Genomic DNA, 70,925 nt, shown 5'->3' with positions numbered 1-70,925 from the left:
CTTCATTTGCTCCTCTGGGCGAGCTCCTGGTGGTTGCAAGGCACACCTCTCCTCCCTACATCAGGACACTGTCAATATTCCCTGTTCACCGTGGTCCATGTTCCAAAGCCGGTAGAACTCTGCAAAGTCCACGTAGGGCTCAACACGTCCATCCTCATCTGGCTGGAGTGAGTGGGAGGGGCGGGAGCGGAAGAGTCCCCCATCTGAGCTTGAGCTGCTGCTCTGCGTATGGGTGTTTGTGGACTGGAGAGTCACTGTTGGGCTCTGACTGCAGAAAAGGGGTGGGAGAGAACACAGACATGTACATTTTAATCAGTCCATGCCTAGTGCATCTCAAATGCCAATGCCTCTTAACCGTATCAAATTATCCCTCCCCGTGGCTAACAGAAACATGTAGCTGCAGTCCCTCACTCCTCCAGGAACATTATGGAGACATGTTCAGATCCACTCTGATATTCACAGGTGATAAGAGAGCTGCCTCATCACGACAGGCCTGACGCACGGAGCATTTGAGGGGTGGAGCACAGAGTAAGAAAAAACTGAGGGCGAAAATCAGACTTCCTTCCTTGCCCCTACAGCAGAGTCTGTCAGCAAGAAGCACTTTTCACCATGTGAACTGCAACATGGATATGGCAGCTCCACTGTTCCTGGAACAACTGGAAGGTGGGAACCAAAAAGTTACTGGCACAGCAGGAGGTGTACGCCCCTCTCTATGGCAAAGGTGGCGCTGAAATCAAAGCCAACCATGATCTTGCATGGTGGAGAAACGTCCCTCCCCAAAAATATGATGTAAATTCAACCCTTCTTTTCTTTTCTCCTGCGTGCAATCCACCAGCCAGCCAGGCGACCTGCACAGCCACAGCCTCTCCATGGGCCAGCCAGCTGACCTGAGGCCCTTGGTCCGAGTCCAATGGAGTGGGTGAGCCCAGACTCCCCTACCACTGCCCAGGCACTGACTACTAGACCACCCAGTCCACCAAGGATCCTATTTATTCCACCACCCAAATCGCACTGAGTGAGAAGCAGGGAGAGACAATTGGTACTGAAATATTACACGTCATTTACTTAGTGAGCGTGGGTGTGGCTTCATCCAGGGTGGAGCTGCTGTGGGCACCATTGACCATCTGGCCTTGGGAAGGCATGACAAGGGACAGCGTTACGCTGGTCTTGCTTGTGCTCTGGGCACTGGAGTATGGCACAGAGACAGGATAGATGCGGCCTCCTGAAAAGCGGGGGGAAAAGGAACATAACAGCTGTCATGAGATGTGGGAGAGTGCATGGAAACCCCAGTGTCTGTAGTTCCCCACAACTGCCAGAGGGGCCTCCTGGCCTACTGAGATCCCGTATGTCCCCAGTTGCTCTCTCCAGTGCCCTCCAGTCTCTGAATCACACTGTGTAAGGACACCTGGTATTGAAGTGATAATTCCCTTAAGGATGTGGGGGAACAAAATCTCCACCGAAGGCTTCTTCCCCTGGCATCAGGTCATTGTTGGCAGGACAGGGGAGTACTAATCTCCACTCCACCCACCCTCTTTTTCCTGTTCTCTCCCTCCCATACCTTGTGTCGGGGTCAGCATGGGCTGGCTCATCTCGCCCAGCGGGTACCCAAAGTTCCTCACCAGCAGCGTCATATCCTCATGCCAGGGGCAGAACTTGGATCGTTCCCCACCACTGGCAAAGGTGTCACAATGGATCCGCTTAACCCGGTCCACCACAGCCTGAGCCACGGCATCTAGCGATGTTTGCTTAGCAAACTCGGTGGCGATCATGGCTGCGATCTCCTGACCGTGGAGAGAGAAAAGGACTTTAGGAGAGTATTCTGGGGGAACCTTGACCCAGCCATCCAGCATAAAAGGTTCTTATGGTAACTGCCCAGCCAGACAGTTGGAGAGGCCTGAATGTCTCACCCTGAACTGACCTTTGTGGTCTGGAACCATCCCACTGCCCCAGTGGACTGCTCCATTTCAAGACAGGGAAAACAGCCTGGAAAAACCACTCTGCCAAAACAGCTCACTCATCCCACTGCAGACTGGGATGATGCATCCAACCATGGTGGTGCTAACAGGACATCTGTGCAAGGCAGCTTGCATGAGTGGAGCTGGCACCGATGGGATGATTTAACACCTTTGGGAATGCCTCCAGCCAGGAAGTTCTCACCTGATTGGCCTGCCCGGGCCCGTGAGCCGCCTCCAGAGCTTTGTAGAGCCCTTCTGACATGAGTACCAGGAAGCCAGTCACCCCATCCAATGGCTGCCCTCCATGGATTTCAGGCTCAGCTATGATGGGCTTAGATTTAGCAGCACTGAACGGAGAAAGCTGAGTTAGTATTTAACAGAGTGACGCAGGCAGGTGGAAGGGGGAACCTGCCTTCAGAAGAAAGCAGGACTGGGGAGAGAGCAAGACCACAAAGTTGAACTTTTTCTAACCTGAGCAGTTCAATATCAGTGTAGCCATATTTGACCTTGTAATCCCCAATTCGCCGGGTGCTCTCTTGCCCACAGATAGTTCCAACTTGCTTTATTTTCCCTGCATCCAAACCTGACAGATAAAGAAAAAAGTTCACTGATTCTTTGATATACCTGCTGAATTTCCTGCACTTGTATCCTGAGGAAGGAAAAAGGAAACACCCATAGTTAAAGACACCACAAAGGGTAAATTAAGGGACATGAAGAGACATCAAGAAACCTTCAGGAACTCAACAGGGAAGGGAGGAAGAGCAGCTCATCCTGTCCCAGTTTTTAAAGGACACAGCTTTTCCCCATCAGTTGCTCCAGGAACTTTAGAGAAGAGCAAGAGAGCACACACACATACACACTGAATTGGACACTTGGCCCTGGGACAAAAAGCCCACGACCAGTTCCAAAGCCACCGCTAGCTGCAGTGCTGGGTGTACAGGAATTCCAGAAGCACAGTCAAACTTTACAGCAAGGTTGCCTGTAGACCCTGCAAAAGGGGAGAGAAGGGTGTCTTATGTGAAATAAGATGCAAGGGACTCTGTCCAGCTCCCTCTCCATCTGCGACTGCCATCCCAGCCCCCAGCCTTCAGCCCCACTACACCATCTTTGTAATCCAGGGGTTGAGTAAGTTGAGTTGAACAAGCAAATTCAATGCCTCTCACAGATTAGGTGCCTACATTAACATTAGCTGCTCCGGAGAAAAGGGTAAAAAACCCACCAATCGGAGCCGCAAGCAGGCACTTATATGGCAAAAAAGTTAGAAGGAATAGGAATATAAACCCTTATGCTTCAGGGCATAAACCAATCACTAACTAGCTGCAGTGAGGAAGGAACTTCTCATCTGGACAGGTTAGTTGTCCATTCTGGGGGTTCTAGCACCTTCCATTGAATCATCGGGTCGTGACTACTATTAGAGACAGAATTCTGGACTAGGCAGGCCTCTAGAGTCTGATCTGCGCTGGCAAGTCCCATGTTCCTAATTATGACTGGACAATAGGCACAAAAGAATTTTGGAAAAAATTAGTTCTAGAAGGTGACTGTCACCACCCCATGGTAAACACAGGAGTCCAGGTCAGACTCCCATCTGATTCCAATCACATTCACAACGTGGATGGTCCAACATCTACTCCCAATAGGAAGGCACAGCCCTGAAATCCCCTGCAAGCTGAGACTGACTCAGTCATTTAGTGTGGCTGACTTGCTGGCTCCTGGCATGGATGATTCTTGAGATTGACAGACCAATACAAAGAGGCTCCTGGTTTGCCAACCAGTCAGTGTGTATGCTCCAGCCTTTACATATGCCTGTCAGTCTCCAGTGTTGCATAAAGGCTGCTTGGAGTTAGATATCAATTGCCAGTAAAACCAGAAGGCACAACTAAAATGCAGCATAACCAAGTAAGGGAGAGCATCAGGAACAATGTTAAACTTCTGATACAGTTCACTGACACTAGAGGTGGATGTAACTGCAGACAGAATCAAGTAGGATACACTGGCTGGCTAACGGATTGGGTGTGCAGGCAGCAGAGTGCGCAGCATGGGGCCCTGGGGAAAAGGAGCCTTATTTGACTGTGTACTCCATAAGCCTCAGACTACCACTGGTTTTTGCAGGTGCTTGGTTGCATATATCACAACCCAGAATGCCCCTCCAGCTCATAGCTACTTCCCAGGAGCTTCTGGGGAACAAGATGTAAGGTGCTGGACTGACAGCCCTTGAGACAAAATCCTCTCTATCCCCACAACAGATACAGCACAGGCAGTAGTAGCAGTGCGAGCTCCAATTCCATATTATTCCTCATTAATGTATGTCAACCTAGCCCTGGAGGGACCTAGTCTGGGGTGAGAAGGGAGTTCAGTCACCATGGCTCATTCATTCCTTGGCCTCTCTGCTTGACTGCCAGCAAAAGTCCAAAATAGTGCCAGATGAGAGGGGGGTTTTGTGAGGATACGGATAGAACTGGACCCTAGCCCTGACTGCTCTTTCATCACCTGCATCAGCATGCAGAGGGCTGCCTGTCTCTGGATCCACTGAACACAGCTCCCCTCTTCCTGGGACTCATCACAGTCCTAAACTGTTCAGGAAGGACAGGCAGGGCAGAAAAGGTGGGGGAGTTGCATTGTATGTAAGAGAGCAGTATGACTGCTCAGAGCTCTGGTATGAAACTGCAGAAAAACCTGAGAGTCTCTGGATTAAGTTTAGAAGCGTGAGCAACAAGGGTGATGTCGTGGTGGGAGTCTGCTATAGACCACCAGACTGGTGGATGAGGTGGACGAGGCTTTCTTCCGGCAACTAATGGAAGTTACTAGATCGCAGACCCTGGTTCTCATGGGAGACTTCAATCACCCTGATATCTGCTGGGAGAGCAATACAGCAGTGCACAGACAATCCAGGACATTTTTGAAAAGTGTAGGGGACAATTTCCTGGTGCAAGTGCTAGAGGAACCAACTAGGGGCAGAGCTCTTCTTGACCTGCTGCTCACGAACCGGGAAGCAAAAGTGGATGGGAACCTGGGAGGCAGTGACCATGAGATGGTCAAGTTCAGGATCCTGACACAAGGAAGAAAGGAGAGCAGCAGAATACGGACCCTGGACTTCAGAAAAGCAGACTTTGACTCCCTCAGGGAACTGATGGGCAGGATCCCCTGGGAGAAAAACATGAGGGGGAAAGGTGTCCAGGAGAGATGGCTGTATTTTAAAGAATCCTTATTGAGGATACAGGAACAAACCATCCCGATGTGTAGAAAGAATAGTAAATATGACAGGCTACCAGCTTGGCTTAACAGTGAAATCCTTGCTGATCTTAAACACAAAAAAGCAGCTTACAAGAAGTGGAAGATTGGACAAATGACCAGGGAGGAGTATAACAATTTTGCTCAGGCATGCAGGAGTGAAATCAGGAAGGCCAAATCACACTTGGAGTTGCAGCTAGCAAGAGATGTTAAGAGTAACAAGAAGGGTTTCTTCAGGTATGTTAGCAACAAGAAGGAAGTCAAGGAAAGTGTGGGCCCCTTACTGAATGTGGGAGGCAACCTAGTGACAGAGGATGTGGAAAAAGCTAATGTACTCAATGCTTTTTTTGCCTCTGTCTTCACGAACAAGGTCAGCTCCCAGACTACTGCACTGGGCAGCACAGCATGGGGAGGAGGTGACCAGCCCTCTGTGGAGAAAGAATTGGTTTGGGACTATTTAGAAAAGCTGGACGAGCACAAGTCCATGAGGCTGGATGCGCTGCATCCGAGAGTACTAAAGGAGTTGGCGGATGTGATTGCAGAGCCATTGGCCATTATCTTTGAAAATTCATGGCGATCGGGGGAGGTCCCGGACGACTGGAAAAAGGCTAATGTAGTGCCCATCTTTAAAAAAGGGAAGGAGAAGGATCCGGGGAACTACAGGCCAGTCAGCCTCACCTCAGTCCCTGGAAAAATCATGGAGCAGGTCCTCAAGGAATCAATTCTGAAGCACTTAGAGGAGAGGAAAGTGATCAGGAACAGTCAGCATGGATTCACCAAGGGCAAGTCATGCCTGACTAATCTAATTTCCTTCTACAATGAGATAACTGGCTCTGTGGATGAGGGGAAAGCAGTGGATGTGTTATTCCTTGATTTTAGCAAAGCTTTTGACACGGTCTCCCACAGTATTCTTGCCAGCAAAAGAAGTATGGGTTGGATGAATGGACTATAAGGTGGATAGAAAGCTGGCTAGACTGTCAGGCTCAACGGGTAGTGAACAATGGCTCCATGTCTAGCTGGCAGCTGGTTTCAAGTGGAGTGCCCCAAGGGTCGGTCCTGGGGCCAGTTTTGTTCAATATCTTCATTAATGATCTGGAGGATGGCGTGGATTGCACCCTCAGCAAGTTTGAAGATGACACTAAACTGGGGAGGAGAGGTAGATACGCTGGAGGGTAGGGATAGGATACAGAGGGACCTAGACAAATTAGAGGATTGGGCCAAAAGAAATCTGATGAGGACAAGTGCAGAGTCCTGCACTTAGGATGGAAGAATCGCATGCACCGCTACAGACTCGGGACCGAACGGCTAGGCAGCAGTTCTGCAGAAAAGGACGTAGGGGTTACAGTGGACGATAAGCTGGATATGAGTCAACAGTGTGCCCTTGTTGCCAAGAAGGCCAATGGCATTTTGGGATGTATAAGTAGGGGCATTGCCAGCAGATCGAGGGACGTGATCTATTTGACATTGGTGAGGTCTCATCTGGAGTACTGTGTCCAGTTTTGGGCCCCACACTACAAGAAGGATATGAAAAAACTGGAAAGCATCCAGTGGAGGGCAACAAAAATGATTAGGGGACTGGAACACATGACTTATGAGGAGAGGCTGAGGGAACTGGGATTGTTTAGTCTGCGGAAGAGAAGAATGAGGGGGGATTTGATAGCTGCTTTCAACTACCTGAAAGGGGGTTCCAAAGAGGATGGCTCTAGACTGTTCTCAGTGGTAGCAGATGACAGAACGAGGAGTAATGGTCTCAAGTTGCAGTGGGGGAGGTTTAGGTTGGATATGAGGAAAGCTTTTTCACTAGGAGGGTGGTGAAGCACTGGAATGCGTTACCTAGGGAGGTAGTGGAATCTCCTTCCTTTGAAGTTTTTAAGGTCAGGCTTGACAAAGCCCTGGCTGGGATGATTTAGCTGGGGATTGGTCCTGCTTTGAGCAGGGGGTTGGACTAGATGACCTCCTGAGGTCCCTTCCAACCCTGATATTCTATGATCACTTACCCAGCTGGGAGAAGCGGAAGAGCTCATCCTCATTCTCCGTGGTGTGGTCCACGTTCAGCTGTGTCACCTGCAACCCGTCCACCGTAGACTTGCACAGCAGTGCACGGTTTGTACCTGTGGTGGGAGCAGCATGTGAGGACCTGATGACTATAAAGAGGGGGTGGAGAGGTGGAAGAGAGGGAGAAAATCCAAAGAGATGGTAGGAGAAAAGGGGAACAAGGGAGGAAAAGAGGGAAGGGAATGAAGAGCACACAAACCTTCACTGCAATCTCCTACAAATAGCCCCTCAATAGCATACAAAACAATCTGGACCAACCCCTAATCCAGTCCTCAACCAGTGCTTGCAAACACAGACAGTTCCTTTCTTCCCTAGGGAACCACACTACTGTACTCAGCCCCTTTCCCATGTGTCTCTGGTCACAAACATTAGATCAGCCAACCTTTGGAGAGGCGCAGATCTAGCAACCAGCTTCTGGACCATTTTGATTTCACTGCCATCCCCAATTAACTCAAGTGCATTTCTCACAATGTAAGAAGCAATCCAATTGTTCCCCAAACTCAGGTTCTCCTCACTCTGCCAGAGCTGCAGCCACCCTCAGAAATATCAAGATCAAGCGGGTGAAGAAGAGGAACACACCTACATTGGCGATGTAGAGCTTGTTGTTGAGTATGACAGCCACAATAGCCATAGCTCCTCCAGAGATCTCCCGCTCCAAGGCCTTCAATCTCTCCAGAATCTTCTGGTACTGAGAAGGCAGCTGGTGGTGGGGTACTCCCTAGAACACAGGATAAGGGGGGAGCTTAACCCTACACAACCCATGGCATCGAAATCACAACCAGACACTGTAAGCTCTTCAGGGCAGGGACCATCTTTAATCTTGTGTCTTGTGCAGAGGTGAGCACATTGTTTAGCACTGAAAAATAATAGTGCCAGATTTGACATACCTTGCAGACAGAAGTCCTGTTTATTGGCAGAACAGACACTTCATAGACACAGAGGCCATGCCCACTTCCCTGCCTGTATGCCTCAGCCTTGTCTTAGAAGGAACACGCCTATAATGGTGAGTGCGTAGTTTAGTCTCCATGACCCATTCAGTTCTTGGCCTCTCTGCTGAGACTAACAGTAAGGGGTCCAAGTAGTGCCAATGGTGATGGTGGGTTAATGTGATGTGGGAATTGGATTGAGATCCCTAAATCATTTCACACAAGCCAACAAATGATCACCAGAGGGTAACAATTTTCAGTTACAGCCTCCCGTGGGCCAGACCGAGGACATTTACCTAGAGGCAAGAGGCTTCAAATCCCATCGAGCAATTTGGAGGGGGCAGGAATGCATCCCTTCACTGAAGTCAGATTACCTCTGGCAGTTGGGACTGAAGGCTGGCCTTCTCTGCCAAAGCATCATCAATGGACTCCAGAAAACTTCTTTCTGCCACATCAAAAGCCTACGAGGGGACAGGAAATATTAACAGGAGACAAGTTAACAGCAGCTGTTTTGCAAACACAGCAATCTGATGTCTGCTTACCTTCCATCCTAACAAAAACTTACACTACTCAACAACTTTACAAACTGATGTATAGACTTGTATATTCACAGGGATCACTATACCCACCAGTGAAGTGCAACCACTTTGAAGTGGAGTGGTGAAACTGGGTAACAGCACGTAGGAATATTACGCAACAGTTAAGGGCAGGAAATGAAAAATTAAACTCACAGGGAGACCAGAGAGATCTACTGCTGCTTTAGGAAATGGTTTCACAATCCCATCTCCCCACATCCTAAATGTTTTTCCTTCACTCACTATCATAAACAAAAAAGGTCAGTGGTAACCAGATACCCAACACAATTAATATTAACAAGCAGAGGAAAGGAACACAAGCCAAAATATGGAAAGAAAAGGTTAACAAATGTTTAGATAAATTAAATGTATTCAAGTTGGCAGGGCCTGATTAAATTCATCCTAGGGTACTTAAGGAACTAGCTACGCAATCTCAGAAGCATTAGTAATTATTTTCAAGAACTCACAGAGGAGGGATGAAGTCCCAGAGGACTGGAGAACAGCAAACATAGTACCTATCTTTAAAAAGGGGAATGAAGAGGACCCAGGAAATTATAGACCAGTCATCCTAACTTCAATACCTGGAGCGATCCTTGAGGATAATAGGGTTATAAAGAATAGCGAGCATGGATTTATCAAGAACAAATCATCCCAGTCCAACCTAATTTCCTTCTTTGACAGAATTACTGGCATAGTGGAAGCAGTAGACGTGAGTGATGGATCTTGATTTTAGTAAGGTTTTTGACACAGCTCCACATGACATTCTCATAAGAAAACTAAGAAAAATGCAGTCTAGATGAAATCACTATAAGGTGGGTACCCAACTGGTTGAAAAACTGTACTCAAAGAGTAGTTATCAATTGTTTGCTATCAAACTGGGATAATGCATCTAGTGGGGTCCCTCAGGAGTCAGTCCTGGGTCTGGTACTAGTCAATATTTTCATTAATGACTTGGATAATGGAGTGGAGAGTATGCTTGTAAAATTTGTGGATGACACCGAGCTGGGAGGGATTGAAAGCACACTGGAGGACAAGATTAGAATTCAAAAAGACTTTGACAAATTATAGAACTGGTCTGAAATCAACAAGATGAAATTAAAAATGGGAAATAACTGGCTTGGGGGTAGCACAGCTGAAAAGGTCCTGGGGTTATACTGGATCACAAACTGAATATGAGCCAACAATGTGATGCAGTTGCAAAAAAGGCTAATAGCATTCTGGAGTGTATTAACAGGAGTATTGTATGTAAGACATGAGAGGTAACTGTCCTGCTCTACTCGGCATTCCTGAGGCCTCAGCTGGAGTACTGGGTCCAATTCTGGGCACCACATTTTAAGAAAGATGAGGATGAATTGGAGAGAGTCCAGAGAGCAACAAAAATGATACAAGGTTTAGAAAACTTGACCTATGAGGAATGATTTAAAAAAAACTGGGCTCATTTAGTCTTAAGAAAAGATGACTGAGGCAGGGACCTGATGACAGTCTTCAAATATAATAAGGGCTGTTACAAAAAGGATCGTGATCAATTGTTCTCCATGTCAGCAGAAGGTAGGACAAGAAGTAATGGGGCTTAATCAGCATCAATGGACATTTAGATTAGATATTAGGAAAAACTTTCTAACTAAAAGGGTAGTTAAATTCTGGAATCGACTTCCAAGGGAAGTTGTGGAATTCCCACTGTTGGAGGTTTTTAAGAAACAGGATGGACAAACAACTGTCAGGGATGCTCTAGATTTATTTGGTCCTGCCTCAGAGCAAGGGGCTGGATTTGATGAACGTTTGAGGTCCCTTCCATCTCTACAGTCACTTTGTTTCTCCTTATAATCCCCTTCTTAAGCTGACCTGTTACTATGTCCAAGAAAGACTGAATGCAACTTCCTGCAGAGTTGTCAACATTGCACTAACGGAAATAGAGTGAGAGAGGAAGGTTAGGCGAAAGTGAAATGAATAGTGTTGTTCCACATTCTCAAGCCAAGTGCACTCCCAGCTCTTGCCAGATGTCCACAATCTTCTCCCCACCCTTTAAGAGCCAGGACATTGCTTACCCTGAGGCAAAAAGGAGAGTGGGGAGTTGATGCAGGGGGAGGCATGGGGTCTTCACAGCCAGAATTCCATTACCTGCAGCAGGACCCGGCGCACATCAGCATCACTGTGATCTGCATTTAGCTGGCCCAGCAACAGCTCCGCGGAGAGCCTCTGGCCCACGAAGTTGGTGACCCGGTTGCCATCATAGCCATTGAAGACCCCATAGAGGTAGTAGTTGTTCTCACTCCTGCCAGAGAGGGTCAGGGTGGAGGGGTTAAGGGCAGGTGTGAGGTACAACGACAGGGACGGATAGCACCACTGTGAGCCTCTCCTAACAAGCCTTGTACACTCTAATTCTGCCCCATTTCTGACCCCTACTGTAAAAAGCCACACACCACTTCTGTCCTGCCTCTCCATCTGTGAGCTTCTATCTCCACCTGCAGCCCACTTACCTGAATTTCAGCCAGTTATCCTCCCATGGGTGGCCTTCTGTCCCCTTACCATCCGCACTGTAGGAACGATTTGGAGCTGAGCCCACCCCAGAAAGCTGGCAGAGGGGCAAGTCATCTGTCCAGCTTGGCTGCTGCTCCTGGGGAACAAAAACAGGAAAGATCCCATGTAGAATCCCAACTGGTTCAGAACTAGGGACACTGGGTTCTGCACAGGATGGAGCACCATCCACCTACTTCATCACAGTCCTGAACACAGCTACTCAGCCAGTGACCTCTTATTCCTTGCTGCCCCAGCGAAATCACTTACCACCACTCTCCCACTCTGAAGCTGAGAAGCCTGCAGCACTAGCTGCACCTCCAGCCCTTGCTAACAAGGAAACAGGACTGGAATGCACATCAGAATCTCACACTCAAAACAGCAGAGCATTAACTGCCCCAGATGAAGCCTGGTGTAATCTTTCATGCTTCTAGAGCAGGAGTACAGGTGAACTTGGGGAACAGACTAATCAGGTTTTGCGGTGCACACATCCAACTGCAGCCAGCAAAGGAACATGAAACAATCTACTGTTGTGAAGGTAAATAGTGAGGAACTCTTGGGGGCATAATTACTCCACCCTGCCCACAGACAACTTTTCCCCCAGAAAACATTTCCTCCAGAAAGCTGCACAGTCATTTCCCAAAACCATCCCTTCAAAACACAGCGCACACCTCCCCACCCAAATCAGCTTTCCCATATACATGCCTCCTATAGACATCTGCTTCCCTGAACAGAAAGACACTGCTTCTAGGTGAGCACACACCACACATCCCTGAGCATGCAGGTACCCCCCCCACACACACTCATATGCTGGCAGGGGTCTCACACCCCTCCCTAGAACCCTCACAGTCATCCAGTGGGGAGTATAATCCCCTTCACTCACCCCCTCCCTGTGTCCCTCAGACACCCAACAGCCACCCCCCTCCTCCTCTGTGTTCTCTCCACACACACCCCCCAGGCGGGGAGACAGGGTAGCCCCACCCCCTTGCCTGTGCCCCCCATAGACACCCCACTCCCCGCCTATGCCCCCCATACACACCCCCTTGCCTGTGCCCCCATAGACACCCCACCCCCGCCTATGCCCCCCATACACACCCCCTTGCCTGTGCCCCCATAGACACCCCACCCCCGCCTATGCCCCCATACACACCCCCTTGCCTGTGCCCCCATAGACACCCCATCCCCTGCTTGTGCCCCCCATAGACACCCCACCCCCCCGCCTATGCCCCCCATACACACCCCCTTGCCTCTGCCCCCATAGACACCCCACCCCCCCGCCTGTGCCCCCCATAGACACCCCACCCCTCCGCCTGTGCCCCCCATAGACACTCCTACCCCACAGCCCCGCGTGTGCCCCCAGCAGGGGAGTCACCTCCTCCCCACACAGCGCCGGGCCATTGCGGGGGGGGCTCTCACTCACACTCTGCAGCAGGCTCCTCCTTTGCGCCGCCATCTTGCAGCAGCCGCAGAGACACGCCGGTCCCAGCCCAGCAGAGCGCGGAGGCGCCGAGAGCGGCGTCCGGGCCGGGCCAGGCCGGGCCGGCGGGTTTGGGGAGCGCGCAGCGCCGCCTGGCGGGCAGCGGGAGCGCCGCAGGGGCCGCGCTGGGGCGGGGGCGGCTGCCTGGTGCTGGTGGCCCGCCCGCCCGCAGCCTGGGGGGGGGTTATTCCCTGGGCCTGCGGGCCCCGGGGCACCCACCCGCCTGGGCTGCCCCACCGTGCGCAGAGCGGCACCCCCGGGTCAGGATGTGGATTAGGGTTGCCCACTTTCTCATGGCACAAAACTGAACCCTCTAGCCCCGCCCCTTCCCTGAGCGCCCCCCCCCGCCCAGCAGGGAGTTGGGCTGCGGGAGGGGGTGAAGACGAGGGGCTAGAAATGAGGGGTTCAGGGTATGGGAGGGGGGCCTGGGGTGGGGCAGGGAGTTGGGGTATGGGGGGACTCCAGCTGGGGGTGCGGGCTCTGGGGTGGGGCTGAGGATGAGGGGTTTGGGGTGCAAGAGGGGGCTCCAGGCTGGGGGGGTGGAGCTGAGGGATGTGGAATGCGGGAGGGGGCTGTATGTTGAGGCAGGGTGTTGGGTTGCAGGAGGGGTTATGGGCTTGGGGTGCAGGCCCTGGGCTGGGGCCAAGGGATGAGGGGTTTAGGGTGCAGGAGGGGGCTCTGGGTTTGCGGGGGCTCAGGGCTGCGGCAGGGGGTTGGGGTGTGGGCTTCCCTCTGGCAGCTCCCAATCAGCAGTGCAGCGGGGGGCTAAGACAGGCTTCCTGCCTGTTCTGACTCTGCACTGCGCCTGAGAAGCAGCCAGCCGGTCCGGCTCCTAGGCGGGAGGGGGGCAGATGGTTCTGTGCACTACTCTCACCCACAGACACCGCCCCCGCAGCTCCCACTGGCCGTGGTTCCCCATTTCCGGACAATGGGATTGCAGAGTCGGTGCTTGGGGTGGGGGGCAGCGTGTGGAGCCCCGTTCCCCCCCCACACACACACCTAGGAGCCAGACCTGCTAGCCACTTCCAGGGCGCAGCGGGGAGCCAGAAGAGGCAGGAACTAGCCTGCTTAGCTCTGCAGCACTGCTGACTGGACTTTTAACGGCCCAGTTGGTGGTGCTGACCAGAGCCGCCAGAGTCCCTTTTTGACTGGGCATTCTGGTCAAAAACCGGACACTTGGCAACCCTATGTGGCACGTGGCTTGGGCCCTGTGGCGTGGACTCTGCCCGGCTGCCCTGGGGATCAGCTCCCTGCCCTCTGGGTTCTTAGCAGGGCCTCAGCCTCTGACCCAGCCCCCACCTTTCTCCAGTGGGTCTGGACTTTCCCCCTCTGCCACACACCATCTCCGTGCCCTCTCCCTCTTCCTCTCCCCCCAGCGCCCACCCAGCACCTCTTCCTCTCCTTCCTCGCACCCTGAACACTCCCCTCGCTGGCCAGACAGGGCTACGTCTGCACTGCAGCCGGAGGGGCAATTCCCAGCCTGGACAGATGCACACATGCTAGCTCTCCTTGAGCCAGTGTCTAAAAACAGTGGTGTGGCCATGCTGGCACAGGTGGCGGCAGCTTTTAGGGCCTTACTACAATCCGGCTTGACTCCCTGGGCACGTACTGTGGGGTCTAACCTGAGCCACCGCCTGGGCTGAGGCTGAAGTACTGGTTTTGGTGCTAGCTCAAGCTGAGCTAGTATGTACCCATCTATCGATGCTAGAAACACTCTCCCACCCCTACCTACAGCGTGATTGCTCATACTTCCCTCTTCGTGCGTCAATCGCACAGGGCTGGATAAGGCACAGGCCTCTAGCTCCTGGAGTCATGTGATTACACCAGAACCTCTGCTTTCATTTTCACTTAGCCCTCATGGTTCAGAAGAAAAGCTAGAAAATGTGACCTGAAAATCTGCCTGAACCTGAAACAATAGATTGGAGAGGTGTGATCTGCCCCAGGCATCTCAATGGACAAGCCCCACTGCTCTGGGGGCCCCTACAAACACCCCCCAACAGAGGTCTCTGTGTGCCAGCCAGGAAAAGAGTACAGCAGTCCCACCCCCACAAGCAGATACTCCTGTCCTGTGGGGAAGTACTGAAGGGCCTCACTACTGCCATTCTGCCTCTTCTCCTGGGGAAAGAGGGCCCTTTGCTTTTACTCTTCCGAGGGGAGAAGGGGACCTTGAGGGGAGGGGAGGGGAGGGTGTCCCTCTGCTACCATCATTCTAAGTGGGGGGAAGGACCAGGGGGCAGAACCACGGTGGGCCTATGTCATGGTGTGCTTAGGGTGCCTGAAATTGCCTTAATCTGACCCTGCTCTCAAAAGCTCTTCTCAGCCCCAGATCACAGCTGGTGCATCTAACAGGTCTTTAAGGAGGATCAGTTCTGATTAAGTTCAAAACCTTAGGTGTCATCTCTCAGCTGTGTTCTTAGCCCCTTTATGCTGCTGGAGTAGCCAGATCTCCTCCATTTAGAAAGCCCCTGGTGTAGAGGCAGCATAAAGCTTTCTGTTGTCCTCCTTTGCAGCGCCCAGCATAGGGACATGTTGGGGGGCAGTAGAGGGCATGTCAGCAGCAGAAAGGGTGTATGGAATGTCTGAATGCATAGGTGGCTGTGAGTATCCACCATAAATTAGAGCAGCCCCTGGGGTGGCTCTAATTTACACCAGAAGCTCAGCTGGCTCCTGGACGAATTCAGGCACCACAAAACTACCTTTGCACAATCTCTTCCCCTACGACTAGGCTGTGTTTCCTGCGAGGCACAGCTCAGAATCTGGGCCACAGTTGCTGAAGTCAGTGGAATTACTCAGCAGTCTCTTATAACTGAGATCTTAATTTGGCCCTTGGTCAAGGCTAATCCTACCAAAGGAACCCAGTGAATGAATTTAGAGCAAGACAGCATAGTTTTTAAAAATTTTATATAATGATATACATGCACATGTACAGATAATTGGTTTTGGTCTTTCTCAAGAATGTGCCTACACCTTTCTAGGTGAGGGCAGCCTGTTTCAGGGATGCTGGGTTTTGTATAACATCTTTACGGGAACAGGAGGGGAGATGTAAGAATAATCCCATCGCTTAAATGAGGATTCAGACGAAGAGACCTCCACTTGTGTGACTGACACATTTTTGATGTGAGTGATGGATGCCATAGCACTGAAGGTTTCTCGGAACAGCAAACATTTCTCTGTGTGAATCAGTACCCAAGTGATCAGATGTGAAATTCTGCTCTTGTGTGGCAATGTCATACTGGCCAGGGTGGGAGTTATCAAGGCTGGACACTCCAGCAGTCCCATAGTAGTCTTTTGTTTTGTAGAAAATATATGAGGTTCAGACACACAAAATTCTACTTTCAAAATAAACACCAGTGAATTAACTCAATGATTTTGAACTACGTCTATGAAATGTTGGGGGCCTGGCCAGCAGAGTCCAATCCCTCTTTGTCCACTCTTGTCTAGTGCCTGATCACATCTGTTTCTTCCAAATATGTGGAGAGTTCCAATCCTTTTCCTTCAGACATGGTACACGATCCGTTGGCTGGAGGTTGAACCTAAACAAATTCAGACTGGAAATAAGGTGTACATTTTTAACAGAGAGGCTAATTAGTCATTGGAACAATTTACCCAGGGCTGTGGTGGAGTCTCCATCACCGGCAATTTTAAAATTAAGATTGGATGGTTTTCTAAAAGATCAGCTCCCATTCAAACAGGAATTAATTCAAGGAAGTCCTATCACCTGTGTTATATGGGAGGTCAGACTGCAAGATCACAGTGGTCCCTTCTATCTTTATAATCTATGAAGGACACAAGAATGTTCAATAATCCGAATGGAAATAGATACCGTGTTAGAATGATTTCTTAGAAAAAAGGTTAATATTGGCCAGGTAAGAGAATATACTAAACTGAAGATCCCATTCCTGCAAACAGGTACACAGAGGCTTAGCTTTATGCACAAGCTTAGTCCCACTGAAGTTGGTAAGCCCATGTGTAAAGATAAGCACATTTGTAAGCGTTTTCAGGATCGGGGCTTGCATGTGCACACACATCAAATGGGGAAAATTATTTTAAAATAACATTTCTCTGGAACTTCAAAATCCCATGTAGAGCAGAATGTTTCTATTGGGTTTATTTATTAAAAAGATGATGAGAGGTATCTATTTTAAAACAACTGCATTGCAGCTATCACCTTTTCTGGATTGCAGCAGAAGCAGATGCTGATTTGATGATGTCTAGGGTCACAGTCCTATAACATGATGAGCATGGGTAGATTCCTGTGCCTGCAGAGAGCTCCACTGAAATCACTGAGGCTGTGTATGGGCCCAGGGATCTGTCCATATGCATCACATTGCAGGATTGGGGAATTAGGATTGCGTTCTGCTTTATAACATGTACATGCAGCTCCCACTCAGGTTAATGGAATTGTGTGTATATGTTACAGCAGAATTTAATCCCGAGAGAGAAAGCACTGTCTAGAGGTTAAAGCAGACCTGCGTTAGTCCTAGAGTCACAGAGTTTATGGCCAGAAGGGAGCATTAGATGAACAAGCATGACCACCTGTATAGCACAGGCCATTACATTTCACCCCTTTACCCCCAGGATTGAGCCCAACAGCTGTGCTGCTATGTTTGACTAAAACACATCTTTCAGAGAGGCATCCACTCTTGATCTGAAGACATCAAGGGATGGAGAATCCATCTCTGCCCTTGGGAGTTTGTTAATCACGCTCACTGTTGAAAATGTTTGCCTTATTTCTAATTTGAATTTGTCTGGCTTCAGCTTTTAGCCATTGGTTCTTGTTATACCGTTATCTGCTAAATTAAAGAGCCCTTACTCCCTGTGAAGATACTTATACAAGTGGATTCCATTCTTGGCTCTGCCACAGTCAGACTGTGACCTTGAGCAAGTCACTTAACAACTGTATACATCATTTGTCCCATCTGCAAATTGTGACTAGTAAGAATGACCTCACAGGGGTGTTTGCGTAACACTTGGAGCACCTCAGTTGGAGAGTGCTACCACTGTACAAAGTAGTGCATCACGACTAATTATTTAGCTAGACTGACAGCTTTACACAGCACTTTACAGAGTGGGACGCTGCGCCACACAGCTTTTGCTGATTTTGATTAACTCTATTTCCCCGTTCCTATATTGCCCCGTATTCTCTTCTTAACAAATTTCAGCAGAAATCACTGGGCTGTTTGTCATAGCCAGAACCTAGCTGAGGAAACAGGACGCTGGTCATTTAAGCCCCTCTGAGCCCCAATAGATAAATAAAATGATCCAGTGAGTCAAGCCAATAGTGGCATTAAAACAATCCCTCTCTCCCCATGTATCATACTGCAATCCTTGTATCAGTTATGGTGCTCTTATTTGTATTTTCTCCATTGTTTTGCTATCCCTGGTAGGAACCAGTTCTGCATGCAGTTGTTTCAGGTGCAGACTGGCATTATTGCCTCCCTAGTTCTACAGGTGTTTTCTCCATAATAAGGGAAGTGCAGTGATTCTGTTGGGCCAACGGGTGGGAGATGTTTCTACAGATAGATTTCAGAGTGGTAGCCGTGTTAGTCTGTATCAGCAAAAACAATGAGGAGTTCTTGTGGCACTTTAGAGACTAACAAATTTATTTGGGCATAAGCTTTCGTGGGCTAAAACCCACTTCATCAGATGCAGGGAGTGGAACATACAGTAGGGAGGTATAAATATACACCATATGAAAAGATGGGAGTTGCCTTACCAAGTCGGGGGTCAGTGCTCATGAGCCAATTCAATTTAAGTTGGAAGTAGGCAATTCTCAACAGTTGACAAGAAGGAGTGGAAATCGCTTTTGTAGTGTTAATGAGGCCAATGTAAACAAGGTGGCCCATTTCAAACAGTTGACAAGAAGGTGTGAGTATTTAGCAAGGGGAAATTAGTTTTTGTAAAAACAACAAGGAGTACTTGTGGCACCCTAGAGACTAACAAATTGCATCCTGAGGAATGCAGTGATGGCGAGATAAACATACATAATGCTTATGTTGTGTGTGTGATGGGTCATGAGGCTGGATTCAAATATATAATAGAGAGAAAAGGTGGGTGAGGTAATATCTATTATTGGACCAGCTTCTGTTCGTGAAAGAGACCTGCTTTTGATCTTACACAGAGCTCTTCTTCAGGTCCTGTGTTAACTCGAAAGCTTGTCTCTGTCACCCACAGAAGTTGGACCAATACAAAATATTACTTCACCCACCTTGTCTCTTTAATATCCTGGGACCGACATGGCTACAGCAACACTGCAAACAATCATCTAATAGTTACAGCCTTGCCAATCTGTAGTGACAAGCAACACGGCTGCTACTCTGAAGCCTATCTTTTTTTTGGAGGGGTGGGGGGGGGTGTTCTTCCTTGCTTGCAGATCATCGAGGCTGAGGTTGGAGGAGAGAGCTACAGTTTTTTGGGAAGGCTGCAGGTTGGGTGGTGGAAGAGAAATGCTAGTCCAGCATAGCTGGGCCTGCTGCACTCATGCTACTCTTGGTCTTAACGCTGCAGAGCCATTCACAACCTGTGCATTGAAGAGGCAGGACCTAAAGATATAACAGAGACTCTCCCTTCATCTCTCCCTTTCCCATCTTCAGCCTTCTTCCCGCAGGCTCAGCTGCCACACCTTTGCTGCCCCCTCCTGTCACTGACCAGCTACTGTAATAGTGGCTGCAGCACTACGTGTCTGGTCTATGAAGTGATTAATGAAGATGCTGCTGTGTAGTGCACTGGCACTATACAGGAGTCAGCAGGCAGCAGCTGGGCCTACAGGCATCCCCCCCTTTCCATTCAGGCTGGAAAAGGAGGGAAATGGAGAGGGAAGAGACAGACATGTGAGAGAGAACTGGAGAGAGAAATGACCCCTCCCTTTCCCGAACACACCCCAGGGGTTTAAAAAGGAAAAATGGAATAGCTTCCCCCAGAAGAAAGGCAGGGGCGGGCGCAGAGCTGCCTCCACTCCATGTCTGTGTGTGCCCAAGAGAGACCAAAACAACAAAGATGATGATCCCATGAGTGTTCAGCCAATCTGGATTTTTTGAGTGGGTGGGTTTTGGTGTTGCCAGCGACTGTGATTTTATTGAGAGGCTCATGATATTTATTTATAATTATTTCACAGTCTCATGATATCTTAAAGCCCCAGCTCCTGGAGTCCTTGTGATCTCATGAAAATTTCAGCTTTCATTTTAAAATACAAGACAGTTTCTAGCCTTCAGGGCCGCAGAGCAAAGCTTAAAAACATGGCCCCTAAAGGTTCAAAAAACAGAAGGAAATTAAAAGATGCCAAAATGTCTAATTATTTGAAATCTCATGATTTTTAAGATAAGCTCATGGGTTTGGGGGAAGGGAGTAATTCTTTTTGAATACTTGGGGTCGGCAGTGCTGCAATGGCTCATGAGTTATTGGCTGACACTGAGTTTTTAATGGGCTCCAAAGGACATTTTTGCAACCTACTAACATCTCAAAAGCTAGGAGAGTAGAAAGAAGCCTTGCCCCAAATGCAGCCTCCCACTTCAATGGGTGCACTGTACTAAACTCTTTTTGGACATGATTTTGAGTTGTAATCCAGGCAGACACAGATGACCCACAGCAGCTCCCTAATCCTGGCCCAGCACCGCAACCCTAATCCTGGCCTGGTGTGGAGGGGAGGTGTTGGGGAGGGCACTGGAGAGCAAGCCCACCCCACACACACTCCACAGTGGTGGCTCCTGTCCCTGGGGCTAGGCCCAGCTCCCCAATCTGGATGTGGCAATCTGGTGCACAGGATCACAGCACTACTCAAGTTTGGCCCAGCCACCCCTCTGTCATGACAAAGGGGGTTCTGGGTCAAATTTGGATGAGTGGCATTGCAACCTGGCTCACGGGTCACAGCACCACTCAGGTTTGGCAGCCTTGGTTTCAGGAGTTCTGTGGGTACAACTGAACCCAGGCTAAAGCCCCAAACAAAAATGGATCAGAAGATGGCTCTGCCTTTCCTGGCTACTCAATATTGCCCTAACTAGAAGGAGGGTGTTGCAGGGGGAAGGAGGATGTCTCAGGGGATTGGGGAAAAAATGGTTACTTACTTTCTCGTAACTGTTGTTCTTCGAGATGTGTTGTTCATGTCCATTCCACATTAGGTGTGCGCGTGCCGCATGCATGAGCGTTGGAAACTTTTCCCCTTAGCGGCTCCCGTCGGGCTGGCGGGCCCCCCGAGTGGCACCAGTGTGCCCCGCATATATACCCCCCCCCAGTTCCTTCTTGCCAGCGACTCCGACAGAGGGGTAGGAGGGTGGGTGGTGGAATAGATGTGAACAACACATCTCAAAGAACAACAGTTACGAGAAAGTAAGTAACCGTTTTTTTTTCTTCGAGTGCTTGTTCACATCCATTCCACATTAGATGAATTACAAGCTTACCTCTGGAGGAGGGTAGGAGTCATGGAACAACTGCTTGGAGGACCACTCTGCCAACTACCGCGTCCTCTCTGGCCTGCTGGTTGACCGCATAGTGGGTCGTGAAGGTGTGCACTGAGGACCAGGTGGCTGCTCTGCAGATCTCCTGGATTGGGACCTGTGCCAGGAACGCCGTGGAAGTTGCCTGCGCCCCGGTTGAGTGGGCTGTGACCGCCGGGGCCGGAACACCTGTGAGCTCATAGCACACCCAGATGCAGCTTGTAATCCAAGACGAAATCCACTGCGCCGACACTGGGAGGCCTTGTAACCTCTCGGCCACAGCCACAAACAGCTGCGCAGATTTGCGAAAGGGTTTGGTGCACTCCAAATAGAACGCCAGCGCTCGACGCACATCCAAGGTGTGCAAGCTGTGGTGACTCGGGTCCATATGGGGTTTCGGGAAGAACACCGGCAGACAAATGTCCTGGCCCAGATGGAATTGGGACACCACCTTAGGGAGGAACTTGGGGTGCGGCCGGAGCTGCACCTTGTCCTTGTGAAATACTATGTATGATGTCTCAGAGGTGAGGGCCCTCAGTTCGGACACCCTTCTGGCCGAGGTAATGGCAACCAGAAACGCCACCTTCTAGGAAAGGTGGAGGCGAGAACAGGTAGCGAGGGGCTCAAAAGGGGGTCCCATGAGTTTAGAAAGGACCAGGTTAAGGTTCCATGGAGGGACTGGGGGGCAGGAGTACGGGAACACCCTCTCCAACCCTTTAAGGAACTGCCCCACCATTGGGTGGGAAAACACCAAGCCCCCCGAGAACCCCGGATGGAAGGCGGAGATGGCCGCCAGGTGCACTCTTAAGTGAGGATGGGGCTAGCCCTTGCTGCTTGAGGTGCAGGAGGTACTCCAGAATGGCCCGCACCGGGGCCTGGCTCGGCCACACCTGTCGGGGTTCACACCAACACGAGAACCTTTTCCACTTGGCCATATAGGCTGCCCTGATAGAGGGCTTTCTACTGCCAAGCAGAATCTGCTGCACGGGAAGGGAGCACTGGATCTCCAGGGCGTTTAGCCACAGAGCCTCCATGCCGTCAGGTGCAGTGACTGCAGGTCGGGGTGGAGAAGCAGCCCGGCCTCCTGTGTAATGAGGTCCCAGTGTAGGGGAAGGATTACTGGGGCGTCCACCAACAGCTCTGGGAACGATGTATACCAGTGTTGGCGGGTCCAGGCAGGGCCGGTGCAAAGTTGTTTCATGCCTTAGGCGAAACTTCCACCTTGCGCCCACCCCCCACATCCCAGGAGCCCTGCGGCAGCTCTCTGCCCCCCCCTCACCCCCCCTCCCCGAGGCGCTCGCCCTGCGGCAGCTCCCCTCAGCCCAGGGAGCCGCGTGCGGCAGCTCCCCGCCGTACAGCAGCTCCCCGCCCCAGCTCACCTCTGCTCCGCCTCCTCTCAGAGCACGCCACCGCCGCCGCTTCTCCCGCCTCCCAGGCTTGTGGCGCCAATCAGCTGTTTGGCGTGCAAGCCTGGGAGGGAGAGAAGCAGAGCGCAGCGGCGTGCTCAGGGGAGGAGGTGGAGCAGAGGTTAGCTGGGGCGGGGACTGGTTCCCCTGCGTCCCCCCCAGTTACTTGCTGCAGGCGGCCCTCCCCGCGCCCCAGCTCATCTCCGCTCCACCGCCTCCCCAGAGCAAGCTTTTGGCTGCCCCCAACCACTTGGCACCCTAGGCGACCGCCTAGTTCGCCTAGTGGTTGCACCGGCCCTGGGCCCAGGCTGGGGCGATGAGGATCACCGCCACCCTGTCCCTGTGCACCTTGAGCAGGACCTTGTGCATGTGGTACGACCTGCTGAGGGAGTCCGCCAGCTTGTTCCGCACCCCCGGGAGATAGAACGCCTCGAGGTGAATCGCATGGGCTATGCAAAGGTCCCAGAGGAGGAGAGCCTTGCGACAGAGTGGCGAGGAACGAGCCCCGCCCTGCTTGTTTATATAAAACATGGCAGTAGTGTTGTCTCTCAGAACTGTCACGCTGTGACCACTCAGAGTGGTGTGAAAGGTCTGGCAGGCAAGACGAACCGCTCTGAGCTCCTTCACGTTGATATGGAGCGACCTCTCTGCCTCGGACCACAACCCCTGCGACATGAGGTTCCCCAGGCGAGCTCCCCATCCGTGGTGACGCGTCCATCACCAGCGTCAGGTCCGGAAGTGGGGCGGCCAAGGGGATGGAAACCCCCTTCTTCGCAAACCCCAGGCTGGAATTGCCACCACAGCAGGGAGTCCAGCTCATCCCTTGGGGCTGTCACTACCAAGTCCTGGGCGGTACACCCGAGTGAGCCACACCTGCAGAGTCCTGAGTCTCGGTCTGGCATGCCTGACCATGTGCATGTATGCTGCCATGTGGCCCAGCAGCCGCAGGCAGCACCTGGCCATTGTTGTTGGAAACTGGCACAGGGAGGCCACTGCTTGTTGGATAGCCCAGAATCAGGATACTGGAAGGCTTACTCTGGCCTGCACCGCATCCAGGACCACCCCTATAAATTCCACTCTCTGCGTGGGTACGTGTGTGTACTTGGGGATGTTGACCAGGAGCCTCAGCTCACAGAACAATCTCAGGGCCACCTCCACATGGCCCCACACCTCCGCCTCGGATCGGCCCACCAGGAGCCAGTCATTGAGGTATGGGTACACCTGGATTCTCTGCCTCCGTAAGAAGGCCGCCACCACCACCATGCACTTCGTGAACACCCTTGGGGCTGCGGCTAGACTGAACAGGAGAACCACAAACTGATAATGTTCTCGGCCCATAGTGAAGCGTAGGAACCGCCGATGTGCTGGGAAAATGGCGATATGAAAGTATGCATCCTTTATGTCGGGGGCGGCGTACCAATCTCCCGGATCCAGGGAAGGGATGATGGTGCCCAGAGAGACCATGCGGAAAAGGGCCTTGACCAGGAATTTGTTGAGCCTGCGTAGGTCTAGGATTGGGTGAAGGCCCCCTTTGGCCTTGGGGATGAGGAAGTATCGGGAATAGAACTCTTTTCCCCTTAGGCCGTGAGGCACCGCCTCTACCGCCCCCACCCTTAGCAGTGAGCGGACTTCCTCCTCTAGGAGAGGCTCGTGAGAGGGGTCCCTGAAGAGGGACGGGGAAGGGGGGAGGGAGACGAACTGCAGCGAGTACCCATTTCGCACCGTGCGTAAGACCCAACGGTCCAACATAATGGTGGACAACGCATGGGAGAAACGGGACAGGCGGTTCAGGAAACAAAGGGACGGATCCGGTGACTGGTCTGGTACACTGTCCTCGAGCGCACCTTCAAAAGCCTGGCTTAGTGCCAGTCTCTGGGCGGTGCCGGAGAGCGGTGTGCCCTTCCTGGTGCTTCTTCGCGTCGACCCGCTGCCGGTACCACAACCTCCTTCTGGGCCGCTGGCAAATGCGAGTCTGCGGAGTCGGAGCTCAACCGGGACCAACTCCGGGAGCGGTGCCGGGACGGTGTTTTCGAGCGGCACACCATTGCCAGCTTACCCCTCGATGGCGCCCGAGGCATGGGTGCCGGAGGGTTCTCCCCATATGGGAGGGGGCTCGCCGCCGATAGCTCGATGAGGTCCTTTGCGGCCTCAAAGGTGCCAGGCATAGAGGGCTGATCCGTTATGCCCTTGAGCCCATCGTCCACACTGAGCTCACTTAGGTCTGGGCTCAGTGGGGCTTGTGCCGCCAGGACCACCTGTGTCAGCGCTGGTACCATGGCCTTCCCGCTCTTGTCGGTGCTCGGTGCCTTGGGAGGCACCAGCCTCCTGTGCGGGGAACGACCACGCCTTCCTTTAGGCTGTGCCGGGGGCCGCACCGGGGAGGACGATCGGTGCCGGGGCCTAGCCTGGTGCTCTGGGACCAACAGTTTATGGTGCTTCACCAGTGCCAGGTCTCCCAACGGCTCCGGGGCACTACGCACCGAGGAAGCCTGAGCCGGCGTCGGGCGCTCCGGGGCCCGGCGGCTGCAATGCGGCCTCCATCAACAGTTGCTTTAGGCTAAAGTCTCTTTCTTTCCTTATCCTTGGCTTGAACGCCTTGCAAATCCTACACCTTTCAGTTTGATGTCCGTCCCCCAGGCAACGTAGACACGAGTCATGGGGGTCACTAACTGGCATAGGTTTGCGGCACATGGCGCAAGCCTTGAAGCTGTGGGCCTGCGGCACGCAGGGCTAGTGCTGGAGGCCTCCAAGCACCTAATCACTTAAGTGTTCACAGTCTATATGTAAACGAACTGATAACAGCTACTCTAAAGGCTAAAAGAAAAGGAGTACTTGTGGCACCTTAGAGACTAACAAATGTATTTGAGCATAAGCTTTCGTGAGCTACAGCTCACCTCATCGGATGCATTCAGTGGAAAATACAGTGGGGAGATTTATATACATAGAGAACATGAAACAATGGGTGTTACCATACACACTGTAACAAGAGTGATCAGGTAAGGTGAGCTATTACCAGCAGGAGAGCAGCGGAGGAGGAGGGGGAAACCTTTTGTAGTGATAATCAAGGTGGTCCATTTCCAGCAGTTGACAAGAATGTCTGAGGAACAGTGGAGGGTGGGAGGGAATAAACACGAGGAAATAGTTTTACTTTGTGTAATGACCCATCCACTCCCAGTCTTTATTCAAGCCTAAATTAATTGTATCCAGTTTGCAAATTAATTCCAATTCAGCAGTCTCTCATTGGAGTCTGGTTTTGAAGTTTTTTTGTTGAAGAATTGCAACTTTTAGGTCTGTAATCGAGTGACCAAAGAGATTGAAGTGTTCTCCGACTGGTTTTTGAATGTTATAATTCTTGACGTCTGATTTGTGTCCATTTATTCTTTTACGTAGAGGCTGTCCAGTTTGACCAATGTACATGGCAGAGGGGCATTGCTGGCACATGATGGCATATATCACATTGGTAGATGTGCAGGTGAACGAGCCTCTGATAGTGTGGCTGATGTGATTAGGCCCTATGATGGTGTCCCCTGAATAGATATGTGGGCACAGTTGGCAACGGGCTTTGTTGCAAGGATAGGTTCCTGGGTTAGTGGTTCTGTTGTGTGGTGTGTGGTTGCTGGTGAATATTTGCGTCAGGTTGGGGGGCTGTCTGTAAGCAAGGACTGGCCTGTCTCCCAAGATCTGTGAGAGTGATGGGTCGTCCTTCAGGATAGGTTGTAGATCCTTGATGATGCATTGGAGAGGTTTTAGTTGGGGGCTGAAGGTGATGGCTAGTGGCGTTCTGTTATTTTCTTTGTTGGGCCTGTCCTGTAGTAGGTGACTTCTGGGTACTCTTCTGGCTCTGTCAATCTGTTTTTTCACTTCAGCAGGTGAGTATTGTAGTTGTAAGAATGCTTGATAGAGATCTTGTAGGTGTTTGTCTCTGTCTGAGGAGTTGGAGCAAATGCGGTTGTATCGTAGAGCTTGGCTGTAGACAATAGATTGTGTGGTGTGGTCTGGGTGAAAGCTGGAGGCAAGTAGGTAGGAATAGCGGTCAGCAGGTTTCCGATATAGGGTGGTCTTTATGTGACCATCGCTTATTAGCACCATAGTGTCCAGGAAGTGGATCTCTTGTGTGGACTGGTCCAGGCTGAGGTTGATGGTAGGATGGAAATTGTTGAAATCATGGTGGAATTCCTCAAGGGCTTCTTTTCCATGGGTCCAGATGATGAAGATGTCATCAATGTAACGCAAGTAGAGTAGGGGCATTAGGGGACGAGAGCTGAGGAAGCGTTGTTCTATGTCAGCCATAAAAATGTTGGCATACTGTGGGGCCATGCGGGTACCCATGGCAGTGCCGCTGATTTGAAGGTATACATTGTCCCCAAATGTGAAATAGTTATGGGTGAGGACAAAGTCACAAAGTTCAGCCACCAGGTTTGCCGTGACATTATCAGGGATACTGTTCCTGACAGCTTGTAGTCCATCTTTGTGTGGAATGTTGGTGTAGAGGGCTTCAGTTTGTGTGTGTATGGGGGTGTGGGGGGGTGAGAAAACCTGGATTTGTGCTGGAAATGGCCCACCTTGATTATCATGCACATTGTAGGGAGAGTGGTCACTTTCGATAAGCTATTACCAGCAGGAGAGTGAGTTTGTGTGTGTGTGTTTGGGGGGGGGTGTGAGAAAACCTGGATTTGTGCTGGAAATGGCCCACCTTGATTTTCATACACATTGTAAGGAGTGGCCCAACTTGATTATCATACACATTGTAAAGAGAGTGGTCACTTTGGATGGGCTATTACCAGCAGGAGAGTGAGTTTGTGGGGGGGGGGGGGGGGCGGAAGGTGAGAAAACCTGGATTTGTGCTGGAAATGGCCCAACTTGATTATCATACACATTGTAAGGAGAGTGATCACTTTAGATAAGCTATTACCAGCAGGAGAGTGGGGTGGGAGGAGGTATTGTTTCATGGTCTCTGTGTATATAATGTCTTCTGCAGTCTCCACAGTATGCATCCAATGAAGTGAGCTGTAGCTCACGAAAGCTTATGCTCAAATAAATTGGTTAGTCTCTAAGGTGCCACAAGTACTCCTTTTCTTTTTACATCTATAGTGGCTAGGGTGGTGTTTTCAGGAAGATCACCGATGGATTGTAGTTTCCTCAGGAAGTCAGTGGTGTCTCAAAGATAGCTGGGAGTGCTGGTAGCGTAGGGCCTGAGGAGGGAGTCTACATAGCCAGACAATCCTGCTGTCAGGGTGCCAATGCCTGAGATGATGGGGCGTCCAGGATTTCCAGGTTTATGGATCTTGGTTAGCTGATAGAATACCCCAGGTCGGGGTTCCAGGGGTGTGTCTGTGCGGATTTGTCCTTGTGCTTTTTCAGGAAGTTTCTTGAGCAAATGGTGTTTCTTGAGCAAAGGTTCCCCCTCCTCCCCCCTCCCGGTAATAGCTCACCTTAAGTGATCACTCTCCTTACAGTTTTCAGAGTAGCAGCCATGTTAGTCTGTATTCGCAAAAAGAAAAGGAGTACTTGTGGCACCTTAGCAACTAACCAATTTATCTGAGCATAAGCTTTCGTGAGCTACAGCTCACTTCATCAGATGCATTACAGTGTGTATGGTAACACCCATTGTTTCATGTTCTCTATGTATATAAATCTCCCCACTATATTTTCCACTGAATGCATCCGATGAAGTGAGCTGTAGCTCACGAAAGCTTGTGCTCAAATAAATTGGTTAGTCTCTGAGGTGCCACAAGTCCTCCTTTTCTTTTTGCGCATACAGACTAACACGGCTGCTACTCTAAAGGCTAAGGGACTGCTCTTCTACGAGAGAGAGAGAGGTTGTTCCAATGCCGCCACGGACGGTAAGAAGGAACTGGAGGGGTTGGGCCGGCAGAGGTATATCTGCGGGGCGCAGTGGCGCCACTCGGGGGCCCGCCGGGAGCCGCTAAGGGAAAAAGTTTCAGACGCTCATGCGCGCAGCGCGCACGCCTAATGTGGAATGGATGTGAACAAGCACTTGAAGAAGAATCGAGTCTTTCACTACCAGGACCCCTGTGTTGATTGACCACAAGTTGGAGAGTGGGGTGGGATACATAGGACTCAGATACCATGACAATGGGCTCAATAGTGCAAGATAGACAGATGTGAGAAAAGTGTCATCTAAGGCTAGGCAGGGGATGGTACTTTGAGTATTATGCTTATCACACTGTGGCTATTGGAAATGAGACAGGTGTTTGTAGGAGGGTATCTATTGCTGAAGTCTACTGTAGCAGTGCCTGGTGATTTTTTTAATATTTAATGATATTTTTAAAATGTAGCCCCTGCTAGAAGCTAGAGCAATAGATAAATAATCTACAGCAATAAACTGTAGAGTAAAATAACCCCCAAATCGCCAGAATACAAAAGGGAAGAAAACCCAAGGCACCTTCATTATGGTTTGTTATTTTGAACATAATAACTTTATTGATAAGAGACACCAGTAGTTACCACCTTCACTTTGTTAACCACAAATATACAGGACGTAGTAAATACAGGTGCCAAGATGGCAGGGTTTATTGGAGTTGGTTTTGGAAAACATACTAGGTGGGGGAGGGAGTGGGGGGACACTCAGGATTGGACAGACACCCAAGGAACCTGTGTGCAGCAGGCCATTCTTTAGTCATCATATATATGTATTGCTTTATATTATACATCTTTTTATTTATATATAATATATATATACTATACACAGGCAGTAACGCTGCAGGAGAAGGGGCAGGGAAACCCAACTGGAGTTGTCAATACCACAGAGGCAGTGAGATCGTCTGGAGAAATGGTTGATACATGCCACACGGGGCGACTGAGCTAACCTCTGAGCCTCATTGTCTCCTAGTCTCTCCAGAAGCTGGAGTTAAGATTCCTAAAAGGACCCACCCATCTGTCCTGCATTCCCAGGGTCTCCCACATGCTTATAAGGGTACAGGGTGCTGGCAGTGTTAGGTGCAGAGACTTATTCCTAGGGAGCTGTCAGGAACAAGGGGTGGGGAGGGGAAGAGAACTGAATTGAGTTGGTGAATAGCATGTGCGCATGGGAGGGGAGCAACCTTGTTCCCAGGACTTGTCAGAACATTGGAGCTATAACCTCCTCTGGCACCTCCTGCTGTGAAATAGCCTCTAACTCAGGGTCCCCAAATGCTGTGTGTGCACATAGACGGGGGGCCAGAATCGTTCCCTCCCTTCCAGTAGGGAGCCTGCAACCCTGTTAAAAAGCCACCAACACCACAGAGGGAAATGCACCCTAATCGTTCTACTACTCAGAGACCCTTGTCCTCCTCTCTCTGTCTGCCCCAGTCCCTCATTCATCAGGGCTGAGGATGTTACATTGAAAAGAGTTCGCTGCTCCCGCCAGGCAAAAGCAAAGCCAGGAACAGAGCCACCAGAGTAGGCGAACCCTCTAGGAACCACTGCAAGCTCCTGCTTGCCATGCAGACATCTACCGATGGACAGAGAACAGGAGCAGAGGGACAGAGAGATGGGGAATAACCTGAGACAGGAGCAGACTGGTTCTTCATCTGCCTGGGAGATGCCTGCCCTGACAGGGGAGGTAATGAGCCTTCCATCGCAGAGCAGCTAGGGGGTCCCTTGGTGTTGTGAGGGGAGCAGGGTGTAAGGGGGAAAGGTCTCTTTACTGACCAGCTCTAAGAAAAGGAGGACTTGTGGCACCTTAGAGACTAACAAATTTATTTGAGCATAAGCTTTCGTGAGCTACAGCTCACTTCATCGGAATGCAGCTGTAGCTCACGAAAGCTTATGCTCAAATAAATTTGTTAGTCTCTAAGGTGCCACAAGTCCTCCTTTTCTTTTTGCAGATACAGACTAACACGGCTGCTACTCTGTGACCAGCTCTAGATGACTTTAGGGACCCTCCTGGCTGTGATGGGAGAGGGGACATTAAAATAGCCCCATGGTACAAACCAAAATAAAAACATCCCCTCCCCACAGGCAGAACCCTCTCTGATGAAGTGGGGGATGGCTGCTGGGTCTCAGAGATTCATTCCAAAAGATATGCTGGGGTTTTACCCTGAGACACCAGTTGTTTATAATTCCTCTACCTCCCCACACAACCCTCCCCCACTCCGTCATTCTCTCTTCACTCCAGGGGGAGAGACCACTTGGAGAAAGCTCTCTTTGACACGGATTACGAAGAACACCTCTCGATAAAGTCCCCCCTCTTCCCAAACCTAAATATTAGGCTACCCCAACAGAAGAGAAGCTTGGCAGATGGGAACCCTTCCCCACCAAACCTCCTATTTACAGTATTGCTTTCGCTCGGGACCATGGAGTGAGAGACTTGCCCAGCTCCTCTTTGTGCTTCAGCTGTGACAGGGCCTATCATTTCCTTCCCCTCACCTCCACTAGCTGCTAGCCATGTGCCACGTACAGCAAAACACTGGGAGAGGCGCCAATGGGGAGGCCTGTAAACAATATACACACACATACACACACAGGCACATAGATCACGCAACAGCTGGAGTCTCAGCTCCCTCCGGTAACAGCTCCTCCTCTTTTTAGTGCCCAAATGTGGAAGTTCCATAGGCAGCTCTGAGAAACAGCCCTTTAAAGACAGGTTTCAGAGTAGCAGCCAAGTTAGTCTGTACTCGCAAAAAGAAAAGGAGTACTTGTGGCACCTTAGAGACTAACAAATTTATTTGAGCATGAGCTACATGCATGCATCCGATACATACATGCATCCGATGAAGTGAGCTGTAGCTCACAAAAGCTTATGCTCAAATAAATTTGTCAGTCTCTAAGGTGCCACAAGTACTCCTTTTCTTTTTCCTTTAAAGATAGACACTGCAGATAAAAACAGCTGTATAATTGTGTACAAAGGAGGGGATTCCTCACTAGACAGTTCCTCCACCCATTTTGGGGCTGCGTCTCCCTATTTCTCCTACCCTCCATTTGGCGAGAGGTGTGTGGCAAGGGAGGGAGCTAGTAACCTAGAACAGTGGTTTTCAACCTTTTTTCATTTGCGGACCCCTAAAAATTTTCTTAATGGCAGTCCATGGACACCAGGTTGAAAACCACTGACCTAGATGTTTTGCCCTGCCCTCCTGGCAACCCAAGTTCAATTCCCAAGCCTGGCAGGAACTAGGAGTCCTAACAGTAAGTGCTCTACACTGCCACCTAGCACACCTGTGTTCCATCCTTGATCTCTCAGTTCCTCAAGGTGCTCAGGAGAGTGGCCCCATGGTTAGTGATCTGTACTATCATATTACCCTGGTTCTGCTCCTGATCCCTCCATCCTAGGGCCAGCAGGGGCTGCGAGCTCTGCCCAGCTCAAGCATGGTAGCCTAGGAGTTAATATTCTACACACCCACATGAGATACCTAGCTTTGGTTCCTGGCCTCATTTTCTTAGGGCTTGTCTACATGAGGAAATTGCCCAGAATAGCTATTGTGGAATAGCTCCCACTGTGGACACTCTATTCTAGAATAAAAGTCACTTGTAGTCCAGAATAATTAGTGTACTTCCAAAGCTGAGTAAGGATTCTAGGATAAAAAAAAACCATTTTATTCCAGAGCATAGTGTCCACACAGGGAGCTATCCCGGAATAACTGTTCTAGTCAATTTCCCGGTATAGACACGCCCTTAGGCTTCCAGGAGCTAGGGACTGAGGATGGAGCACTGACGTCTCTGAAGAGCTGTAAGATACACAAAGACCGAGTTTCAGTGGGAAGAGAGTGCAGCATGGCCAGGTTTTGCAAGAGCAGGGGGAGATGCTCCCCATTCAGCTCACTTAGCAGAGCTGCTGTTTAAAGAACCCTCTTAGGTTCCCTGATCCAGTCTCAGTCAGGATAACTGGGGCACACACAAGAGCCCAGCTGCTGGGACCCTACTCATTGGTTACACCCACTCTAAGAATGTCTAGACGCCAGCTGGCAGAAAAGCAGCAGTATTTCTTTCCAGCAGGGCGAGAACCTCCATTGAGAGTTCTGCCCCGTTTCTCTGGGCTCCAGAGAGAGTGGCACAGATGCCCAGGATGATCTGTCTCGGAGCACAGAGAGGCTGGAATCTCTTTAACTCCATCAGAGATGTAGATTCAACAGGACTATAGAAATTAAATTCATCCGCTTGTCCCTTTTGTCCTGCACCTTTATTCTGGGCAAAGGCCACAGGGCTCCCAGAATTGGCTGGCAAAGCTCCCCATCAACTGGTGTGAAGCTGGCTTTTCCCCAAATCAGCCCAGTGACTTCCTCCTCATCCCATGCTTAGCCAGTTGTGATCCCTGAGCGGGAAGAGCAGGGGACCGAATGGAGTTCTCAGGAGTTTCTCTTAAGACATCTTCCCCACCCTGAGCGTGCAGCTTGGTTCTGGTTCTCCCTAGAGGACCACAGTGTTAACCTCAGAAGGGTGCTTACATGGGGATGGGGAAACACCTCCAATCCAATTGCCTGGGGAAAGAGGGATTCTCATTGCATAGCTCATCCTGTCCAGTCCTGATTATTCTCTTGGTTTAAAATCTATCAACATCTTTGTAGCTTTTGATGGTGCCTGCAAAACTCCGCCCCCAAGCATTTTGTCTCTCAACCTCCCGTCCCTCACCCTCAACACCACTCCTCCCTACACCCCTGAAGATAAACTACCAACAACTTCCCATACAGCCTTGTATTGCTGAGGGGGCAATATCCCATGAGGCAAAGGGGTTATGACCTGCCCCGATGCTTGCACATCCCCCCACCCTTGCACACCTGCATGCTTGCTCTGACCTCTCCCTCCCTCACACACTTCTCCCCCATATCCAACTCTCCCTCTCACCCACACAGACAGACACACGCATCCGCTCCAACACTGTAGGTGCCACCTTCTCCCCCTGCCCCCCAGATCCGCTTGAGCAGTCCCCGTTATCTCCCCCTCTTAGGCCTCTGCTACCTGTGCTGGTGCCCTTGTCACCCTCCCCTGCCCACCAAAAGGCTGAGCTGGATTCTTGCCCAAAGCTGCTGCTCACTCCCAGGTTGCCAGGGGAGCTTTTGCTGTGACAGGGACAGGGATAGACTTGGGAATACGCAGTTTGGGTCTGGTGGACAATTCAGAGGGAGGGAGGAGCAGTTAGGGGTTTTTTTTCTTTTTAAAAAACAATAAATAAAAACAAATGGCCCCAGGCTGGAGCATGGCCAAGGGCCACCTGTTGCACTGGGATGCACCTGTCTGTTTTGTGCCACAGCCTCCCGCCGGCAGAGGGAAGGGGGCGGAGGGGAGGGGCATGGGAAGGGGCACCGGTGTAGCTCAGTAGTTCTGTGTCTGGGTTTGGTACCCCTGTGTCTCAGCGTCAAAAGCGTCTACAGGAGGGGGCTGCTGGTATGTCCCCACCGTGTCTGTGGCATCGTCCTCGTTCGTATAAGGGGCGTAAGGCAGGCTGGAGTCCTGGCTTGGGTCCGTGTAGTCCTGGGAGAAGAGGGCTGAGTCGGCACCAATCCGGTAGCGCTGGTATGCCAGAAACGCCTGGCCCACCTTTAAGGGAGGATGAGGGGAGATGGGAAGCAGAGAGAGAAAGAGGCAGGAGAAAGGGAAGGAACACGCCAAGGAGGAGAGACAAACAAAAGCCAAGTTAGTAGTGGTTAAGGATTAGTGCACAAGGCATGACTGGAAATCACTGGTTAAACACACCCAAGTGCAAGAAGAGTTAGTGTGCCCCATGGAGAGCGTGAGCCCAGGACAAGAGAGAGAGCGCGCAAGTGTGCCACCCACTGCTTGCACTTGCTTTGCCCACGCCCACAGCAGTCGCTGGGTCCATCCTGCCCAGCGACAGGGTTCACATTGTGAAGGCATAGACGGATATACATGGATAACGTCCCCTCCCCAGCCAGGTGATCTACTTCACGTCCACCTCAGAGGTCTCGCTCCTTTGGGCTGGATCTGTGACCCATTTCACCTCAGACCCTACTGGGGCTCCAAACCGACCCGCCAGAGGAAAGAGATGGACATGAGATAGCGGCTGTTCCCATTAACCCTTTCACTGCTAGTCATCCACTGAGCAACCCGCTATGCTGCCAAAAAAAAAAAAAATCACAGACCTTGCGGGGGAAGGGGGTGGGGGGGAAGCAGAGGCCTTCTAGAATAGGTCCAGCCTTGTTCCTGCTCCCCGTCTCTGACATTGCTTTTGGAACGCTCTTTGGTGTGACAAGATCATTGGGGCTGGGGCTCAGGGAGGGTCAGGGACCAGAGAGCTGCCTTCCCCCAGTGTCCCAGACATGTTTGAATGGTCCAGCCACCCAGGGACCATCCCAGCGTAGTGAGTGAAAGGAGCAGAGGAGCGAGAGGAAGTGGAGATGGGAAGAAGGGATTGTGGTGCAGGGAGCCCTGCCCGGCTAAAATATTAAGACTGAGCAGATGCCAATAGAAAGAGATATAGGTGTTATTCAGCATTAGTCAGGTGCGGGGAAGTGGAGGAGGAGAGGTGGGTCACTTCCTTCCAACTCCCCAAAGGACAATTAACGTCCCATCCCAGTTCCAAGGCACATCGCTTCTCTCTCTCCCCACCATGTCAGCTGCACTGACACGGCAACGTGCCTCTGTATTCTCAGCCCCTGCCTCCCACCCCGATCCTGGGAGTTGGAATCATCTGCACTTCAACAACCTCCTCCCCTATGCACACCCCTTCTCCGACAAGGCCCTGGGGGAATGGCGCTAAGTGCCCCCCGGGGAATGGCACTAGGGCAGCGGTGCGGGGGAGCTAGGGAAGAGAGTATTGTATTCTTCCTGAAAGCTAATGTGTCTGAGTCTCCGGAAAGCCAGAAATGTCAGGAGGCCCTGTGAGGAGAGAGCGGGAGGGGATAGGGAGAAGAGTCAATGAGGGAGACAACCAAACAAAGTAACGTGACTGAAATAAAAACCCCAACAGACACCATTAGACTCCCCTTCCTCCAGCCAAACAGAGAGAGGAGCTGGACACACGCCTTCCTCCTCAGGCCTTTCATCTCACATCTCTCTCTTCCTGTGGCTGAGGAACCCTGGTCTGTGGGGAGAGCCCTGCAGTACCACTCATTGGGTACGTCTGCACTGGAGCTGGAGGCATCATTTCCAGCTCCAGTGGACGTACAGGCACTAGCTTTGATTGAGCTTGCGTGCTAAAAATAGCCATGTAGCCGTTGTGGTGCTGGCAGTGGGATGGACTAGCTCTCCGAGTATGATCCTGCCCTGGATCCTAGGTACTTACTCAGGTGGCTAGCCCATCCTGCCCTGGCAACACTTCTATTTTTAGTGCCCTAGCTTGATCATAACTAGCATGGGTACATCTGCCTGAGCTGGAAAATACACCTCCCACTCCAGTGTGGACACACCCAGACAAAGTTTGGGAGGATGTGACAGGTGTTGCTCTCCTTTGCCGCATTTCTCAGGGGGTGAAGATGCCGCCTCCACAGCTCCTCCAGCCCCTGATTTCCCACCCCCGCTGATAGCCCCATCTGCACTAGAACTACAAAGAAACGTCTAGTGAGAGGAGCAGATTCTGGTTGAGCGGGATGGCAGCTATGCCACTGGCATGATCTTATCATCTGCGTACCACACATTTACATTCCTAGCAGCGTGCTGGCCGCTATTTTGTGTGGCAGGGGTGACACAGTATCTCACAAAAGACAGACACACTGTGCTCTCCTGTGCAGACTTTACTTATGTTCTTTCTTGTTTTGTTTCATCTCTTAATTTCAAATAAAAGTCACATAGACTGAAAGTACAAGGAGGCTCTTTGTGTATGGAAAAAACCCAATAGGTTACATTGAAATGGAGCCCCAAAATCTGGACAAGTAGAGAAATTCCCCGGTGTGGGTTGGGGGATAAAAAGGGAAGGGAAACGAAGCTCTGGGAAGGGTCCAAACAAATTCCACCATTTTCTTCCTACCAAATGAACTAGGAATGCCAGCATGGGGGCAAACCAGATACAGAGAGGGGGAAGACCATATGCTGTGCTACAGGATGTTAACAACCATCCCCTCCCCCAACACAGTTGCTGAAGCCCCTCCTGAGGTCAGTAATGCTAGCCACACATCCTGGAAAGAGAAACAGACTCTTTGTATGGTACTTATACACCCCCACCGCCCCAGAGTATCTGAGCACCTCAGAGTTTCCACTCTGTTTATCCTCACAACACCTCGGTGAAGTAGGGCAGCGCTATTATCTCCATTTTACGGACAGGGAACTGAGGCACAGGGAGGTTAAGTGGCTTGCCCAAAGTCACACAGGAAGTCTGTGGCAGAACAGGGACTTGAACCCAGCTCTCCTGAGTCCTAGGCTAATGCCCTACCCATTGGACCATCCTCCATTTCTTCTACTGGGCCTCTCCCAGAAGCCACTTTAGTTTCTGTTCCATTGGAAATGCAGGAGTCAGCCCTAGCCAGGGGACCTTTCATCTACAGAGGGCTGGGCTAACCCTAAGCGGGGTTAGAACCGCTATGCAGGGGAGTCCTGATCCGTGGGCTCTAATCAGAGTCCCAGCTGCTTTACTCACCCAGGTGAAGATGGAGAAGAAAGAGAAGGTGATGGCTGCTCGAGCTGCATCTGCCCCCTCATTCAGCGGGTTGTTCTCGTGCTTTGAAACTTGCCACTGGTTGGCCAGGAAGCAGAAGCCAACAAACCAGAGGAATGCCCAAAAGGCTGGGAAAGAACAGCATTAAAATAAGACAGAGAAGAGGGGTAGGGTAGGAGTAAACAGTAAATATATTATATTTCTCCAGCAAATTTATATCCTGCAAGATCCTCAAGTGTTTTTACAGAGTACAGTAACTCCTCAAAGTCGTCCTGGTTAACATTGTTTCGTTGTTATGTTGCGGATCAGTTAGGGAACATGCTAGTTTAAAGTTGCGCAATGCTCCCTTATAACGTCGTTTGGCAGCCCCCTGCTTTGTCCGCTGCTTCCAGGAAGAAGCAGCCCGTTGCAGCTAGCTGGTGGGGGCTTGGAACCAGGGGGGGCCGGCAGCCCCCGTATCAGCTCACTGCTCCCCTAAGTTCCCTGTGCGGCAGCGGCCCAGCAGACTGTCAATTGCCGGCAGTTCAGCTGTTCCTCCCCCCACTGCCGTGTGCTGCTCCTGCCCTCTGCCTTGAAGCTGCTCCCCGGAGCCTCCTACTTGCTGTGCAGGGGCGGGGGAGAAGAGGGGGGCTAATGTCAGGGTGTCCCCTTCCCCCTGCTCCAGCACCCCACTTACCCCATTTCCATGGGGGGGGGACACACATGACAGGGCTCAGGATGGAGTGAGCTTCCTGGCAGTAGCTTCTTTCTCAACTTGCTGATCTACTTAAAAAGGCAATGTACTTAGAGTGGGGTCAGCATATTTAAAGGGACCTTCTGCATCTCTCTCTCTCACACACACAGGGTGTGTGTGTCTCTGTCTGCTATGATGTCTCCCCTCCCTCCATTCATGCAGCCTTGTAGAGTGTGAGGCTACATTAACAACAATGTGTTATCCCTTGAGGCCTCAGCTGATTGCTAGTTCATCATTTAGCAGTAAGGCATTCCCTGGGAAATATCCCACCCTCTGACATCACCACCTCAACCAAGCTTCACAATCATCATCACTGTGTACCAGTATTAAATTGTTTGTTTAAAACGTATACTGTCTGTGTGTGTGTGTGTGTATAATCTTTTGTCTGGTGAAAACAATTTCCCTGGAACCTAACCCCCCTATTTCCATTAATTCTTATGGAGAAATTGGATTCGCTTAACATCGTTTCGCTTAAAGTCGCATTTTTCAGTAACGTAACTACAATGTTAAGCGAGGAGTTACTGTAGGCCAAATTCTGATTGTGCAGTCCCAATAAACTCAGTGGAGCGGCATGGCTGTAACTGAGGGCAGAGCTGTCACTCTGCGGTGTGCATTAAGGTATGGTGTGGTACCAACGTTTTATTGGCATGAGCGTGAAAGGGTAACATGATTCTCAAATGGCACCGTGAGTGAGTTCTGCAGAGCCTCCCAAATGAGGAGAGATCACTCACTTCTGAAATGCAGCCCTTCTGTACCAGTTACGCTACATAATATGGTCCTGGAAGGACAAGTGAAGAGCAGTTTCTTCACAACAAGCTGCAGAAGAATTGTAGGCAGCCAAACTGAAATTACACAGTGATTGGAATTTGGGCAGGACACCAGTGCTAATGCCCTTACACATATAAAAAGTGCCATGGGCTCTATAATACAACTACATGATGACAGACAGGCCCTCCATTTTACTTCTCTTCCAAAAGATGGGCGATATAGACTGGTAATACACAGAGTAACAGTATTCCCGCTTGAGGGACTGGAGAATGAAAAAAGAGAGCAAGAGAGAGGTAGCATTTTGATGGAGGAAAACACCTGGATCACAGCTCCCTTGGGAAGGGATGATAAATGAGCAGGATCAGAGTCGTAAGGGAAGGGGAAAGGAGTGTGCATGATCCAGATCGGAGCACCAGGGGTGTGGAAAAGGGGCTGGCCTGGGGTCCCTGGCAGGAACAGAACTGATGCATTTACCCCCTTTCTGAGGTACGACGTATTTGGGAGAAATAAGCAGGATGTTTGTTCCGCTGTACTGCACTCAGTTTCTCTAACACACTCCCTTCCGCTTCTCTTCTCTGCATCTCGCTGTTAGTCATTTATATAGCACTATCGCTGTGCCCTGGCTAGACAATGTGCAACTTTTGCTAAATAAGCAAAAAGACCCCTGATGGGATTGCACACTTAAAAGACAAAAGAGGTACAGAAGAGTGAACGGACACTGGGCCTGATCCTCCTTGCACAACAGTTTTCCAGTGGGGTAACTCCATTGGTGTCAGTGGAGATACTCCTGACTTGAGCTGATGGGAGTTCAGAATCAGGCCTGCAGAACAGGGGTGGATGTCACGTTGGGAAGGCTCTGCAGAACAAGTGATTGTGTATTTTACTTTAAGGGCAAGAGGGAACAGTCTCAGTGCACGTTCTTGGGAAGCTGTTCCAGATGTCTTGGGGCTGCAAAAGAAGGGATGAAATTGGGAGTGAATGAGCCGGACAAAGGGAGTAGTGAGGTGTGAAATGTCAGCATGAAGGAGATCATATGTGGGGACATCGGAGGAGACGAGGACAGATAAATGAGGGAGTAGAGTACAGGAAAACTTTGAAAGAGAGATGAGGAAACTTGGTGCAGAAGATGATGCAAAGCAGGACAGCGATTCGGAGACATGGTGTGACAGAAGACGACTTTCCTTGTGACACCCACCACTCACTGAAGCTTCCAGCTGAAGTACCGGGCACACAGGTGCCTCTCTGCAGCTCCAACAAATTAGGGACCATGAGAAGCAGAATGTAAGTTAGAACAGCCCTGGGTGCCAGGAGCTGGGCAGGGGCCGGCAATGCCTCAGAACATGCACAGTACAAAAGTGTCTTAAAGGGAATTTACAGTCAGACTATTTAAAATTCTGTGGGTTTTTTGGGGGAGGATGGGGTGGGTTCTCATTTGATTCAAACACCTGGCACTGGAAAGAAAAACCTCAGTTACACGCTGCGTCACCCTCTACTCCTTCAAATAAGGGCCTAGAAAGATCCTACCCCTGTTTTCTGGTCTTCATAGAATCATAGAATATCAGGGTTGGAAGGGACCTCAGGAGGTCATCTAGTCCAACCCCCTGCTCAAAGCAGGACCAATCCCCAATTTTTGCCCCAGATTCCTAAATGGCCCCCTCAAGGATTGAACTCAGAACCCTGGGTTTAGCAGACCAATGCTCAAAACCACTGAGTTATCCCCTACCCCTCCAAGGAGACCTCCAGCAAAAACCAGGGAAAATGAGACTTGATATTTCTAAAGGAAAAAATAAGGGCAAAAAGGCATCCTTTCAAGCTGTTTTTATGCACCATACAGAATTAAAATAAAGGGGCATAAACCAGATGTTTCTTTCCTTTGCAGGTCATTTTTAAAGCTTGCCATTTTTAATCACAGGAATGCAATTTGCACATATGCTCACATCTCCCACACTGTGTGAGGAATGCTTGAGCTGCCTGTGGTGTCATTATCCCATCATCGAATCATAAGGCAGCAGCAGAGGCCAGAGAGAGGTCAAAGAGAGACAGGGCTAAGAGGAAGAGGATGAGATGAGGGTGGGGAAAAAAGATGATGAGTTAAGAGGAAGGAGAGGATGGGGATAAGAGGAGGAAGGAGAAGGAAAGACGAGACAGGGAGAGAAGAGGAAAAAAGAGGAGTGGGTGTAAGAAGGGGGAAAAAGGTTGGAGGACAAAGAAGAGAAGAGGATAATGAAGGTGAAGGGGCACAAGGAAGGAGACCAGTCAAAGAGCTCCTTTTCCAGGGATGTCTGGCCAGCTGGCTTATGAAATAAGACAGGCTCCTTCCCTCAGCTCAGCTCCCTGAGGAGACGGGTTCCATGCCAACCAGCCAGGAAGCTCACCAGAGACGCCGATGTCCGAGAGCACTGCCTTCTTGCGGTCCTTGACGCTGCTTATCTGTGGGAAATAGACGTCCAGAGCCAGATAGAGAAGGCAGCTGAGGAAAGCGAGGACGCCCACGGTGATGCCATAGTTGCAGGCATTGTGGTTGCGGTTGAAGATACAGTGCTCCTCCATCTCATCGGGGCGGTTCAGGTAACCTTCATTCACAATGGAGCCGAAGACAACAATAGAGAACACCTGAGGAGAGGGAGGCAGGAGGAAGGTGAGGACCATGCCTGCCTCCAGACCACCAGGTGACTAGTACAGTGGAGAAGAGGTCTCCTGAAACTAGCTGGCCCTCATATGCCTTCTCTGTCTGAGCTGCGAGCCTGTCTTGTTAGCTTGTTTGGGCTACACTGAAAAAAATATTGGGTCACTTAGATCCAAAACTGATTTGGAAGAGGCAGGGTTTACTCAACAAACCGAAAACCTGAAAACATTTTGTTGGGTCAAATGCAATTTTGAACGTCAACATGAAACAATATTTGGAAACAAAGTGTTGATTCCAAATGAAATGGTTCATTTTGACATTTCCAAAATTTTTATTTTAAGGGGTTTTTTTTGGTAAAAACTATTTGCTGAATTGGACATGAACTCAAATAGTTTTGGTACCCCCCAAAATGCACTTTTCTGTGAATTTACTATTTGCTAAAAAAGTTTTTGCCCAGCTCTAGTTTGGACAATTGTTGAGGGGAAGATTACCTTACTTTATTTCTAAGAATTGCCTCATAATAGGATATTCTTAACTTATATTTTTATTTTTTATTTTATTATTTTTATTATTATTATTTTTTACATATTTAAGATAAATTGAAATAGGCCATTCTCCATCTGAAATCAGAGTGCCCACACACAGACTAGCACCAGATTAAGGAAAAGGGTGAACTGGTACCGGTTTCATTTCTTCCGTTTTAGTTCTTGGGTAGACAAGCTCTGAGGGTTGGTCCACACTTGGTATAGCTACATCTCTCTCGGGTGGAAAAATCCACCCCCCTCAGCAACGTAGTTAAGCCAACCTAAGTCCCGGTATAGACAGCACTAGGTTGACAGAACAATTCTCCCATCAACCTAGCTACTGCCTCTCAGGAAGGATTTACTACAGATGGCCGTGTCTTCACTGAACCGTTACAGCAGTGGAGTTGCAGCAATACAGCTGCACCACTGCAGCATTGTAAGTGTAGACAAGCCCTAAATCCGCGTAATCCCTTACCCTATAGGCAGTCATTCACCCTCCCAACTCCATCCTCCACCCACCAGCTCTCTCCAGATGGCTTTTCCTTTTATTCATTGTTCCCGCCCCCCATTTATTCACTTACTCTATCTGTCCAACTTCTACTCCTGTTCTCTCTTCCCCATTCACCCTCCCACTATCCACTACTCTGCATTCTCTACTTATCTGTTCCCCTAACAATCCTTCTATCCACACTTCCTTATCCTTTCTATCCATCTACTCTGTTCACTACAGCCTTCCCTCTGTCCAACACATAACACTAGCTATCTGTCTACTAATATTCTCATTCTATCCATTTAGCCACTGACGGATCCACTCTCTCCTTAGCTGTGGATTTTGCAGGCATTTTCAGGCCAGAGCACAGTGGCCCATGGAGAATCACGTAACACCCTAAATGCACATACAATGTATTCACCTCTGGTACCCCCAAAATCACAGCCCAGCCTGCTCCATGTGTATCAGCTCACTAACCCAGCTGACAGCCCAGAGAAGGAGTGCAGAGCTAGTGGCAGGGTGGAGGCTTCTCAGCTTTGAAACCGGCCCTCATTGTCAGCCCACCACCACTCTGGTAGACTGACAGTCAGAGCACAGTGCAGCGAGACTCATCTATTTCCCTAAGCATTCGACTTGATAGGGGGCCAGAATGGGGTGACTTGAATGGATGGGCACAGTTGGGCTGGCAATTGTTGCTGCCTACAGTAGGCACCAGCCTTGGGGTTTTTCCTGTTATGTAAATATGCCCAGAGGCTGCGGGGCTGGGCATGTAATAAATCATCATATAAATAAATAATGGCTTGGGAGAATCCACATTTGGCAGCCTTCAGAATGGAGGGTAGGGCCCACCTAACCCATGGCAGTTAATCCTGCACATGAACAGTGAAGGTGGCTTATCTAGCAACCCATTGGGACAGGTCCTACATTTGCCTGATTTCATGATAAAGTAATGATATAAATGTTTATTTAGATCATTAATTAAATGCAACTTCCCCCCACCCCAAATATCCCTGCATTAACTCAGCACTCAAGTTTCACAGCTAAAATGTCAGAAAGGCCAAAAAGTTACAGGGATACCAACATAAAAAATATGACACTCTGGCTGATAGTATTGGGCCTGATTCACCAAACCTGCCAGCCATGTAAATCAGGAGTTACCACGCTGAAGTCAGTGGAGTTACACTGCATTAAGCAAGAGGCGATTTGGGCAGTTGGTACCTGTTACTAATAATGGCTAACGTTGCTGTAACAAGACGACTAGAGAAAAAACATGGCATATTTTCAGCTTGCTTGCATCGTGCACTTTGGGTATACTCACTTTCCCTGTGTCGTAGCATTATTTATTATTTGTGAGTTTAGGGGCCCCAACAGAGATCAGGACCCCATTGCCACAGGGGCGGCATATACACATGGTATTAGACAGCGCCTTTCCCAAAGAGCTTACAATCTCAAAAGACAAGACAAAGGAAGGATTATCCCCATTTTACAGATGGAGAACTGAAGTGCCGAGAGCTGAAGTGGCTTGCCTGTGGCCATACATGGAGTCTGTGACAGGCCAAGGAATTAAATCCTGATCTCCCAAGTGCCAGCCCAGCACCTTAACCACAAGGCTATCCTTCCACTCTGCGTAGTTATTAGGCCCAATCGTGCAAATACATGTGCATAACTTTATGCACATGAGCCATCTCATTGACTTCAAATTGGACCATCATGTGAAGAACATTACACACATTGGTGTTTGCAGGATTTGGGTCCTGCTGGTTTCCACTGGTATTTGTGAGAGTTTCTCATGCTGCAACTGAGAAAGAAAAAATATTCTAAAAATAGAAAAACGTGATTGTAAAACTTCAAAAATTGGATGGCCGGGGGGAGGAGGGGGGACTGAGAGGCAAGGGCAGTACCTAAACCAAATCCACTGGTATTTGTGAGACTTTCTCATGCTGCCGACGGGGTTATTTTCTGCAGCCTGCCGGCCCCCCGCCGCGTTTACCTAGAGCAGCTCCAGCCCGGCGCGTACCAGGGGCAGGGCAGGCTCCCTTCCTGCCTGCCTGCCCTTCCCCCGCGCTGCTCCGGGAAGCGGACAGAACCTGGGGGAGGAGGGGCACAGACGTCTGTGTGTTACCCTGGCCGCTCCTCCAGGTGGGGGGCAGGGGCACAGCGGTCTATGTGTTGCCCTGGCCTCTCCTCCAGAGTTGGGGTGGGGATTTCGGGGAAGGGATTGGAATGGAGGCAGGGAAGGGGTGGGAAGAGGCAGGGCAGGGGTGGAGCCTCATGGAAGAGGTGGAATGGGGGTGGGGCCGGGGTGGTGGGTCTCACTGATGTGGCCCTCGGGCCAATGTACTAGTCCTCATGTGGCCCTCGTGGTCATTTGAGTTTGAGACCCCTGACCTAAACCTACTTTGAAATCATTGTTGTAAACTGACTAGATTTCAAAGCACATAGTATCTCTTTAAGATTCCAAGAACAACCTTCCAGTGGCCATGTTGCACATCCTGTACTGTATGTTTTATGCAATACATTTTACAGCAGAAAACATAATATATTAAAGCTACCCATTAAACTAGAAAAACAGGTTAGCAAATAGTATTTCCATGTGATTTGGCTGAGTTAGCATTGCTGTCAGAACCCAAACTTTTATAGTTCTTGACTTCTTGTGGTTGTGAGCATGTACCCTTAAACACTGAATTAACACAGGTTTTTGCAATGACTTTTCTATGCTTATTTTTAAGAGACAGAAAAAATAAATAAAACCCCAGAGCTAGTCCATTTGCAGTGCTAACAAGCTCTACCAGGAAAATGTGTAGGCTCCTTGCTGTGCAGCTGTTTGGCTTGCAGCGCAAGCAAGCTCCTGAACCAAAAAGCACTCACTTTGGGCTGGGTCGTGCCATCTAGGCCCAACTCTAGGCATTGTCCGAGGGAGAACACTGAAGACGTTTTCCTCAGAGAGGCAGAGTTCCTCCTGCGGCTGCCCAGCACACGGAGGAGTGCACAAGCTGCTCCAGGTGCTGCATCATTCCCACTGGATCAGGGGCAGTGAGTTATATGAGCCCGTGGTGCCCGTGCTCCAGCAAATTCAGGGCCTGGGGGCCCGGCTCCACCAATGTTCGGGGTCAGGTCTCTCCTGCCTCCCACGCGCCTCCCCCAGTCCCAGCTGCCATCCCGCGTGCCTCCCCCAGCCCCACCTGCTGCTGTGTGCGCCTCCCCCAGTGTGTCCCCCAGCCCCAGCCGCCACCCCACGTGCCTCACCCAGAGCATCCCCCAGCTGCTGCCAGCTATAAAAGGGAGCGGCGCCGGCGGCAGGCCACAGCGGGAGGAGGCGCACACGTGATGGCAGCCTCCCAGCCCCCACCCCGGCATCGACCACAGGGGAAGTGAGGGGGCTTCCTGGACCTGAGAGGGGCCCGGCCCCTAGGAGCAGGTGCAGTGATGGTGCCAGGTGAGTGTGCTGTTGGGGGGACTGTGGAGTCCTCCTCTTTGGCCCCAGTCCCCAGGGCAGCCTGCCTGCACCCAAACTCCTCATTTCCAGCCCCACCCCAGAGCCCGCACCCCCAGCCAGAGCCCTCACCTCCCTGTACTCCAACCCTCTGCCCTAGCCTTGAGCTCCCTCCCACACCCCAAACTCCTCATCCCCAGCCCTACCTCAGAGCCCTCACCCTCAGCCAGAGCCCGCATCCCCCCATGTCCCCTCACATTGTGCAATATAGGGAAACTGTTAAATGCTTACTGTTTCCAGTCCATTTTTACATTATTTTAAAATATATATATCGGCTTACAAGGCAGGTGTGGCGGGGGAGGCAGGACTTGGACCCATTCTGGGTACCACCAAAAACTATACAAACCTGCCGCCCCTGCACTGGATGGTGACTAACTCTGCTTGTTGGTGCTGGGATGCCACGCCATTGCTGTACCAATTCTCTGCCCCCTTACAGGCACTGTGCACTACTGCAGGAATAGCTAGGGACCAGTCCCTGCACTCCTGGCTGGCTCTGACATGCCCTGCTCCCACCCCTCACTGCTTGCTTGCGTAAAGACCAAGTACAATCTAGTGCCTGTCTAGCACTTGTTCAGTTAAACCCGTAGTCCATAATTCTCTTCTCACCTCAGTCCGGCAATCAGCATAACCCAGGGGTTCTCAAACTGGGGATCATGACCCCTCAGGGGGTCACAAGGTTATTACTTGGGGGGTCGCGAGCTGACAGCCTCCATCCCAAACCCCACTTTGCCTCCAGAATTTATAAGAGTGTTAAATATAAAAAAAAAAGTAGTTTTAATTTATAAGGGGGATCGCATTCAGAGGCTAGCTATGTGAAAGGGATCACCGGTACAAAAGTTTGAGAACCACTGGCATAACCCCACCAGCTGCTCTGGAGTTATGTCGGAAGTACACTGGCCTGCAAGGGGGTTTTAAACAAGCAAAGGCATTTGGCCAGGTAAACTCAGAGGTTCCGACCGTGCTCCTCACTCACCCTGTGGTGGACTCGCTTCACCACTTGCAGCCAGTCCTTCTCTTAGACACCCACGAACTATTACCATGCATTCCCATGGCACATCCCCCTGTATCAGAGTGCAGGAACGAAGGAGACAGACAGAATGGCCAGAGGAGATCAAATGAACACTGGCATGTTGAAAGGGGAAACAAGGGAGCTGAACCTGCTGATAGAATTGCATACTGTGGTGAGCGTGTGTGTTGTGTGCCAGTGGCAGGGGAGAAGGGGCAGGGTGCGCCTGGGGAAAGGGAAGGCAGCTTCCTTCCTGAGAGACATTTTCCTCCTTGAACTGAAGAAGCTGATTTAAACAGCAGCAAAGGGAGGAACCACACTCTGGGAAGCAGAGATTCCCTCTGCTTGACACATTGCTTTCCCCTCCGCCCCAACGCTGCAGGCTGAGCCATGTAGCCAGCATAGCAGAACCTCCTGAGTGTCATGTGATGCTTCCATCATGCTGCCCATTTTCAGCAGTGCATTAGGCCCTCCTGAGCATCATACGATGGGTGCAGAACACTGCCCGCCTTCAGCAGTGCATTAGAATTTGATGAGTATCACATGAGGACTCGGTCACGCTGCCTCTATTCCTTACTACTTTTCAGAGATCTCCAAGATTGCCCTACTGTGGGATTGTCTGCCATGCTTCCTGCCTTAACTAACTCCCCACAATTGTCTGCAGTCACAAGGCTGGCTGGCTGTCACACTGCCTGCTTTCTTCCCTTCCCCTGAAAGCCCTTTTTATTTCATTATAGAGATGAAATATTTTAGTGACATACTATTCCACATGGGGCTTATAATCAATTCCTGCTCAGACAGAACAAAGCAAAAACCTCTCCTGCGTTTGATATTTGTAGTGACCAACGTTCCCTCTAATTTTTGACATGCCATGTGTGCAAAAAACATCTTCTGTGCGAATTTTTGACAGGCCATGTGCGCAAAAAAAATTTTCTGTGCAAATTGTTGTGCTTCTGTGCAAATTTTTGTGCGCGCGGTGTTTCGCCGTGTGCGCGGGATTTAGGATCTGTGTGCAGGTGCACACGCGCACAGCTTAGAGGGAACAGTGGTAGTGACCGAAAATAAATAAATAAATCAAGCTAGGCTAGCAAAAAGAAACAGAAGAAAGACCGACCTGCTAGAGATTTCCAGCTTTTGTTTTCATCCAGGCACCCACAACCAGAGTTCCTGAAAAGCTTTGGAGAGCCCAGCATAGATACATTTCTTTCTGTGTCTACTTTGATTTAGGTAGTTTTGAAGAAATCGTGTATTTAGTTTCTTTGGTAAATGTCCGTGACTGGTGCTGGATCGACAGGTCTGGCAGCTAAAGGCCTCTATTTACCCACACAGCCAGGTACTGTGCAGGCAGCCAAAACTTCCTAGATGCCACCAGGGTTTCCTCTAATTTTTCCCACCGATGTGCGGAATGAATTTTATTATGTGCACCAATATGGAGGTGATGTGTGATACATCACCTCCATATTGGTGCACATAACAAAATTCATGTGGCGGGGGTGGGGCTGAGGGGTTCCAAGTGTGGGAGGGGGCTGGGGCAGAGGTTTGGGGTGTGGGGGGCTGAGGGCTCTGGGGTGGGACTGGGGATGAGGGGCTCAGGGCTGGGGCAGAGGGTTGGGGTGGGGGGGTGAGGGCTCCAGCTGGGGGTGAGGGCTCTGGGGTGGGGCTGGAGATGAGAGTTTCAGGGTGCAGGAGGGGGCTCAGGGCTGGGGCAGAGGGTTGGGGAGGGGGGGTGAGAGCTTTGGCTGCAGGCTCTGTGGTGGGGCTGGGGATGAGGGGTTTGGGGTGCAGGCTGCACTGTGGCTATGGCGGGGAGAGACGACTCCCCCCAGCAGCACCTGGGCTAGGGTGGGAGGGGCACCACTCCCTGTCCCGGCAGGTCCGGGGCTGGGCTGGGTTATGGCCAGGGAAGGGGTGCGTCTCCCCCGGCTGCGGCAGGTCCGTGGCTGGGCTAGGTGAGGGCTGGAGGAGAGGAATCTCTTCCTGCCACAGCCCTAAGCGCCTGCACTGTGCTTAATAGGCTGCTGTGTGGCCCCACAGCTTAGCGGGAATTTAGGATGCCACCCTCCTGGTGTGACTGAGCCCTGACCAGGAGGGTCACCTCTGTGCAGGACAGTCCATCTGCATGACCCATTACCTATTTGGTGGCTCTGCTGAGACAGTGGGCTGGGGGTGGGGGTGAAGGATGTGGAAAACAATCCCAGTAGGAATTGAACAAAACCCACCAGCTCACTTCATCCTGTCAGTAGCCAGATGATAACAGCTTTTATTCACTGCCAGTCTGGAGCAGGTGATATAGAGGTGGAAGGCTCTGGAATCCTAAATTCCTACAGCCAGTTCCCACCATACGATTTGAAATGGTGTGACTGAGCTGGCCCACTTTGCTACACAGCGCTGAGGTGCTGATCCCTAGTATTAACCCTTTTATATCCTGCCGGACTAGTGCTCAAGTTGTCTACCTAACAGAAGAAAGCATCCTCTCCCCGCCATCGTTCTGTTCTTCTCCCTCCTCGGCAACCCAACCCAGCTTCCACTGAAGTGCTCCTCCCACGCTCAACAGGGACAGAAAAGACCTAGTACATGACCTAGGCTTGGTTAGTGCACCTGACAATACATTTTCTAGTGCTTTGTACAGGCCACCTTATATTACCCAAGCACTGGGACTTCTACCATGTCTCCTTTGGAGAGTAAGGATGAGATTTTCAAAACCACCCAAGGAATCTAGATTAAAAATTAAAGGGAATTGTTCATTCAGATTTCCATGGGCAACTTTGAGAAGCTCAGCCTAATCCAACAGATCCCCCTACCAAATGTTTTCCCTTATCTTCAGGCTAAACAATCTTCTTAATTTCATCCCCGTTACTCCTAGTACCACCCTAAAACATTCCTCTCTAACTTTGGTGTCAATATCCTTCAAATGCTCCCAGATGGTTATTCTATTCCCACTGATTGTTGTTCAACCTAGCAACTGTACACATATTTAAATCATTTCATCTTTCCTCATACAGGGACTGGAGGGCTTAATGATCTGTGTGATCACCCTTCTCACAACACCCTCTAATTCATCAATATCTTTCTAGTAATGAAGTTCTCAGACTGAATACAGTTTGCCAGGTGCAGTAGCACAATCTCTGTAGAGAACTATTATCTCTGGACTCCATGATGTATGTAACTGATGTCTCTGCATACATGCCTTAAAGTAAACAAAAAAAATCACACTGGCCCTGTTTGCTGCCATCTGCTATTGCGGGTTCATGTCTAATTTACAATCCACTGTCACCCCTAGGTTCCTCCGCATTACTACTTCCCAACAGTCTCCCTCCCATTTTGGATTATTTTTCCATCAGTGTATTAGCCTGCATTTTTCCAAGATGACTGTAATTTTATTACTTTTTGTTCATGTTTCTAACTAGTCTCAGTTCCTTTGCGTTATTTCTCCTTCCTTACTGGGGTTCGCAACTCTGCCCAATTTAGTATCACCTACCAATGTCAGTAATATGATGCTTACTGCCACTACCAGATCATTACTGAAATGTTAAACAAAACCTGAACAACAGTCCCTGCTGTAACCCACCCAGCATCTCCCCCAGATCAATCCAGTGCTATGTATCGTTATTCTTTGGTTATTGTGGTCTGTTAGCCAGTTCTCAGTTCACATGACAGTGTCCCTGCCCAAGCCCATATGAATTATTGTTGTGAATAAGGCTTCATGAAACACTGCACCCACTGCTTTAATTAAATCCAAATACATTTTATATGCACTGCTGCGCTCCCTTCAGCAGCCTATCTGCTGACATACCAGAAGGCAGCCAGCAAGCAGGCGTGGTAAAATCATGTGAACAAGATGAGGCAGCTACCACTCACAGCACTGAGTGCTATTTCTGGCAGAAACCAAAGGGATGAGCCAAGGCTGAGCAAATGTGGAAACTCCTGAATGCCGCTCTGCTACCAGAGTGAGACTGGGAACTCACTGCGGGGAAGCAGTGTGTACAAGAGGCCAGCTTTGAATGCCCTTGTCACCCATCAGACAGGTGAGGTGGTAAGTCCCTCTCACAAAGAGACTCAATAGCCTGAAGTAAGTGGAGGCACCACCGATGGAAACATCTAGGCTGAATTCAGCAGTGACACACATGGGCTGTAGATTACAGCCAGTTTCTGACCAACATACACCTAAAGTAGTAACAGGGTCATTTGCAATGATTTAGCCGTCACTGTGTGCAAGACAAGTGTAACTTCCACACCTGGCCACAGAGGTGAGGGGGAGAAAAAGGGAATAGCAGAGAAAGCCCCTAATAGGTTGTAAAAGAAGGCTGCTTCTCTATTCTCACACACACCATCCTCAACACCTTCCGGGACATTCAGGTCCTAGTGGAAGTGGGTATAGCTGCCACTGACTTACTACACACCAGGGACTGGATCGGCTCCCCAAAAACCAAATCAGTGTAAATTTCACTGCTTCACTATTTACACTCATTACTTGACTAGCCTGTACTCCGAGTGCAGCTTACACCCCCATTTAAATTCCCACTGGACTTGTCCCCAAAATTTAGCAGTCCTGTAAGTGCAGGGCTTGGAGAGAGCATGATGTAGTGCATAGGGTACTCAATTAGGCACCTGGAGATTTAGGTTCTATCCCAGCTCTACCATTGACCTGCTGTGTGACCGTGGGCAACTTATTTCCTCTCTCTGGGCTAATGTCGCTGTGTCTGTTTTGTGTATTTAGACTGTAAGCTCTTTGCCGCAGGGACTGTCTCTCACTATGTGTTTCTAGCGGTCCTAGCACCACAGGACCCTGATCTCAGTTTAGATCAGTGGTTCCCAAACGGGGGTTCGCAGAACGTTACAGGGGGTTTGCCAGAAAAAATTCACTAATGGCGGCCAGAGGACCCTGGGCATTGGAGGCAGCAGGTGGGACCCGGTTGCAGGGCAGACAGCCCGAGTCTCAGGGAGAGCGGGGCAGGGCAGTTGGGGCTGGCAGCCCGAGCCCTGCCCCCATGAGCGGGGGAGCCGGCCGCCCAAACCCCAGCGCTCTGCACGGGGCTGGCACCCCAAGCCGCAGGGAAAGCGGGGCTGGGCAGTTGGGGCTGGCAGCCCGAGCCCCGGCAGCCAGCGGGACCTGCAGCCCGAGCTCAGTGGAGCTCAGTTGACCAGGGCGGTCAACAGGGTCAAGCAGCAGGAGCCCCGTGGAGTGCGGATGAAATTTAAACTTAAATCCCTGGAAATATTCATTTCTAGAAAGGGTTTCAAGAGATTTCACAATTTAGTGAAAGGGGTTCGTGGGCTGTTAAAGTTTGGGAACGACTGGTTTAGATAGAACCTCTAGGAGCTTTTGTAATTTAAAAAGGAGAGGGGATGGTAGGGGGCTGTTTTTATTATCCCTATCTGGCTGATTCTCGAGCTCACATATGGTTGAAGGAAACTTTGATTTTCTAGTCATAAGGCAACATTTTATTCAAAGCTTTCACTGAGCAGCTGCTGTTTGAAATGCACAGAACCAAGCCACCTAACTGAACCTATTTCTAAAACAAAGAGACACCCCCAAGCGGTTTATGTTTTTTAAACTGAATGATGCTTCTGTCTCTGGAATTAACACCACCAAGCAATTGGGAAACCCTGAACAATAAGCAACAAGCCTTTTCTCAATTAACACTTTATTTATTTGTGGAGTCAAAGCTAGATTCAAAAGCGGGCATGTCCAGGGCGGATTTGATTTAAATAAATTGATTTAAATCATGATTTAAATCACTAGTCAGGAAGACTCGATTTAATCATGGATTTTTACATAAAAGTGCATTCTTGTTGGTTGTTATAACCTCAATACATATTCTTCACAACTCAGAGATAGATGTAGGTTTCATTTTTAGAAGGTATACATTTTTAAAGTGATTAATTTTGAAAAACTTTTCAGATTAGTTTTACAGCTATATCAGAAAATGAATGATTGTTTGGTTATTTCATTTACCAGAGATAACTGAAGAAGGTATTTATGAAATCACTGGGTGGTGAACTATCTCCAATTCATCAGGTTAATCATTAATATTTGGAGGATTTTCTTGCCATGCTGTATTAGGAGGAGATCACCACCAGACAGACATTTAAATTGTTTTATTTAACTATTTCTCACCTCTATATATTTATTTAAAAACATTTTTGCTGTTAACAAGCATGTTATCTCTGGAGACACAAATCCACAGTTTGAGAACTGCAAAACTAAGGATCTCTGATGGTATCTTCTAGACTGAGCACTGAGTCCCATTGGGTAGATAGAAAGATTAACCTAAACCTATACAGAACCCCCTGGAGTCCCAAAGGATTGGGTCCCTAATCCATGAACTATTGGAACTCATTAACAAAACTTTTCTTAAACATTATATGAATATATTGTCTCATACTATAGAATTAGAATTTATAATCCATATTCCATGATGAGATATCTTTGAGCCATAACGTATCTATCTTTAGATTGGATTTTTTTGATAAAATGCTTTTTGAGAAAAAAACCTATTTAAAAAAAAATCCCATTAAAAAAAAAATCATTGATTTATATCCACCCTGGGCATGTCACATCCTGCCTTAGAGACTTACACAGGCCCCAAACCCAGCATATGTAGTTGTGTGGCAGAAGATGGGAATAACTTCTTATCTGAAACGGGGAGCGGGGACTGGCTTGCTCAGTGTAGCTGACAATGGTATAAAGAGGCTGTCAGCTCTAGATCACGGATTTCAGTGCAAATCACAGGTCAGGGTAAGGGTGTGACTGGATGACTCAAGGCTGGTTTTTGTAAAGCTTTCCAATGCTGCTAACACTTACGGGAGCTCCAGTATGGAGCCACTGGCATTTTACCCACTGTGTCATCTAAGGCTAGATCTATACTTGAACTGCTGTAGCAGCTGAAGTGTAGATGCTACCTACATCGACAGGAGGGATTCTCCCATTGCTGTAGTTAATCCACTGTCTACACTGGGGGTTAAATTGGCTTAACCATATCTCTCGGGGGTGTGGATTTTTCACACCTCCGAGCAACGTAGCTGAGTCAATCTAACTTTTTAGCATAGACCTGGCCTGCCTGCTAAGAACAAGTCTACGTGACATGGTGGCAAAAGCCTCATCTACACTAGGGCTCCTACTGTTGTTGCCAGAGGTGAAACTGCACAAGTACTAGCAAAAGTGGGAGATTTTTTTGAGCAAAAAGCCAGGATTGCTGTGAATGGGAGACAAAGCCTTTTACCTCTAAGGTAAAATGCAAATATAACTCCTGTCAATGTGACCTACTGATCTAGGCCTGAGACTCAGAATCTGTGCGTTCCAATCTTAGCCCTGCCTGCTCATTGGATGATGCTGGGCAGGTTGCTTAACTTCTCTGTGCCCCAATTTCCCTATGTGTAGCATGGCTTGTGTGAACAGAGTTGGCTGTCTCAGTCTGGTTGTCAGTGGACAAGTCCCCCCATCTCCACTGGCCGCCTTGTGGGGGGCCTCCACAGGGAGCCCAGGGACTGAACAGGTTATGTACAATTAACTCCTGCACGCTCCAGTAGCTGCTGCTTTTTCCAGCTGAGGCATATTGACGGGGAGCAGTGTGGGGGAGGTGTGCGTGGTTACTGCCCTTGGTAAGCAGGTTTGGGGAAAATGTAGAGGACTCTGTTTTCCAGGACTGTTGAGCCAACTCCTTTTGCCTGCGCCACATTTGTTTATATTTTTGTCAGGTGTAAAGAAAGAAAGAAATATTCTGCCCACATGCTACAACAAGCGTCCTTCTGTGCGTACTGGGGAGCTGCTGCTTCCTATCACCAGCAGCAGTCTGGAAACATGAGCTCCCTCACACCAGTGTCCTGACAGTGCACAGAGAGGCACTCTAGTGATGCCAACCTCTCTACACTGGCTAAGTCTCCTATGTGTCAGACCCGATCACCAGGCGCTCATCTTCTTCTCAACATTAAACAACACACCATCTTCTACAACCCACCTGAGTTCTTGTGCCTCATCCTTTAAAGGTGTTTACTGCACTCATCAAAATTAGGTTGCATGCTCTATGGGGCAGGGGCTAGGCAGAGGTGCTGGAACAATTTGTATAGTGGGGGTGCTGAGAGCCACTGAACTAAACTGTAAACCCTGGATAGGATGGAAACCACTTCAAGCCAGGGGGTGCAGCAGCATCCCTAGTTCCAACACCTGTGATGGTAAAGTGCCAGGCATACCTCTGGTGCTTCACAATAAACACTAATAATACACAGCATATCATTACAAATGCTTTGGGTTAGCTTGTGAACTCAAGGCGCTGGCTCAGCAGCACTGGGGGAGAGGTGCAAAAGAGGAGGTAAAATGGGCCAATAGGAACAGGTGAGAAGAAAATGAATTAAGGGGGAGAAAAAGGTGCCCCCCCTCCCCATGACTAACAAGCAGGCTATCCTTGTTAGGATGCTGAGCCCAGGGTACCGCCAATGTTCTGCAATAGGATATTTGTTTCTACAGCTAAGTGAAGATCTGTAATGTACTGCATAGGGTCAATCCCATTCCATCCTCTGTCAAGGTCAAGCAGACAGAGCTGGTGGTTGTGGTGAACTAGTAGGACATCCAAGGGAATGCTAAGCCCTGGGTAGTCTGCCATGGCTGGGCAGTCATTATGGAACATTATGGGAGTTCATGGAGGAGACGCCAGAGTACAAGATACAGTGGTGCAGAAAGAAGCGTGCAGCAGAGACTGTCTCTCGTTCTCTCTCCCTCCTGGCTTTGGGAAGCCAGAACCCTCCTGCAGTGTTACAGTGAAGTTGTGGTATTACAAAAAAGGGAGAGGAAATTCTGCCCCAGAAATTAGGGATGGAAAAATCCTTTTAGGTCACATCATGTCCATCATCCTCGGCTGGAACACTCTCTGCTGCTTTCCCCAAGCCAGGCGATGGGGGGTGCATCCATCACTTCATAATGGATTTCCAGAGCAGCCATGCTCCAGGAGATTTCCTGAACTCCCCTCCCTCGGTAATACCATGCTGTACTGTACATAGGCCCGGAAAGACAGACCGACCATATTAATCATGTCCCCAGCAGTCTCAGGGTGCAGCTATGCTTTGCAATCAGGCCAAAGAGGCATCTTCTTTGACAGAAATGGACTGTGCCACTTTGGTCACAACAGCAGACGGAGCACCTCCTTTGCACCGGCACAGAGCTTGGACTGGCTACAGGACGTTAGTGCCAGCAACAGGCTGGCCTATCAGATCAACCCCTCCCCCACCATCTCCTATCTGCCCTTTCCTTTCCATTTTTTTCATATACATTTTTTAAAAAACAAACAAACAGGGAACTGCTCTGGGACACCTGCTTGTCCACCTTGCTCTGTGTGTGTGCGCGTCTCTCTCTCTTCATGCTCTCCTCCTCGTCCTTCTCACACTGCCCCCCGCCCCCTTCTTAATGCAATCTCTCTCTCTCGCTCTGTGTTTGCAGTTCGCTCCCTTAATCCCCATGACCTTCCCGCACAGAGCTGCAGCCACGGGATCAGTGTTACAAGATAAGAGACCCTCCCTCCCCCCACCGTAGCAAGGAAAAGAGGCCGAAGAGACCCCTCCCCCCTCCCTGCTCCTACCGAGCCGTCCTCCCCCCCCCCCGCACAGAACCACAACACATTGCAGAATGGGAAAGAAGGCAAGGGAGCCGGGCGGCCGAGAAAGGACAACCTCCCCCCTCGTACAAGCCCCCTCCCTCGCTGCTCCCCGTCCCCAGCAGCAAGCAGAGCAGACAGAGTAGACGGGCTGGCGAGGCAGAGGCGCTGCCGTGCAGAATCATCTGTCGTTTGCAGATCCACCCCCACCCCCGCCGCAGACACCAGTGTTTCCAGGTCCCCCCTGTAAACAAAACAACCTAGCTCCTCCCTGAAAATGTCCCCACTACACTGACTGACCTGGGGGGGTGGGGGGGGGGGCGGGAGGACGACGCCCCCATTGCACCAGATCCTTCCCTGGGGAGGGGGCCCGCGCCGGGACGGGACCCCCAGCGGGATTGTGTTTGGATCACGTCCCATTTTCCTCCCTCCTCTCGGCTCCCGCGCTCTGTCCCCACCCCGCTCCAGAAACACCCCGTCTTCGGGCAGCCGGGGGGGGGGGGTCCGAGACACGCGCGACCGGCACCGGAGCCGCCACCTGAGCCGGGGATCCCAGGCGGGGCGGCCGTCTCTCCCTGGGCAGAGGGGATTTTGCAGCACCGGCTCCCGCTTCGCCCCCCATGGGGCCCGGCCCGGCAGGTGGTGGAGCGGGGACGGCCCGGCAGGTGGATGGGGGGGGGGAGCGGGGCCCGGCCCGGTAGGGGAGTGGGTGGGTGGGGGAGCGGGGCCCGGACCGGCAGGTGGGGGGGGGGTGGAGCGGGGACCGGCCCGGCGGGGGGGCCCTCCGAGCGCAGGGCACGCGGCTCATTGCGGAGCGCGGCCGGGGAAGGTCATTCCCCCCCAGCCCGGCCCGCACCCACAGCCCATGGCAGGCAGACAGATACGCCGCCCCGTGCCCTTACCCAGGAGAGCACCCGCAGGACGGTGTGAGGCTGCCGGAAGAAGGTCTGGGGGTCGAAGGCGCCCCCGGCTTTGCCCGCTCCATACGCGCCCCCTTCCATCCTTGGGGCGCCCCGTGGCACGCCGCTGAGCCCCTGCGTGTGTCTGAGCCGCTCCGCGCAGCCGGCCTGGGGGGGGGGGCAGGAACGCTGCCCCGCGGGGGTTAACGGAGGCGAGCGGGCCGGGGCTAGCTGTGCATGGCCGCGCTGTCGCTCCCCGCTCCGTCGCCGCTGCCCGGCTGGAGGGAGACGCACGCTCCACTCCCGGGCAGGCGCGAGTGCAGGGGCCGCGCGCTCCTTCGCAGCAGCAGCCCCGGAGCTGCGGGAACGCGCCTCGAGCGACTGGGAGGGGGCACGAGAAGGGTGAGCCCCTGTGAACGCGAGCTGTGCCCACCGCAATGAAACCCCTGCTGTTATGTATTTTTAATGCAGTGCTCAGGGCAGTGAAGGGTGCTGCCTGTTTTATTTTTGTAGGGCCTACAAAACGTATTGCTCACAAGTGCCTGTGCCCCACAGCTGAGTCCTGCTCAATGGTCACCTTACCTCAGTCCAACTGATAAACATTTCACCTTTGCTGCACCCGCATGGGTGAGATGGAGGGGCCGTGGGTGTCGAAAGAGCCTTAGGCTGTCATGAAGGATGCTTTAAGATCCCACCAGCCTGCTTGCTTGCCAGCAAACAAGACAGTCAGTAAATAACATTGTTTATGATTATTTTATTTGGCAGGGCTGGAGCCCCTACTAGGTGCTTCACAAGAGACAAAGACCTAGAGTCAGCTTCTTGCTTCCATTATTAATTTATATATATATTCTCATAGCAGTCATGGATCAGGACCCCTTGTGCCACTCCAGCAGTGCAAAGGAGTCAGAAAGGGGGTGGAGTGACTCTTGAGAGAATCCCAGTGTAGCTGGAGCTGTCTGTGAATTTGGTAGTAGACAAGACCCCAGATCTAACACAATTTGGCAGCCAGTGTGGGTGGGAACAAACCCTCATAGAACAGGATTCAATAATGGACTGTAGTTTGGGCTCCTACCTGGCCTAAACCACTTCTTTTTTTTAACAGCCACATCCACACTGGGCAGCCATAGTGTGTTGGCACATGATTCAGGTGTAAGCTTGGACTGAATAGCCTAGACATTGGTTCTTAAAATTTCATGTGTGCTCTAGTGTAGACAAGGTGCCTGTGACCACCCACATTTTGACTACCATGTTTTCTAGACCTCCTGTGAGCAGGTTCAGATGATTTGGTGGGTAAAGTGCCACTAGTCCAGCATTCAAAAATCACGAGTCAGGCCCAAAAATCATGAGATTGGTTTAAAAATAATTTTTTTTCAAAAAATAATATGTTGGGCTCTTTTCGTTTGCTTTGTTTCTGAGCGCTTACGTGCACTCATTTCATGTTTTCAAGGATTTCTCTGAAACCGCAAAGGGTAAAAACATACTTTTTAAAAAATGAAAGCTGAGATTCTCATGTAATCACTTGACTCCAAGAGCCGGGGCTTTAAGAAAAACACCAGTTATTGAAACTAGTGGTAAAGTCATGAGAGTTGGCAAAGCTGCTGGTCTGAGGTAAGACTCCTACCCTTGCTGCCACCAGTGGAATTGCCTCGGTGGGAAATTGTAAAGAAAAAAAAATGTAGTGGAGACATAGCTCAAGTTATTGGGCTTGATTTTCCTGCTGCATACACTGGTTTTATGCCTAGACGCCATTGGCTTCAATAGAGCTACTCCTCTAAACTGGTGAACTGAAATCAGAAGCAGGTTCACTGGGTTTTTAAGATTTGTAAAAACCATTGTGCAGAGAAAGTCAAAACTGTTGTGAGCAACATTGTGGATTCTTCTTAGCAAAGCTGTTTCACTTTTCTTTTTTGCTCCCCTCTAGACACATTTTCTGGAAAATGCGAGCTTCTTATTTAATAATACCTAGTTTTTCATCAGTAGATCTCAAAGTGCTTCCCAACCTTTAACAAACTCATGCTCTCAACATCCCTCTGAGGTAGGGAAGTATCATTATCCCCATTTTACAGAGAGGGGACTGAGGCACAGAGAGGCTATGTGACTTGCTCATGGTCATACAGGAAGTCTGTGGCAGAGCACAAAATTGAAGTCAGGTCTCCTAAGGGCTGGGCGAGGCTAGTGCCCTAACTGTTGGACCATCCTTCCTTCCATTTTTGTGGAATTATTCTGATGTATGGGCACACAACCACCTAGAGCTCTAGGTACAACTGAATCTATTACAAAGAATTTAGGCTGAACCAGTGCCAACAAAGAAAAAACATTACATACCCAGGGTAAACCCTTCTTCTCTCAACATAGTTAACCCACTTCCTGAGTAAAAGCCTGGAGAAACAGATGTTGCAACATGCTCGAAGGTGAACAAACTTAGGCTTGTTAAGCATCTTTTGACATGTGGGCTCTGCCTCTTTAAATCTGAGCAGTGCTGAAGGGGAAACTGACATTGTAAGAGGTTTTCTCTGATCTATCAAATCTGTTTTAAATGTTTGCTTAATTCAGTTGTGGTTTGTAAATATTAAGAGAACTTACAACTTTGAAAGCCACTGTCTTATTTATATAATGTTGCCCCTTCTTCTGACACCAGTGTCCCCATTATGAAATGAGTGTTGCCCCTTTGCCTAGTACAGATGTTCTCAACCTTTCCAGCCTACTGTTCTCCTTTCACAAGTCTGATTTGTCTTGCATACCCCCAAGTTTCACCTCACTTAAAAACTACTTGCTTACAAAATGAGACATAAAAATACAAAAGTGTCACAGCCACTATTACTGAAAAAATGGCTTACTTTCTCATTTTTACCATATAATTATAAAATAACTCAATTGGAATATAAATATTATACTTACATTTCAGTGTATAGCAAATAAAGCTGTATAAACAAGTCATTGTCTGTATGAAATTTTTGTCTGTACTGACTTTGCTAGTGCTTTTTATGTAGCCTGTTGTAGAACTAGGCAAATATCTAGATTAGTTGATGTACCCCCTGGAAGACCACTGAGTACCCCCAGGGGTACATGGACCCCTGGGTGAGATCCACTGGCCTAGTGGTGACAGACACTGGAATCTTGCAGTCTAGCTTCCCAGTGGAAGAGAAATCAGCATTGCAGAGTCTGGTACATTCTAAGCGTAAGTTGCTTTATTTACATATACACATCAGATCTGGTATGAGATGACGAAACAGCCCACAGGGCACATCCAATTTCCAGGAATCTCAGCCCAACACAAAGGCCTGGTTCCTGGAGAGTAACTCTGCTTCAAGAATTTACTCTAATCTGAGACCAAGGCAGACAGCAAATTCTCCTGCCACTAGTGCAGCTCCCTTTACCGGGTAACGTGGGTAACCAAAATCTAACATAGGCATTTCTTCCAATACTCAAAGCTTGTCTGTATGCTAAGGAAAAGAATTTGGGAGACCCTTGGGGTAACAGGGCTACCTGTGAACACCTGCCATAACAATAATATATACATTGGTTATCTGTCATTTTAATCTGAGTTTATAGCAAATTTATTAACGCTTTTTGCCTTTTCATACTGTTTCCCTTGCTCTTTTCTTCCTCAGTTCCCTTCTTTCACTCCACTTTTCTTCAGCTGTACAGGGGAAAATCCTGCCCCCTTCCACCTATTGGACACATGCCATTGGAAAGGCAACAGAACTGTGCTGTGTGTGGGGGGGTTCCATTGAGCAGGGAGGATGTGCAGGGAAGATGGGGGCATGAATCCCCGACAACACATATATGTGGGTCTGCTGACAAAACTCCTGTGTATGAACTTTCAGAGTAACAGCCGTGTTAGTCTGTATTCGCAAAAAGAAAAGGAGTACTTGTGGCACCTTAGAGACTAACCAATTTATTTGAGCATGAGCTTTCGTGAGCTACAGCTCACTTCATCGGATGCATACTGTGGAAACTGCAGAAGACATTATATACACAGAGACCATGAAACAATACCTCCTCCCACCCCACTCTCCTGCTGGTAATAGCTTATCTAAAGTGATCATCAAGTTGGGCCATTTCGAGCACAAATCCAGGTTTTCTCACCCTCCGCCCCCCCACACACACACACACAAACTCACTCTCCTGCTGGTAATAGCCCATCCAAAGTGACCACTCTCTTCACAATGTGTATGATAATCAAGGTGGGCCATTTCCTGCACAAATCCAGGTTCTCTCACCCCCTCACCCCCCCTCCAAAAACCACACACACAAACTCACTCTCCTGCTGGTAATAGCCTATCCAAAGTGACCACTCTCCTAACAACCTGCATGAAAATCAAGGTGGGCCATTTCCAGCACAAATACAGGTTTTCTCACCCCCCCCTTTTTTTTTTTCCAAAAACACACACACACACAAACTCACTCTCCTGCTGGTAATAGCTTATCCAAAGTGACCACTCTCCCTACAATGTGCATGATAATCAAGGTGGGCCATTTCCAGCACAAATCCAGGTTTTCTCACCCCCCACCCCCATACACACACAAACTCACTCTCCTGCTGGTAATAGCTCATCCAAAGTGACCACTCTCCGTACAATAAGAAAAGGAGTACTTGTGGCACCTTAGAGACTCACCAATTTATTTGAGCATGAGCTTTCGTGAGCTACAGCTTTCCACAGTATGCATCCGATGAAGTGAGCTGTAGCTCACGAAAGCTCATGCTCAAATAAATTGGTGAGTCTCTAAGGTGCCACAAGTACTCCTTTTCTTTTTACGAATACAGACTAACACGGCTGTTACTCTGAAACCTCTCCCTACAGTGTGCATGATAATCAAGGTGGGTCATTTCCAGCACAAATCCAGGTTTTCTCACACACACCCCCCCACACACAAACTCACTCTCCTGCTGGCAATAGCTCATCCAAACTGACCACACTCCCCACAATGTGCATGACAATCAAGGTGGGCCATTTCCAGCATAAATCCAAGTTTAACCAGAACGTCTGGGGGGGGGGGGGGGGTTTGGAAAAAACAAGGGGAAATAGGCTACCTTGCATAATGACTTAGCCACTCCCAGTCTCTATTTAAGCCTAAATTAATAGTATCCAATTTGCAAATGAATTCCAATTCAGCAGTTTCTCGCTGGAGTCTGGATTTGAAGTTTTTTTGTTGTAAGATAGCGACCTTCATGTCTGTGATTGCGTGACCAGAGAGAATAAAGTGTTCTCCGACTGGTTTATGAATGTTATAATTCTTGACATCTGATTTGTGTCCATTTATTCTTTTACGTAGAGACTGTCCAGTTTGACCAATGTACATGGCAGAGGGGCATTGCTGGCACATGATGGCATATATCACATTGGTGGATGTGCAGGTGAACGAGCCTCTGATAGTGTGGCTGATGTTATTAGGCCCTGTGATGGTGTCCCCTGAATAGATATGTGGGCACAGTTGGCAACGGGCTTTGTTGCAAGGATAGGTTCCTGGGTTAGTGGTTCTGTTGTGTGGTATGTGGTTGTTGGTGAGTATTTGCTTGAGGTTGGGGGGCTGTCTGTAGGCAAGGACTGGCCTGTCTCCCAAGATTTGTGAGAGTGTTGGGTCATCCTTCAGGATAGGTTGTAGATCCTTAATAATGTGTTGGAGGGGTTTTAGTTGGGGGCTGAATGTGATGGCTAGTGGCGTTCTGTTATTTTCTTTGTTAGGCCTGTCCTGTAGTAGGTGACTTCTGGGAACTCTTCTGGCTCTATCAATCTGTTTCTTCACTTCCGCAGGTGGGTACTGTAGTTGTAAGAATGCTTGATACAGATCTTGTAGGTGTTTGTCTCTGTCTGAGGGGTTGGAGCAAATGTGGTTGTATCGCAGAGCTTGGCTGTAGACGATGGATCGTGTGGTGTGGTCAGGGTGAAAGCTGGAGGCATGTAGGTAGGAATAGCGGTCAGTAGGTTTCCGGTATAGGGTGGTGTTTATGTGACCATTGTTTATTAGCACTGTAGTGTCCAGGAAGTGGATCTCTTGTGTGGACTGGACCAGGCTGAGGTTGATGGTGGGATGGAAATTGTTGAAATCATGGTGGAATTCCTCAAGGGCTTCTTTTCCATGGGTCCAGATGATGAAGATGTCGTCAATATAGCGCAAGTAGAGTAGGGGCGTTAGGGGACGAGAGCTGAGGAAGCGTTGTTCTAAATCAGCCATAAAAATGTTGGCATACTGTGGGGCCATGCGGGTACCCATAGTAGTGCCGCTGATCTGAAGGTATACATTGTCCCCAAATGTAAAATAGTTATGGGTAAGGACAAAGTCACAAAGTTCAGCCACCAGGTTAGCCGTGACATTATCAGGGATACTGTTCCTGACAGCTTGTAGTCCATCTTTGTGTGGAATGTTGGTGTAGAGGGCTTCTACATCCATAGTGGCCAGGATGGTGTTATCAGGAAGATCACCGATGGATTGTAGTTTCCTCAGGAAGTCAGTGGTGTCTCGAAGGTAGCTGGGAGTGCTGGTAGCGTAGGGCCTGAGGAGGGAGTCTACATAGCCAGACAATCCTGCTGTCAGGGTGCCAATGCCTGAGATGATGGGGCGTCCAGGATTTCCAGGTTTATGGATCTTGGGTAGTAGATAGAATATCCCAGGTCGGGGTTCCAGGGGTGTGTCTGTGCGGATTTGATCTTGTGCTTTTTCAGGAAGTTTCTTGAGCAAATGCTGTAGTTGCTTTTGGTAACTCTCAGTGAGATCATAGGGTAATGGCTTGTAGAAAGTGGTGTTGGAGAGCTGCCGAGCAGCCTCTTGTTCATATTCCGACCTATTCATGATGACAACAGCACCTCCTTTGTCAGCCTTTTTGATTATGATGTCAGAGTTGTTTCTGAGGCTGTGGATGGCATTGTGTTCCGCACGGCTGAGGTTATGGGGCAAGTGATGCTGCTTTTCCACAATTTCAGCCCGTGCACGTCGGCGGAAGCACTCTATGTAGAAGTCCAGTCTGCTGTTTCGACCTTCAGGAGGAGTCCACCTAGAATCCTTCTTTTTGTAATGTTGGTAGGGAGGCCTCTGTGGATTAGTATGTTGTTCAGAGGTATTTTGGAAATATTCCTTGAGTCGGAGACGTTGAAAATACCAGCGAGAAACTGCTGAATTGGAATTCATTTGCAAATTGGATACTATTAATTTAGGCTTAAATAGAGACTGGGAGTGGCTAAGTCATTATGCAAGGTAGCCTATTTCCCCTTGTTTTTTCCTACCCCCCCCCCCCCCCAGACGTTCTGGTTAAACTTGGATTTATGCTGGAAATGGCCCACCTTGATTGTCATGCACATTGTGGGGAGAGTGGTCAGTTTGGATGAGCTATTGCCAGCAGGAGAGTGAGTTTGTGTGTGGGGGGGGGGGGGTGAGAAAACCTGGATTTGTGCTGGAAATGGCCCACCTTGATTATCATGCACATTGTAGGGAGAGTGGTCACTTTGGATAAGCTATTACCAGCAGGAGAGTGAGTTTGTGTGTGTGTGTTTTTTTGGAAAAAAAAAAGGGGGGGTGGGAAAACCTGTATTTGTGCTGGAAATGGCCCACCTTGATTTTCATGCAGGTTGTTAGGAGAGTGGTCACTTTGGATAGGCTATTACCAGCAGGAGAGTGAGTTTGTGTGTGTGGTTTTTGGAGGGGGGTGAGGGGGTGAGAGAACCTGGATTTGTGCAGGAAATGGCCCACCTTGATTATCATACACATTGTGAAGAGAGTGGTCACTTTAGATGGGCTATTACCAGCAGGAGAGTGAGTTTGTGTGTGGGGGGGGGAGGGTGAGAAAACCTGGATTTGTGCTGGAAATGGCCCAACTTGATGATCACTTTAGATAAGCTATTACCAGCAGGAGAGTGGGGTGGGAGGAGGTATTGTTTCATGGTCTCTGTGTATATAATGTCTTCTGCAGTTTCCACAGTATGCATCCGATGAAGTGAGCTGTAGCTCACGAAAGCTCATGCTCAAATAAATTGGTTAGTCTCTAAGGTGCCACAAGTACTCCTTTTCTTTTTGTGTATGAACTGCTGCTCCCTTGGGTGCTACACTAGTGGTAGAACAGCTCTGTTTCTCTCTGGCTGTGGAGGAGGGGAGGGATTTGTTCTCCTTCTGCTCACCCTGTTTACTCAGGCTTGGTGCAGGGCAGAGGTTTACCCCATCTTAATGTATCCATTCCTTCCTTCACACTTTTCAGTATCAGTTTAGCTTAATTTTTTCTCTTTATTTAATGTTTCCATCTTTTCTTCTCCTTCTTTCTCCTTCCTCCCTTTCTGCTCAGAGCACATCTAAATGATACACTGTTAAAAAACACTGATAGCTGCTAATGCCCTGTTTACCCCAGGGCTCCTGTCATTGCTCCCATTGATGGAGTGGAACCAATGTTAGCAACACTGGGAAAGTTTTGCCCCCCAAATCCTGGTGTAGACAACGCTCCATAGTGAGCTGTGTTTGCAGGAACCAGAGTTTGGGCACAAAAGCATTTTTTTTTCCTCCTGTGTTCTCAACAGAACTTATTGGTGTTTCTTTCCTCACCCCTACACTGGCAGGCCAGGGAAGGAGGATGGACGAAGGTGTCAGCCTACTGATGACTCAAACACTACTGGGTTGTTGGCAGAGCAAGCCAGGAATTCTGATCTGCATTCCTCATCCTCTGCCTGTTGTGGTCTAGGATTTGGGGCCAAATTATGACTGGGTGGGGGCCCAGGAGTGGTGCAGGTGCAAGGGCAAGGAGCCTGCACTGAAGAATTGTAGCTGCTTGGCAAGAGCTGTGTCTGAAAACAGCTAGTTAAACGGGCACTAGCACAATTTCAAATCCAGACAGACCTTAGAGAGCTTCTTGACTCCAGTACTATCTGATTTCCCTTCGCCAAAGGAGGAGTTAATAATTTATCTCATCCTGCAGTTCCCAATTAATAACTGTTCAGGTTGTAACTCAGCCCTATATAGCTAGCAGAATGAAGAGATGCCTTATCAGAAACCCTTGTATAAACAATTTATTGACATGATTTGAGCCAGCTTCTACCATCCAGCAGTATGACTTGATTTTTATTATGCTGATTTGTATGCTAGAAATACCAGTAAATGAACTGAGAGTGATTTAATATTGGTGGTGTATGTATTACATTTTCTTATGAAGGGATGATAGTCTCCATCATTAAGTTGTTGCAGACAGGTTTCATGATAAGGCTCATTGTTAGCTCTCCCTTCCCTGCATAATGTTAACTCCAGAGCATTGTTTTGTATTGTTTGACAGAGTAGTACCTAGAGGCCCTAATTGCATTCAGGGTGAGTTGTACCAGGCACTTAAATATACATATGAATACATGCTTCCTGCCCTGAAGAGCTCACAATCAGCTTGATAACATGTCCCCGCTGGGACGGGAGATGTGAATTATCTTATGTCTTTTTTTTTTTTTTTTAATCTTGAGCTGCTCAGATGCTAAAATAATGGATTCCAATATAAGAAACTAGATCTATTTTATCTGATCAATTGTTATCTAATCTAAGTGTGTTTTGTTTTTTAGAGTGTCTAGGTACTGTATGCTGTATCTTTTTGCAAAGTATGAATAAATTAATCAGGCTGTTTTGGAGTTACAAGGCATTACAAATTACCATGAACATGGAGCTGTTCAGTAGCAGAGTTAAAAGTTGCAACACTGTTCTGTGATAGGCCCTTATAACTGCAGAAGAAAAATATTTTTTGAGATTTCTTAAAAATAAAACATGCTAGTGTATCCTGAAAGTGAAGGCAATTGATCAAGCATTTTAAAACTTAACTGTAACCCCATATCACTGTGCCATTTTCAGGTGTCATTAAGGTTGTTCTGGACTATGTAATATGATGACTACACGTGTAAATTTATTTAGGAGATTGTATGTATTGTGAGTATATTTGAATATCTGCTTTCCTCTAATTGATCAACATTCAAACGTTTAAATGTTCAGTATTTTTAAGAGAATATTTCTTGGAGTGCGAGTGTAGCAGTGACCTTAATTTAAACTTCACAAAGTATTTTGTCTGTTAATTCTCTTAAGTCATATTTCAAAGATCTTACCCAAGAAAACGCTAATTGACTTTGAGATTTTTCTTATGTAAGGAATTCAGGATTTGGCCCAGTGATATTTCCTGAATAGTGGAAAATGTATCTTTTTAAGTGTCATGGAGAAAGAAAAACAAATAAATCTGAACTCTCACATTCAGCCAATGGACTACCAATTAGGAGTAGCAGTTCATCAGATGAATCACTCATTGGCTGATCATGTCATGAGCACATTGTACTTTTTATAACTGCTTCTGAAAGGGTTCATCCAAAGGCAGGAGCCTTTCATGTGGGACGGTTCCACCACCTTTTAAATTTGCAAGACAAATTCATTTACATCACGACATCATGGGATGACATTGCATAAAGGTGCCATCACAATGCAAGGCCACTGTACTTGCATCTGCCTCATCTTCTCCACTCTTAAGTAAGCGGGGGACAACTCACCAGCGAGTTGCATCAGTGAAGCTCTCACCAATATCGAGAGTCCCTTCCCTTTTCCCAGGGATGCAGTTATTGTTCAGGCATAAACACAGTTCAACATCAGTCAAAACAGGTCCGGCTGCCTGGTTCCTCCAAAGACCTCTGCCTCATAGGGCTTCTGCTGCCTGCACAGCAGGTATCCCCAGCCAGGTCTTTCACCTAGCTAGTGTGGCAAGCCCCCTTCCAGAGACAGGGTGAAAAGAAAGAAACGTGAGAGGGAGAGAGAGAATAAGGAATAGGGGGGAGAGAATTGAAGGAGTCATCACTGCTCAGACGCTTCTCAATTATATTATCCAAAAGGGAAGATGCCAAGATGTTTGGGAGTCTTAAACAGTCTCTACCCTCCAGATATCCTTCTTCACAAACACTTCAGATATTCTAGAGGCTCCAGCTGCTCCTGACTCCTCACTCCACCATGCAAACTGTACTCTATAAAATGGGAAATAACCTCCCCCACACAGCTTCCCTGACCCCATTGGACAGCCTGCCATCAAATAATGCAGAATTGCACCATTAGAAATGGGAAATACCTAGAGGCAGTCAAAGATGGCTAAACTTTGCAATGGCAAGGGCCACACTGGCAACTTGCATAAAAAACCCTCTGAAGAGTATGTCAAACTTATGTCTGTTTTAAATGCCATCCAGTGGAAACTGGCTTGGATACTGCATTTTTACTTGTTAGGATATAGATATTCAGGCCTGTCTGCAAAAGCCTGTACTTTAAGAATTTAGGGGTATTCTTATCACTTGGCTAGTTCTAGAGGTATAAAAGAAAGAATCAAAATCACTGTCTGCTGGTGTAAGGGCCCTCTCTTACTGTGACTGTTTGAAGCCCTGTTCTTAGGCTAAGGCCTTTGGCTAAGCAGCAGAGGCAGCCATAAGCCAGGAAGCGAACAGTCACATCCTCACATTCCAAACTAGTCACATTGAAAGAAGGTGCTATTGGGCTGTTAGGAATACAATCCTGTCCTGAATACAATCCTGTCCTGATAATTCCTATCACCTCCAGAGAAAGGGAAGTGCCTAGAAAATGTAAAAGGAAACTTAGTTTGATAGCATCCTGTCTGGCAAGAACTCACTTATCAATAGCTGGGATGTGAAATCCTCACTTCTGTATTGTTTTGTCATTAGAGTTCCAACTTTGCTATTGTTTGTCTGTATAATCTCTGTCTGGTTCTGTGATTGTTTCTGTCTGCTGTATAATTAATTTTGCTGGGTGTAATCTAATTAAGGTGGTGGGATATAATTGGTTAGCTAATCATGTTACAATATGTTAGGATTGGTTAGTTAAATTTCAGTAGAATGATTGGTTAAGGTATAGCTAAGAATATTACTATATAAATTAGGGGCAAACAGGAAGTAAGTTGGGATTCGAAAATAAGGAAAAAGGAACTTGTATTTAAGCTTGCTGGAAGTTCACCCCAATAAACATCAAATTGTTTGCACCTTCGGACTTCGGGTATTGTTGCTCTCTGTTCATGCGAGAAGGACCAGGGAAGTGGGAGAGTGAAGGAATAAGCTCTCTAACATTACTGAGTGTTTTTTAATAACACTGATTGCGTATCGAGACTCTTCTTGCTTCCTTATCACCTTCTTCTCTCCTCACATGCTGCTTATTCAGACCTAACTCTTTTGACCTTTAAAGACCTTTTCTCTGCATTCATAGGGTGGGTTAGGGTTGTGATTTTTGTGACTTTTTTATTTTTATTTTTTTTTGTTCTGCTACTGCTCTCATTCCCTGAACACTGCAGGGACTCAGTTAGTGCCAATTATGATGGTGGCTTTTGCAGTGTGGTCCATCTCTCTGCTAGGACTGAACTGAGATACGCCTAACTCATTGTACATATTGAGAGCACTGAACAACCTTTGCCAAAAGAACCACATGCCCATTTGGTACAGATTGCTCCCCATGTTGGTATTCTCTGGAGAAAGGCCAATGACTGGGATGGCCACAGACATTGAATTGCCCCTGCCTCATCTCTCTCTACCTCTCTGTTTTCTTCCTGTTTGTTCTCTCCTTTTGTCTCTTACCCCCTTTGTCACTCTTCTGTACGGTCTCTGTTTTCTTCATCTCTCTTCTCAGCCTGTCCCTCCCTCCCTCCATTCCTTCTTTCTCTCTCCTCACTCTCTTGCTTCTTCTTTGCTCCCTCTACTTTCACTGTGTCCTCCTTGGTCTCTTGCCTCTCTGTCTGTTCCCTTTGTGCCTCCACAGCCCCTCACCTTCTTCCTTTACTCCATCTCTTCTCTCTGGCTTTCCATCACACTATATCCCACTTCCTGCTTTCTCCTCTTAATACCTCACTCTACATAGTCTTCATTCCTTGATGGAGTTCTTCTGACCCATCAAGAAATATGATGAGGCCAAATTCTTGTCACTTGTCATTTAAATCAGGATTTGTACCGAAATCCTCAGAGATGGACATCTTATGCTTAAACCACACTTCACCACTGGGACTCTTTCCCCTGCGTTACACACCTTGTGCTGTTAGGCCCCTCCCCTCAAAAACAGGGTTAGTGCAAGGACATCTTTCATAAATAAAATACCACAAATATATGAACTGGTCCTTTACGTGACTCACTGGACAATGACAGAAAGTATGGAGAGGTAGAGCACAATGAAGACCATGCAGGCTATCTTCAGCTGCCTCACTGTAGTGCTTCTGGATTGCACAGAAAATGGCTCTCTCATTCTCATATAGCTCTGGAATCTTACATGCAGGGGAAGAGCCGTGCCTTCCAAACGATACCTACCAGCACCCCTGCCTATGTTCTCACTGACAACCACAAACTGAAGCATGTCAGTGGATGAGGGGAAGTCTTTGAGGACTGAGGCTGTAGGGCCCTTGAAGCGGTGGCTCAAGGGAACCCGGGCAGGGGGGAGGACAGAAGTGATGGTAACTAAGCTGTTGTCCTCTGAGGCAGGGTCCCATGCGGGCCTGGCATAGCTGAAGATATGGGTGATTCTGTATCTCACTGCCAGCGCTGACATGTGGAAAACTTCTAGCAGCCCATCGAGGAACCCAAAGAAGAGTGAGATGCTCGCCTGCCTCATGCCTCGTCGCAGCACTGTCTTACAGTCCCTGCTGTTCTCCTGGAAACAGGCAGCCAGATGATGGTGGACCCACTGGGCACTGGATGACAAGGTAGCCCAAACCACTTGTTTCAGGTGCCCCAGCAGCTGCACAGCACATCTCCTGCCACAGTGCAGCAGGATAGTGATTAGGTGAAGGCAGAAGAC

At 49.3% G+C, this 70,925-nt stretch overlaps 2 protein-coding genes across 3 annotated transcripts in view; both read right to left on the bottom strand.

Annotated features, from left to right (window-relative positions):
* Positions 1-12,805, bottom strand: part of TAB1 (TGF-beta activated kinase 1 (MAP3K7) binding protein 1) — a 13,310-nt gene extending 505 nt beyond the window's left edge. The window contains exons 1-11 of the mRNA XM_074941595.1: positions 12,674-12,805; positions 11,217-11,353; positions 10,858-11,011; positions 8,539-8,625; positions 7,818-7,956; positions 7,181-7,294; positions 2,427-2,538; positions 2,158-2,302; positions 1,559-1,781; positions 1,066-1,222; positions 1-268 (exon numbers count right to left, since the gene is read on the bottom strand). The exon at positions 1-268 is cut by the window's left edge and continues 505 nt beyond it. Of these exons, the coding sequence (XP_074797696.1) occupies positions 61-268; positions 1,066-1,222; positions 1,559-1,781; positions 2,158-2,302; positions 2,427-2,538; positions 7,181-7,294; positions 7,818-7,956; positions 8,539-8,625; positions 10,858-11,011; positions 11,217-11,353; positions 12,674-12,706 (1,509 nt within the window). The 5' untranslated portion in view covers positions 12,707-12,805 and the 3' untranslated portion in view covers positions 1-60. The remainder of the gene's footprint in view (positions 269-1,065; positions 1,223-1,558; positions 1,782-2,157; positions 2,303-2,426; positions 2,539-7,180; positions 7,295-7,817; positions 7,957-8,538; positions 8,626-10,857; positions 11,012-11,216; positions 11,354-12,673) is intronic.
* A 20,624-nt stretch (positions 12,806-33,429) lies between these two features.
* SYNGR1 (synaptogyrin 1) lies at positions 33,430-57,534 on the bottom strand. Of its 2 annotated transcripts, none has more exons than XM_074941596.1 (4): positions 57,174-57,531; positions 40,924-41,161; positions 37,030-37,175; positions 33,430-34,037 (listed from the first exon to the last, which is right to left on the bottom strand). In XM_074941596.1, exons 1-4 carry the CDS (start codon positions 57,270-57,272, stop codon positions 33,813-33,815), a joined length of 708 nt encoding a protein of 235 aa, XP_074797697.1. In that variant the 5' UTR covers positions 57,273-57,531; the 3' UTR covers positions 33,430-33,812. The 2 variants fall into 2 exon arrangements, with proteins under 2 accessions (XP_074797697.1, XP_074797698.1); XM_074941597.1 differs by having other exon boundaries at positions 33,894-35,336; positions 57,174-57,534.
* Positions 57,535-70,925: the final 13,391 nt, after the last annotated feature.

This window comes from Natator depressus, chromosome 1, assembly GCF_965152275.1.
Source record: "Natator depressus isolate rNatDep1 chromosome 1, rNatDep2.hap1, whole genome shotgun sequence".
Classification (NCBI taxonomy): Eukaryota; Metazoa; Chordata; order Testudines; family Cheloniidae; genus Natator; species Natator depressus.
The sequence above is the reverse complement of the archived record's forward strand: the minus strand, read 5'-3'. Positions and strand labels throughout refer to the sequence as shown.

Excerpts from the sequence above, each read along its gene's own strand:
- SYNGR1 (XM_074941596.1), bottom strand. The coding sequence starts at position 57,272 with ATGGAAGGGGGCGCGTATGGAGCGGGCAAAGCCGGGGGCGCCTTCGAC. Across the intron at positions 37,176-40,923 it reads CTCGGACATCGGCGTCTCTG|CCTTTTGGGCATTCCTCTGG; the intron begins GTGAGCTTCCTG and ends GTTCTTTCCCAG. Across the intron at positions 34,038-37,029 it reads TCTTCTCCATCTTCACCTGG|GTGGGCCAGGCGTTTCTGGC; the intron begins GTGAGTAAAGCA and ends CCTCCCTTAAAG.